Source organism: Athene noctua, chromosome 3 (genome assembly GCF_965140245.1).
Source record: "Athene noctua chromosome 3, bAthNoc1.hap1.1, whole genome shotgun sequence".
Classification (NCBI taxonomy): Eukaryota; Metazoa; Chordata; class Aves; order Strigiformes; family Strigidae; genus Athene; species Athene noctua.
The window spans coordinates 6,545,285-6,617,373 of record NC_134039.1 but is presented as its reverse complement, the minus strand read 5'-3'; the positions used below and the strand labels follow the sequence as shown (position 1 = coordinate 6,617,373).

The following is a 72,089-nucleotide window of genomic DNA, read 5'->3' as shown; positions in this document are numbered from 1 at the left end:
TCAACTTAAGAAGAATTGTTCCTTAGTTATATCCATAAGCTAAGAAATTGAAATGAGAGGAAAAAAAAAGTGAAAATTGTCATTATTTCAAGCATACATATGTTTTTCTGTATGGAGTCCTGTTATTAAATAACACTCTCTGTGTATGTACATAATAAGAGTGTGTTTGCATGTGTGTGTCTGTTTTTCCCACCAGTCCCACTGTCTTTTTCGTCAGGCAGGCAAATGATCATACTTTACTCTAAAAATATCAGTGTTAGGGCAAAACATGCGTTGGACAGATATTTTTACAGCACTGGTAAAGGTACATGATGCTTCTGGAGGCCTTGATGCTTTGCATAACTGCAATTTGATGTGGCCAAATGTGGCAGAGGTTGCTTCTGGTTTTAGTGCGGTAGCTATGCTGGCTATTTTACTTCCCCAATAATTTGCTAAACCAGGGTTACAAGAATTTAGTGACTTCCTGGCTTGCAACATTTAAGCACTCTCTATGCTTATGTTCCAGAACATGGGTAGCTCCTGCACACCCCTTGTTCATCTGCAAACGTCCTGTCCTTATTGTTGAGGGGCGGCTCCTCACTCCAGTGAGGAGTCTGAGAATCCCAAGGATGCTGGTTCCACCATAAGTCTGGAAGATCTGTTCCAGCACTGCACCACCCTCACGGTGATTTTCTTTTCCTTATAGCTAGTCAGCATATCCCCTGCTGCAACTACTGAACAGTGAACACAGATTAAGCAGAATATTTTGGCTAGGTTTTCGTGAGTCTGAAATACCTCTGTGGCTCTGCTGGAATAATTTCATTTTGCAAAGTCTGAAATGCTTTATTTGGATATGGATCTTTTCTAATGTATTGAATACTTTAAAATTAAGTTAATTTCGAATAAAATTTGAAGCTCGTGGTCATCCTAAAATTAGGGAAACAATGTTTTCACTTTTTCACTTGGACAAATGTCATTTTAACAATTTTAAAAATTTGTGAGGATTTTTTACATAAAATTACCAAGTCAACCTTTTACTTTTTATATTTTGGTGTATTTTTGGTTTTGTTTTTTGTTTTTTCCAAAAGGATGTTTTAGTCAAAACATAACCCACTTTATCAGTTTGGAGCCTGTACAGAAAAATCTACTGGTAACTGTGCACTGGTGAGACATGAGTTAGCTCTGATCCAAGCCTGTTAGTTAGTGGAGGTTCAGGCTCCACGGGAAAACCTGCTGAGATATAGATAGCTCTTATCAGCCCTTCTAGAAACAAACTCTCTCTTCTGTCATGCTTAAGGTCTGGATTTATTCTGCATAACTGTGAACTCTGAAGAGGTTAGTGACTCGTCCCTTTGTTGCCGCTGAGGAAAGAAAAGCATCTACAAAGGGCATCTCAGACCTCATCTGAGCTGGTTTCCCATCAGGGGTGTCTGCCTCTCTGTGATGTCTACCCAAGGATCTCTGCTTCATCCAACTGCTAATTTAAACGTTTTACAGAGGTGGCAGAAATCCATTGCAACAAATAAGGGCTCAAATTCCCCAAAAGGCAACTACCTTTGGCCTGTTGAAGGTATTTTCATAATTTGTGTTAAAATCCTAATTTTAAAGCCATTCATAAAATTGACATTAAAGACTTGGTTTGTTATAGAGACTGAGGAAGGAGGGGATGTCTCCAGAGTGCAAATACATAAGGTAGTAGTCTCCAGTACGACAGCCTGAACACCTTCCCTCCCAAAGAAGGTGGACAGAATCAGAGAAGGTGATACTCGTACATCTTTCAGTCATGGTTTGAGCTTGCTTGTGTAAAGAATGTTGGTGTGAAAATCCATCTTCTGTGAGAAGGCAAGGGCTTTCCAGAAGGGCTAAAGCAAGCTTGTTGCAGAGTTGGTGGTGGAAATGAAATCTGGGATGGCAGGTTTCATCCCTGGCCCTGGTTGCTGGACTGTCACCACCTCCCTTTCATCGGATGGCTCCCCATGTTTCTTCATTTCAGGGTAGGGAGGGGAACAACTGGCAGCTGAGTCACACTGAGGTGTTCTGCCTCCATCGCCAGAAGGCTTAGTTTTGCTTTTTATTAATTACAGGAGTTGAGTGACTGTTTAAAACGCAACAGTATGGCACCGGTGTCTTGTGAAACGTATGGGCCCAGGAGAAAGGTCTGACCTGAGCCTCAGCTGGTGTCCCCTGACGTCAGACCAACTGCACCTGCTTGGAGCAGCTGAGGGAGCTAGTCTCCTGTGTGCAAAGCTAAGCTGTTTGCCTAAAGGGCAGTCTCGGCTAGGCTGAAGGACTCGTTTTAGGAGGAGAGAATGGATGGTTCTGTACTTCCCACGTACTTTTTGCAACGTTTGCATCAGCTTACTGATGTAGTCGTGAGAAAGGGAGAACGCAAGCCTTCTCTGATGACTCCAGTGGTGCATCTATTCTTTAGCAACCCCAAAAAGGGAATGCTGGCTTCCTATGGCGAGGATTTCCTGGAGTTAGCAGCTGATCAGCTTCCCAGGGTCACCGAGTCCTCTGACTCTCCTGTATTGTCAGAACAAGTAAATAGACAACAGTGCCAGGGACACTGAAGCTTGGATGGTCTCTGTTCCCTAGAGTTACTGCACCAAATCTACAGCTGGGGAAAGGCAGTAAAATTCTGCTTTGCTGCATTCTCCTGTTTGAGGCTTCAGCCCTGAGGATTTGTTTATCAGCTCTTCAATATGCCAATATGCCATATTTCAGTATGAAAATTCAGCATGTTACAATGCTAACTAGAATGACGTTTAATTTTAGAAGACATCTCCTTTCTGTGTGTGGGAAGATGGGTTTTGCTGTGCGCTGAAGCGCACAATAAGGCTGTTATCGAACATTCCCATGCTGGTGTGAATTAGAAGCAGCACAGTTTTAAAATCAGCAAAGCTGCACCCACTGAAAACCAGTTTACTTTCAAAGTCTTTACAGGGTCATTTTGCATTTATTGTCTCAAGTGACCAAGTAAGTACTCAGGGTCACCTTTTTTTCTGGAGCCACATCAGTTTATATCTGCTGAGAACCTGGCTTTGGATGCGTGTTCTACCAAGCATGTCAGATTTGCTATGCTGTTTTTGCAGTAAATGCCTAAAGGCTCATGTGGTGCCTGGAGCAACGCTTAATAACAGGACTTGGGTACACCAGTGATCAAGTGGAAAAGTTCCCTTTCTGGGGAAGGAATGTGGGGGAAGCCATTCACAGGGATGAGAAATTCTTGGATCACCTCTAAGGAGGGGGAGGGAAAGGGGAAGGAAGGGAAGAACGGCATATGAAGCTCCCCGTTACAGGAGCTGTGCAAGAACTTGTGCAGAGGAGGATGAGTCACCTTCAGGCTTTGGCTTGGGTGGCAAGGGAGGTGCTTCCAGCTCCCCAAATCCCCCTCCTTTTGCTTTATCACTGCCTTTCTGCTCTCAGGCTCTACGGTGACCCTTGATTCTCTGGTCGGAGAGGGCTGGTGGCACTGCCACTTCCCACGTGGGAAGAGCAGAGAAGGGAAGCACAGCACTTGGCTGTGGGGATCTCCAAGTCATGCCTTTTGCCTGCAGTTGGCTGTTAGAGGATTGGCCTAGGGGCTGTGGGCAAGTCTGACTCTCCCATGTTTCATGCGCTCGTTTACACACACGCAATTGGGGGAGGAAGCAACAGCAATTCAAAGCTTCTCCATTTCTTTAAACTAGACTTTGCTTGCTTTGCGTTATGTTCCACAGAGAGAAATTGCTGCACAGAGCCCTAAGAGAGAGCTTCAGACCCGCGTATTTTTGGTATTGCTGTTGATACACAAGACTGGAGGCAACGAAAGGGACATTTCGCCTGATCTGAACTACCTAATACTTAGGCATAAAGTCTGAGTTAATTGTCTAGGCTCTTTCTTTTGTTAGTAAAAAAGCTAGGCACTGCTGACGGGTGATTCATGCCGCCCTGTGGTAGATCTGACAGATAGGCACGGTGACTCACCTCCTAATAGCACTAATACGTCTCCACTGGCTGTGCGTTTGCTGAAGTTTGCTAACTTCCAGGTGGGTAAACTTAGGTGAGACGCATCTTATCTCAGGAAGCAATTTCTGCTGCCATCTCTTACCTTCCTCTGCAAACGCTTCCAGTGAAACGTGTGCAGTGACTTGTGAAGAAATGTGCTCTTCAGTGTGAAGGAGGAGCTCTGAAATGAATATCATGAAATGTCAGTGGCTCTATCTGTGTGCCTTTACATGTCTTATGAGGAGTGGCTGAGGGACTGGGGGGGTTTAGTCTGGAGAAGAGGAGGCTGAGGGGAGACCTCATCACCCTCTACAGCTCCCTGAAAGGAGGGTGCAGAGAGGGGGGATGAGTCTCTTTAACCAAGGAACCAGCGACAGGACAAGAGGGAATGGCCTCAAGCTGCGCCAGGGAAGGTTTAGACTAGATATTAGGAAGTATTTCTTTCCAGAAGGGGTTGTTGGGCGTTGGAATGGGCTGCCCAGGGCAGGGGGGGAGTCCCCATCCCTGGAGGGGTTGAAGAGTCAGGTCGACATAGCGCTGAAGGATCTGGTGTTGAGAACGGTCAGTGTGAGGTTAATGGTTGGACTGGATGATCTTCAAGGTCTTGTCCAACCTTGATTCTGTGATTCCTATGGCCAGCTCATAAGGGAGTAACCATTAGACCTGGAATGGCAGCCTGGAGGGTGTCAGGAGTAGAAAACCACCAGTCCAAGTGCTCAGTTTGTTTTCACCCACAGAGATTCTCTTCCAGACTGCGATCTCAGTGGTTCCTCTGAAATCCACAGAAAAGTTTTATTTATACCTGAGGAAAATTTTGCCCCATCGGCACAAAGCGGAGCGATCAAATGGCCAAATCAACATGAAAAATAAACAATAAGCCCAAACACTATTGTTTTGGAAATAACCACCTCTTACGATTATTTTAGAAGAAAAAAATATTTCTCTAATAGTATTAAGTATAGCCTCCATGCATAGGTGAGGTGTTTTTTTCAGACTACCAACAACAGGGAAGATGTCAGATGTGCTGTCTCTTCAAATAAAATGCATGAACATACCAGATGTGAAGATTTTTTCCTAAACTTCTATAACCTGAAACTGGCTGGCTGGGTGTCTGTTCAATAGATCCCAGTCTGAGCAGTATTATACAGAGGATCAGTCCCTGCGCTTTAAAGAGAGCTGTGGAAAGCTGCTCACATGTATAAGTCATATCTGATTTGATTATTAGGGGTCTTCTCTTATGATCATATTAAACCACTGAATAGTTGCTTGTTTGAACTTGTTCTGTCATTGGCAGGGAGTTGTCTTTGGAAGGTGAAGTTAAATATGTAGAAACTTCTTTAAAAACATTTTGCGGATTCGTACTCGGGTGCTGTTGTGCCACAGAAAGCTAATGTGGATTTTGCCAAATACGCAGCACATTACAGGCCTCTAGTGGTAGAAATAATAATATATATATTAGCATCTACCCCTGTGACAGTTCCTGATGGTACTTATTCCAGTCTTAATAAATTGCGTAATGCTTTCTGTTTATAGATTTGGCCTGCTAGTTTGCTCACTTGAGGGAAATGGAAATTCTGCAGAGGTCAGAGATATCAGTGACAATTTTCTGTTAATGTGAAAACCACAATGCAAAATTAAACTAGGTTAAAAGAGAGAAAAGTACATGATGTAGAGCCCTACTCTTGCTCAATTTCAAGGGCTATTTGCAGTAGCCAGAAGAGGTAGAATGCAAGCCCTCCCTGTGAGTCTGGCAGGTTACAACCGTGTCACACCATATATGCTGAGGCTCAAGCCTTATCACTGCTTTTTCTGCCAGGTCTGTGTGTGCAGAGGACCCTGGCAGTACATCTCAAAGCCTGGCCATTGCCTGGTTGGTGTCACCTCCCTGACAAATTCCCAGATGTTAGTTGTCCAGCAGCATCCTCCTTTCAGTCCTGGTAAAGGAGCAGACCATCCTGTCAGCTGATCTGGTACCATTTAACACTTTGTCCAGCACAAATTTATTTGTCTTCCACGAAGTACAAGACAGTGACTAATCAACTCCCAGAACATTGTTTGGTGTTCTTTTTGTTTTGGGATTTATTTTTTTTTTTTTAGAATTACATATTTTCACTAATATTAAGAATAATACTCTCAAACATAGCTTCATAAACATGATGTGAACTTATACGTGCCAAGACTGGACTTCTGTACCATTTCCACTACCTTCTTGCCTCTCAAACTTGTGTTTAAGAGGAGCTTAGAACTGCAGGTGAAGAACAGAGAGAGAGATGATTTGGAGGATGTGATGGTAATGATTCCTGTGTTTTGGGTATTATTAAGTGGAAAATGATAATGAGACTCAAGGAGAGTGTGTGGGGAAATTATGTTTGCTGGGTAGAATAGAGATAGGAATACCTGCATTTATTAAACACTGATGGTAACAAGGCCAGTGATTGTTATACAGTGTCTTTAAATTGAAGGATCTCAAAATACTGCATAAATGTTAGTGAGCTGGTAAGACTCACAGGCTGCCTGTAAGGAAGTTATCCCTGTTTTGTAGGAGTGATACCAGTGAAAGAGTAAAGGTAAACACACTTTAGTGGACTGGACTGACATGGTATAACCCGGATCTAGGCTCTCCAAACAGTAGTGCATGCCTCAGTCTCATTGTTTTACTACATTTTTACAGGAATTAATGGTTTATTAAACATTGTTGATAGGAGCACTTTAAGTAAAAAAAAGTGAGGAGTGTCAGAAGTGATTGAAGTTAGATAAATTATTCCACTCTTTTTTCCATTTAGGTGTTCTTTATTGGACAGTGGGATTCATCACTGGTCACTGCACTTTAGTGAAGAAATAAGAAAATTCGAGGGTCTTCAGAAGAGAACAACTCAAACACTATATATTTGGGGCATAAAGAGTTGGGAAGAAAAGTTTAAGCAGACTTGAAAAGGTCATTCTGGAAGACAGGTGACTGAGCAGATGTGTAAGCAGAATCTACATCTGTGTGGCCATGGAAGAAGTGATGGCAGAAGAGGGTAAAATTCTGTTGAGGTAGTCGTTCAAGTCAGAACATCATATTTGGAAGGGAATGTGTTACTGTAAGATACACCCTCTTGAGCTTAAATTTCTTTAGATCCTCTTATCTCTACTTATCAGGCAGGGGAGGAAGTATCTATGTTGTTGGAGTTTGTCAGAGCAAAAAAGAAATTGCTCATCTTCTATTCATACACTCATTTATTGCTTTCTTTTGGCTTTCCTTGTTACACTTCTCTATCCTGACCAGGTGATTTGCGAGTTGTACCATTTTGATGCAAATAGCACCAACGTTTCTCAAACGTTCCCACTCATGATCCACAGTGAAATTCTAGTGATCTGCAGCTACAAGCTCAGAAACAATTGCTCTTTGTGTTACGTGTTGTATTCACACACATGCTTGTAGCTACGTTTGAAGACAAGTTCAATGTCTTCAGTTGCTGTCCAGTGAGATGAAATCCAGTGACCTCCTGGAAATCACATCCAGTTCAGGAAATTCTGTGGGAAGAGGGAAAAGTCCTACCACACTGTTAAGTAGTTATACCTGGTTATGATAAAAAACTTCCTTCATTTAGCCAGATAGCACAGTTGCAGGGCATCCTGCCGTTATTGCTAAGCCAACTCATGCCAACTTTTAAAACAGATTGTTTTTGCAGCAGATGCAGATGCTTAATGTTCCCGAGTACAGAAGAAGAGGCTGTGATGCCTGAAACACGAATAAGGTTCATGGCTACATGGCAAAAAAATGTTCAGCTAGTAAAATAACTGGCATCAGTCCCTAGTCCACAACTGAGCCCTGGCATCTATGGCTGGCTTCCAGGTAGCTCACGGGAATGAATGTTTGACTGAAAACTACATGATATCTCTGATAATCCATTTAACTGATGTATAAGAGACCCAACAGAAGGGAATCCCTGATACTGTCGAGGGGCGGGTTATGCTATTAATTTAGGACCACAACTGGTCTATCCTCTTTATGATTAATCAGTGCCTCTTATGGGGTGGAACCTTCTTGCCCGCTCCTCCACTGCGAATTCTCTTGCTGTATCGCCAGCTTCCCAGAGCACGTCTGCAAGCACGCAGATGTCACATTAGACCCTTCACTCGTCACCTTTTGCTGTGGCAGCTGTTGTTTGGCTGAGCTGTTACTCCTGGGAAACAGGGCTGGGCAGATGAGGCTGTGAAATCCCACAGAGAATCTATCTCTAAGTGGGGTGGGAGGGACTTACTGATGATTATGGCACAGCACAAACCAGCCTGATGACTGCTTCTACTGGCATCATACTCTCACTTATCCGAGTCCTAAATGCATACCTTTGGTCATGTTTTCGCAGGGAGCAGGAGGAAACCTTTAAATCTGTGCTTCTGCCTTACCTACTTAGTACAGAGATGGAACTATCAACTTGGGGGTCAGCATATTATTCTAATTTGAGTGCACAATCTCTTCAGTCTTAAGGAATCCCATGAGCTGTGTGAACACTTTTTGCAAAAACAGGTGCTTTTTCTTCTATCTGCTTTCTTTGTATCATTAGTTTGGGCGTTGCTAGCTATACAGTCATTATATCACGTTTTAATTGTCTAAATCTCCTCATAACAGAAAGTCATTTGAAAGGCTTCCTCGATATGTTAGACATGAAGGGAATAAGTTGCACATCATCCCTTTTTTTTTTTTTTTTTTAAAACAAATGAGACAGAGGTATGTGATCTGCATATTCACTAATAGTCTTTCTTTGTGTCTGCTTTGTATTGCATCGTATCTGCTGTGGCAAAGATCAGCATTTTCCTCTTGGGAGGGTAGTGTGTTGACTTCCAATTAGGAGTACACACTATCATTAAGAGTGTTTTTCCTATACTGTTATGTAGAAGATTGTGTGCCAAAGCACTGAAGGGCAACAAGGACAAAACCACAAACCCAGGAGCATGTACAATACGGAATGGATGAGCTCCAAACTTCTTACAGTAGTTACAACAGGAAGGAAGGCTGAAGTATATTGCATCTTGAAGTGTACTGAGCTACCAAAGCAGGATTGCTAGTCCACATCATCACCTATAGGCTGTGAATATGACAAGACCTAGAACTATAGGCTAGGTTAACTTCCCCTGGTACACAGTGCTATTGTAGGGGAATGGAAAGCAGTAGGTTTCCCATCGCTGCATACTGCAGCAGAAGGAGAGAGAATTCCTGCATGTTACTCCGCTGGCTAATTTATTGTCACCCTTATGAGGACTGTACTAGCCAGCAGCAATGGTGATATTAATGATGCTTCCCATGAACATACTGTCTTTCATCTGAGGATCTCCAAGCATATGTAAAAAGTAATTAAGCTTCATAACACCACAGGGATTCATGTCACTCAGTTTTACAATGCAGCTCTGCAGCTGTTTGACTGCATATGGCCTTGCTAGTTATTGACAGATTCACCACTAGCCGAAGGAGTCTGCCGGAACTGGAGTCACAACTTCATCCTTTTTCTGCAATAATAGAGGGGGGACAGCATTTTTTCCCCAGTGATCATCCACTGTTTTCACTGCTGTGAGAGCAGTGTATATAATCCAGCCAAAGTCCTCCCCAGCAAGGAAGTTGCCACTCTTTCAGTTTGAAGGAAGGTATGTTGCCTCAGTAAAGATTTCATGTCACTGTTCTTTTTGTTATAAGTTACATTAACTCAAGGCAAAGTCTTCTATTTCACATAGGTCATACATAGATAAAGGACAGGCCAAAACTGAATCTTTTTTGCTGTTGTAAATGTAAGACAATTTCAAGAAGGTGTCTGGTGTTCTCCAAACGGTAATTGCATCAGGGCAGAGCTCAGAACATTATGTACTACCTATGGCTACACAATCCACCATTAAAAGTTGGAAAGTTGAATTGTTCATTTTCTGGCTCCTATAAATATCTGCTCTATTTGGCTTCTAGATCACTGGGAGCAGATGTACCAGATCGGTAAAGGAGGAAAGAGGATTTTGCATCCTCAATTTTTATTGCTACTGTAAGTACTTTGGTAGTCACTGCATGGGGAGTCGGACCGTGCAGAGCTTGAAGTCTGCATGTTAGACAAGATCAAACGCTTTGCAGACATGGTCAGGATACAGGTAGGAGTAGGCAAAATGGGAATAGAAAATGAAGTGGTAAGAGTTAAGGAGACATCCTGGTTTGGCAGTTGCCCGTTGGCCACCATGTGCCAGTGATTTGCAGGCATAATTAGAGTGAAAGATTTGAAGATCAAAAGGAGTGAGGCAGTAGCCATGCTAAGTTCTGTGTGGAGGTTTCTTCAGGTGTAGGGCTGAAACAGAAGAAGATGAAAGCATGATGGCATCACAGAGAGATTTAGGTAAAACTAATGTGATGTGGGCATCTTTGCAGAGAGAAGGTGATACTGATATCTACCAGGTCAGCAAGAAGAGGGAGAGATGTCTTAGACTTTCAGAATCCCCATGAGACTGACAGATGTTGGTGAGGTAATTCAGAGCATCTGATATCAAAACCAGAATACCCATTATTTGCTTCTAATGCCAGCATTTCAATTACAAGAGCATCCTCTTTCCTGGAATGGGAACCTCAGTCATTTTTAGGTGGCCTGCACAAAATCTATGCACCATTTATATCTTTCTTCAGCCTCTGAAGCAGCATCTAGTACAACTGCCATATTTGATCAACTAGGTGCACATATATCAGAAGGTAGGGTACAGACAGGAAAAAAAAAATCCCTTCTCTAATGGCAGTGGATGTTCAGTGGCAAGTGCTATTATGTACTTCGATAGGAACAGCTGGTCAGAATTAATTTCTCAGTTCAGTGCTGTTGATGGTTTTGTGTGGGAGTGAAATGGAAGAGGAAAATTTTCAAAAGAACTGAAACATTCAAGTATTACAAAGAGGGAGGTTTATAAAGGTTTTGTATTCCCTTGATTTCAGATGGGAAAACAAGAGACAGGGGTCATTGTTCCAGATCAGGCTGCCACAGCACTGTAGTCTTATTATGTAGATACTGCAGTAGTTGCAGCAGCAAATAGATGTATGTTCTGCCCATGGTTTATGCATATTGTAAATGCTATGAGGTCTGGTTTTGGAGGTCCATATGCTGCTTATGTCAGAGGCTTTGAACAAGCTAGTTCATTCTGTGTGCTTTGTAGAGCTCTAGGACTAGAACAGCATCCCTGCATCCCTTGGGTTAGGATTGCTCCCTCCAGTTTTATTGCCCTGATTCGGAGTTCATCATCAGCGACTCATTCTATAGCAAATGGAGAAAGAGGGGCAAGTCTAGAGGGCAACTCCTTTCTAAGACTGACATCTAAATTATGGCAGGTAAGTAGGTTACTAGAGGATCCTATTTCTCTGGTTAACTATTCCCAGGTCCTGGAGTCACAGTTCAGAACTGGGCATATAAAGCCAGGTGAAATAATCCCCAAACTAATGTCTGAATGAAAGCTCATCAGTTCCACCTTTTCTTTCTTTTGGCTTCTCGCTTCTGTCCGCGATCTTATCATAAAAACCTTGTTGCCATCACCATCCCTAAAGGCTGCAATTGTTTTTTGTAAGAGGACATTATTACCTGATTGGTCGAGACATATTTTTCATCTTATTTCTGGAAGGTTTTTGAATGATGTTTGGGATCAGCATTAAGTCGCTTCTCCTTACCAGTCACAGTCCAGATTTGAAACAATACTGGTTCAAGACATGATGGTCAATAGATTTGGAGATGAAAGTCAAAGGTTTCTGAGTTCTCTAGGCCTAGAAGTTGTTTGGGAATGCACTTTTGGAGGCAGGGCTGTTTCAGCCTCCTACAACCAAGACTGATGCTTGGTCACAAAAGCACGTAATGAGAGAAGATTCTTACCTCAAATAATTGGTAAGTAAGTAGGCAAGACTGAGAAAAGGTGGGTATAGAAGCGAAGACGACTCAATTCAGATGCTGATAGATAGGTATCTAGTGCCACTGGAGATGCCTTAAGATAGCTCTGATATCTGTGTGGAGCTCACAGATATGGCACAAAACCTGGAAGAATCCTTTGCCTACTGGAGCAGCATGAGGACAGGTGAGATACCTCAAGGCACCCTGAATGTCAATAGATTCCTACGCGTGGGCAGCTAAATCCGTACTTAGGGTTCCCTGAAGCATAACAGAAGCTACATCAGATGTAGACACTGTTGTGGATGAAAATATTTGACACGGTTATGATTTAAGACTTATTAATGGTGTGAGGTAGATCAAAAAGTTGAATTTTAGCAGCACTTAATGGTTGACCAATTTAAAAATTAACAAGGTGATTTGGTAGAATATGTTATAATTGAAACAGTGACTTAATTACAAATTTGAGAATGACAGGATTCACAGTAACTTACTACAAGGTACCCTAAATCAAAACATGTATATATGTATAAACACAAAACATACACACAGAGACAGCAATATTTGGATATCCAGTGAAATATGTAGACATCCACACGCATGAAGGCAAAAGTGTGTGTTCAGACATGTACGTAGGTAAAGAGGTGGATGGAAGAGACTAGTCTGTAGTTAAAATTTCCCTCTTCTTGGGTTTAGAGCAAACACAATATATCGGCATTCCTCAATGGGAGATAAATGAACCTTGAGAAGTCTGACTTCACCCTGGCCTTTCGTCAGCTTTGTGGGCAGATGATCTTTAAACCTCGAGGTCTGAGCCCGAGAGGCGTCCCAGCTCAGGGGAGATGCTGGTCACAGCCCGCTGTGATGCACGAGAGCTCAAAAGGTCTCACTTAGGGTCACTGTTTATAGGGTCTGAGATAACTGACTTTCATCAGGTACTTTTTAATTTCAGGCCGACTTGAATGACAGAATATTCTGGTACTTTCCACCAGTTGCACAGGCCCAGAACTTGCTATATCTTGAAGTTCTGGTATCACCCCCTTGGGACCACGACCCACGCATGGATGTACTAGGCTGTCAGGAGGTGCCTGATTGTCGTTCTCATTCCCAAGCGATAGGGGAGGCAGGAGCCAGGTGTGCTAAGGGGGTGCCTTCATGCTCTGGTCCACCACCTTTCCCAATCCATCTTGGGTTGGTATGTGGGCTGGAGGTTGAAATTGCACCAAGCACGGAGTGGCCCAAGAGAAGTGGGGTGCAAGTTGCACCACCACAGACAACCTATATGTAGACACCTAAATTTAGGTGTCTTATGATTCCCACTTGAAATCACTTGTCCAGGGCCACAAAGGTAATACCCTTAGAGCCACAAGTAACCTTGCAGTGAAATGAGCGGAACATGGCTGATATGGCTGTACATTCACTGCAGATCACCTTTGCCACAGTCCTGTGGGATAGGCAAGTTTTCCTTCTGTTTTGCAGATTGGAAACTGAGGCACAGAGAGGCTGACTGATTTCTGAGACCACAGAGTAGGCTTAATAGATTGTATGCAGAATAATTAAATGGAAATATCTATGCTGATAAAATTAAAGTTCTGGGTTTCAAGACCATAATTTACACAAGAGCTGCTGTAATCTTCCAGTTTTATGCATAGAGACAGGCTGCTCAGCACCTCTGCCAAAACCTTTCTTCCTGTAATCTGTCCTAAACCTTCCAAGGTCTGTGCAATTGGTTGCATGGTGTGTAAGTGAGGCAATCAAGAAACAGAATCCCTGTGCCAGAAGGAGCTTCTTCCCTCAACTGCTTCACTGTGCATCTTAAGGGCTTTTGTTTGCTCTAAATAGAGGAGTTTGGATTTTTTCACGCACAAGAGCTTTGTGGACTAGACCCAAATATACTGAAAAGTTTATTTAGGTTTTCAGAGTGTTTTAATGATGGTTGATTGTCACCTGAAATCACTGTATTTATCCAGAAACATATACGAGCTGGTAATTGCATATTAGCAAAACAAACTGAGTCATTCAATTATTATTCTGTAGGAAATTCTATTGCTGTAAAAACATCTATTATTATGTTACCCATTGTTGAGAGAGTACTCATAAAACCAGCTGTTATTTATTTCTGTTGTTAGCAATTGAAAGCTGATGTGGTTGTTAAAGAGCGTGAAGTAGGGGAGATTACACAAACCTCCCTCGACAAATACGTTCATGAAGATGCCATTTCAGAAGTTCAGAGCTTGCTTTGGAGGACAGTCTTGCCAAGGAGGTAGTGTTGACAATGTGATCCTGTCCTTGAACCTCTCGTGACTTAGGTACACTCACCCTAGGAGGTATGTTACCCCATGAGTGGCTGTAGACCTTGTTTATCAAGAGTGCGGATGTAGATATGAGCTGAATGAGAGATTTGGGGGCTTTTGCCTTCCTTCCTGTGCTGTGGCATCTGCAGCTCTGACATTTACATCTTACTGAAGCTTTTCTCCAGCTCCAGGACCCTCCACAGCAGATGGAGCTGGTCAGAAAAGTGCCACCTGAGATGTGTGCTGCGAACTAGTGGTGTGCATCTTCCTTTGGACTTCACTTCTGATCAGGTGGCATAAATTTCATACATAAGTTACAAGTAATTTTAAATATCTTCATATAAAACACTGCATATGATTATCTATGTACAGAAAACACTTGTGAGGTTTGATTCAGTTAAATTGCATATGAAATGAATTTGATGCCATTCGAATTTTCCGAGGGCCAGGTATATGCAAGTTGTAGAAGGTATCTGGCCACCTCACATCTTTAAATGTGTGTTGGTAGTTAAGGTTGTGGTGCCTTAACTAGTTAGATATTCTTCAACCCAGCTTGAAATTCCTGCTGCTATTATTTGGTGTTTTATTGATTTCAGCAGGCTGGTGATACCTGAAGGTATGTGCCACTGCAGAAGAGATCTCGTCTTTCACTGCTTTCGTTATTACCCCATGCATCCCTGCAGTTTAGAAGCTGATAAAGTCAGTTTGCTTCATTGGTAAACTTAGTCTTTTTTTTTTTTTTTTTTTTTCAGTCAGATTTGTTGCTGCTTATCGGTGTTGTATGTGTGGGGCTATACCTTTACAACACCATGAAAATGAACATAATCAGGATGTTGGATCTGAGACTTCTCTGCCCAATAAGACTTGACCTGGATTCAGTGGATAACTGAAATAATAACATACTAATGGTTTACAGATCAGAGAAGCAAAAAATAGGTCTTAAATTTGATGTAACAGCTTGATTAATAGCAAGAAGCAGTTCTTCTCTGTCAAGCAAATGTGTCTGTATTAGAAGATTTGTAGGTGGGTGTGTAATTTTGATCTAAGAGAATTAGTTAAATTGCTCACAGCTACAAAGAGCATTGCTAAAAGTGAGGAGGTTAGAGCCCTTTAGGTTTTGGACTTTAGATGTGTACTGCAGTACATCTCTGTCGTATGAAGTGTAGGTGGGAAAAGCAAAATGCACAGGCCTGTCAGATCTGATAAGCCTCTGCTGTGGTGTTGAGAGCATCGCCATGACGTAGCCTGCATATCCAGATGAAACAGGCTCACTGCTCCTTCTATTTCTCAATTATTGAAAAAGGTCTGTTTTGTTAATTTGTCCTTTTCGTACCGTTTTGTTTGAAAGGAGCAACAATCAGAGGTCCAAATAACAAAAACTTCACTGTCTAGAAGCTCTCAGAATTGTTTTACCGTTGTTATTTGTCATTGATAATGATTTTGTGGCAAACACCCATGTTATATGCAGGAGATATCCAGGTTTTAAAATAGAATATGCAGTCTTTTAAATCTCTGATTGGCTTGTCTGAGCTGCATGTCCACAGCATATAGTACATAACTGAGTTGCTTATTGCTATGGCTGTAATCCATGTTCCTGGAATACCATTTTTCTTCACAAGCCACTGAATGAAAAACCCAATTCAGTTTGGCATTCAGAGCTTAGTAAAATACCTATCAGCACAATGAAATAATACTATTTCAGTGAAGGAACTGTGGTTTTTTCTATTGAGTTTTTGCTGAAACTGAAAGCCCCAACAGCTTTTGTGTGTGGTCCCCACAGAGCTGCCCTCACGGTTGACATCCATCAAAGGACACCCATTCTTGGGAGTGTAAAAGTACCATGTTACTGATGTCGTCTCTTCATCTGCCAGCCATGCTAGTGAACATCTGCAGCAGTACCACTGGGAATACTTCAGGAACAGGGCAGGTTTTATAAAAGGAAATATGCTTCATGATAATTTTAAAAAATTTTAGTTTACACGAAGAATATGAAAGGCGTTTGTGGAAATTCACTTCAGCTGAATTTTTGTCACCAGTGTAAAAAAGTTTTATGGAAAAGTTTGTGTCTATAATTCTGGTCTCATACATCAATATAAATTGCTCAACCAACATTACCTAAAGTTACCAGAGAGAAGTAATAAAATGCAGTTCCATCAAATACAAAACCAAAATACAATCCCATAATGGATAGAAAGGGCTGGTCTGATTTATTACCTCCATCGATTCACACAGATAAACCACCAAAACATTTTAAGGACTTGGGCATCAAAACTTTAGAAATGAAACCTGTTGGTTAATAAGTGATTAGAAACCTTGAGAAAGGGCTGTTATAAGAAGCTGTGCAAAAAATGATATGTAAAGTTCACTACCATTGCCTCCCTCAACCAGAATCAACAACATGGATCAAAAAAAACCCCCTCAATATGATTGCAAAGGTCAGTCAAAACTTCTTCTATATTGGGTTTCCCATCTGACCCACCCGCCCCCAAAATGCAAAATCTACACTCTAAATCACCTTTTCCAAAAGTATCTGATTTCTTTTATAGTTTCCACAAGTCATGGAAACACAGTAGTTGTTCAGCACCATCAACAAGTGATGTGTTTCAACGAAAAACTACCACCACATGGTATGTCTAATTATCCTGCTTTGAAAAGCTAATTTTTGGTGTTTCACCCTTCAGAAGTGCTTGCGGTGTATCCAAAGACAGACAAACACAGTGGTACAAGGTATGATTCTACCCTCTTTTCTTCAGAGTTCTGCTAATAAACTGTGCCCACTGGGAAAATAAGAGAGCATATCTCCACCCTAGGTGCAGGTGCACCTCATGTCACCAAGCAGAACCCAATCACTTGTCTTCATGTTGTTTCTTGGTGGGACGGGGCCAGGGTTTTGCATTGGTACCTCCACATGGGACTGAACACATGCACTGTGGTTACTGACTTGAGCCACTGCCAACTAACGCTCTCTACATTTTTCCTTGATATAGTTGCTGGAGATTATGGAGGGGCAATCTTGGTATCGCTCTCAAACTCCTCAAAATTTCTTCACATAGCTCTTCAAAACCAGTAAATGTGACTTGCCCAGGGATAAAGGCTGGATACAAGGGGATGACTCCAGCTGAGTTTGCTCTGCTTTCTGTGAGTGAGTGAGTGAGTGAGTGAGTGAGTGAATGTTCCCACCATTCCCCACTCCCTCATTTTGTGGTTTGGACAGGTTTGGAGCATACAAAAGGCTCATAGACAGCCCCTTGTGATGGGCTGAAGGAGTGCTTCAAACAGATTGATTTCCAGGGTCTTGTCCAGGCATGATTCCTCATCTTTTACTGTTTGAAAAGCTGTCATGACATGTCCTGAAGAAACCTGCAGAAGAAAAGTTGGCCTGGTTCCCACTTGGCCAGGCTCCCAAGCGTGACACTAAAGGTCAGTGGTTCACTCCTGTGGAATCCCAGTCCTCTTCTGCATTCGTTTTCCTCCCTTTCCAGTCCCCTAATCTGATAAATTGTGTGGGGAGAGACAAGGGGGGGGGAGGGAGTATGTGCTGTAATGTCCACTACAGCAAAGTTATGAGACAACATCACAGTGCCTGCAGCTGATGGTGGTTTTATGGTGGGTACTGCCGGGACACTGAATCATGTTGAAGAGGCGTGTTGAAGATCCACCACATCTGTGCCAGACCCAGCGGGTGATGCACTCACCTGTTTTGCTGATTAGGGATATCAATTAAACTCGGACACCAGAGCAAAAAGAGCAGGTGTATTTTACTCAAAATAACTAAATAATATAACAGAATAATACAGAAAACATCCAGTAAGAAAAGACAGAATAGCGCACTTAAACAAATAGGAAAATACAGGGTAATGCATCAAATCGTTACTACCTGAGAGAGAGAGAATAGTGGTTAAGAAAAGATCCCTCACCCCTTGCATACTTTACCATCACCCAGACCCGCAGTGGCTGGGCAGCCCCGGTCACAGCGAGGGTTTGGAGAACCTTTCCCTGCAAGTGGGAAATCCTAAGCGGTGCCTCCACCCATAGCTGAGGCTTCCCAAGTTGCTGTGAGCGGGTCCAGCCTTACATACCTGAAAATCAGCAAGCCAGAAGAGCTGGCACCTTTGTTTTAAGCGGAAATATCTGGTTTCAATCTCACATTAGGTTCCCGCAGAGCCTGGCCAGGCTCGAGGGAGAATCTCAGGGAGTTTCCCTGTTTATCTCATTGGATTATGCACAAGGTCTCACATTAGGCCACAGTGCCAGGCTACGGTCTCCACGACCCTGTTATTTTATCCACACACAAAGAAAGATAAATATACGTTCAAGATAGCTACATCTTCCATACATATTTCGCTAATTATTACGCACTGAGTTAGCAGTTTCGGCTCAGGACCTGTTACTCATGCTTCAATACTTCCACCTTTTGCATCAGAAGAGGTGGTTTGTAATACCTCAGTAAAATACCTATCAGCACAATGGCTATCAGTTATAAAATACGCAGGAATCATCTATAGGTCAACTCTGGCTTGGACCTATAGTCCAAGCCTCAGCACTTCAGCTGATGGTGGTTTTATGGTGGGTACTGCCGGGACACCGAATCATGCTGAAGAGGCATGAAGATCCATCACATCTGTGCCAGACCCAGCGGGTGATGCACTCACCTCGTTTGCGGAGAAGAAAGCCGAGCACGGCGTCTGCTTAATGGCACACGCTCTTGCAGCTTCTTGTTTTGCTGCCTGCCGCGTGCACCCGGCGTGAGAGGAGCAGCAGCTGTGTGCTGAGGACACCCCTGAAGAAAGGGAGGCGCGAAGCCAGCTGCACTGCTGGGGTAAGTCTGTTCCTGCTTCCCGGGTTTTCCCATTCATCACAGTTTGGCGGTTCGGGGGAAGCCAAGGCAGCGGAGTGGAGTGAGCCGGAATGTGTATGGATTGTTTGGGGGCATGCAGCGGGATGGAATCCCTGCTGGATTGACTCTGAGCCAGTTGATAATCACTGACTAATCTCTCTGCTGGCAGATTCCGCCCGGATTACAAGGGCGTGTGTCTCTGTGTCAGGATGCGTACGAGACATGTTTGTGCTGATGGTCTCAGGGTCATCTGCAGTGACTGACTGCAGGAGAGAAATTTATGCAAGTATGTTTCTGTCACCGACATGGCGCTGTGTGGGCAGTTGAGTGTCGGGCTGGGAGGTCCGCATACAGGGAGGTGTGTAGGTACAGCAAGTTTTATTGCTTGTTCCGTTTCACCAGGGTAAATCTGTAGACAGCTGGTATACAGCAAAGCCTTGTTAATTTTAACAGGCTTTATCCAGATGTGCCAAGTCAGAAGTACAGTTGGTAAACAGTGCCAGGCACGCTCTATGAATCTGTCGTTCCAGCAGAGCTATGTGGTCTGGGTATTAAGAACCTGTTCACATGCCTAAGGCTCCTTAAAACACATTTATGCCAGTATAAGAGGCCTTACCTTAGGCTATAGTTTTCCCTGCTGTGTAATGTAGAGCTACTGTGCTGCAGGGACCCAGTGGTCACAGCAGAGTAGGGGACAGGTCCAAAGGAGGCTTGAGTATTCTTACACTCAGCAGTTAATGAGAAATCAAAGGAGAAAATGTGTTTTTCTCATTATCAGGAGAGATGAAATTGAGAGGAAGCTGGTCCTGTGTATTTGCTAATGTAGAGAACTAGGGCAGGTAACACAAGCTGTTGAAGGTAACTGCAGTAAAGTGTTTTCTAGGTGAACTTCCAAATGCCATTGAAAAGGTCTCCCAGCCAGAGGAAAGAAGGGAAGAGGAGGAGCTTATATTCTATGAGTATTCTACTTTAATATACTGTATTATACAATATATACAAGATAAAGCAAAACAAACTTAATGTATAAACCAGGCCTCAGAAAGCCAAATAACCACCAGAGCTCAGTTAACATCTCTGGAGTTGCAGCAGTACTGAATTAATCCCAAACTGCTTGCTAGCATTGTGAATCTCTTCAAGAATGCCTGCAGAAGGATGCAGTTATGCCACCTGGTGTGTGTCCTTGCATGAATGCTGTGCCTACACTGCTTTAGGAAAAATATCACATGATTGATTTCCCAACATGGTACGCAGAGCTCCTGGATCTGGTGATTCGCGTGCAGATACTCAGAGTATTTTTAGAGGTGGAACTTCAACAAAATATCAAAATCTGGAAATAAAAGTTAAATAGCTAATGATTACAGGAAGGTTCTCTTTGTTCCTTTTTAAAACATTACTCTAATCCTGGTCCAAAATTTCAATTTCTACAAAGCAGAAACTATTTTCATTAGCTGTAGTCCTGAGCCTTTGTCTAAGGACCCTCCTTATTCAAGACTCAGTCAAGTCTAGGATGAATGGGGTTAATCTGATTCGGGGGATGCTAATTTTAATTTAGTTCCAGAACTGTGATGGCTTCAACTTGGCAGAAAACTCAGGAATTCTACAGCTGAGTCCTTGAAAGTGGAGGTAGGTAGAGGTGTTTTCTTAAATGGGAATTTCGACAGAAATGGCATGATCATGAAGAACCAGCCTACAATGAAGATGATCCTCATATAAGCCCACATTTTTTTCACTAGACTGATTTTCACTTTTCCTTCACCATGACCATGAACTTCCTTTGAGTCTTGAAATATATCTCAGGGACACTCCAGCTGGATCACAGTAAGGAATGAAGGGATGGGGGATTTCCCCTGCACATAAGTAGAACTCTCAGCAGCTTTCTGTTTAATGTACAACAGGCTCTGACAAGATAATGAGCAATATGTGCTCAGGGTTGCCTGTTAAGTCTGCAACATTAAAGAAAGTGATTTTTTAAAAATGCATATTCATCTGTCATGGGAAAGCTTAGTAGACCAAAGAGTTAATACTTTGAAGTTGAAACTCCTTGTGATGCCAGTAAAACCTATTATCAAATGAAATATTGACAGAAACCACTCCTCAGAGTTTGAGATTTGACATTTGGCAGTTAGGAGACTTCAGATCTTCAATAGCTAGAGGTTCTGCAGGTCCAGTTTGGTCCCACAGGGCTCTGTTAGATTCCTGGATTTAAAAGTTAAGGAAAAGCCACAAAATGTCATGAAAGGGGAATGGCAAGTCTGTGTAGTGGCCTGATAGGAGAAGGACATGGCACATAGTGCTCAGGCTGTAAATGTTTCAGGATTTGAATTCCAGGAAAGAGTGTAAATAGGGATTTAGGACTTCTGATGGACTGTTAAATCTAGAAGTGGAGTATCAAAAAGGTCTTGGTACAGCCCATCTAGGAATAGTAAAGGACTAGGAGGTTTAGAAGGGATGGGAATTAACAGAGTCGTGTGGACAGAGACGGTGTTTTGTAAAAATAACCTGAGGCCCATGGGCTCACCAGTGAGCCAAGGACTAAAATTCAATAGAGGACTTCTGCAAGTATCCTGGATCTAGAACGGTGAGAGGGGTCTGGGCCTTGGGGCTGGCAGGTCAGGAAGAAAAGGGAGATGCTGATGGAGTTTAGAGCACTGACCACAGTGGGAATAGGAGAGGGAAGCATGAAAGGAGAACTGGGATGTTTTTGCAGGTATGTATAATATATCCTGCATTTCTGTGGGTCAGGGATGAGACAGGATTAGGAGGAGGTGGCATGACAGAAAATCTGTTAAGATTCCCTTTCCTGAAGCACTGAAGAGCAGTGTTAGCAGAGAGTAGTATTTTGTAATTTTCCAGTCAAATGGCATGCGTTTAAGAGAGTCTACCCTTTATAAATATATATATATATTAAAATAAAGGGGTGAAGAATTTCAGGTGTCCTGAGCACCATGGGGCAGGAAGGAAATAGCACCAGTCATTAAAACTGTTATTTAGCTGGAAAGATTTACACTCCTGAAGATTCAGGAACTGTTTGGTTTGTTCCTGTGCATCCCTGCTACATGTGTCCTGAACTACTTCTTTTGCCCGCGTGTGGGTTGCTCTTGCAGCCTGTGATGAGGAGTCCAGCTCATGACAGGAAAAGTCTGTTCGCTGCTGTGCTGCAGAAGGCTGGTGCTCAGCAGAGCAGTCTTCTAGGTCCCAAATCAAACATCGTGCTAAAGCCTTTTAGCAGAGTCTGGCACGTGGACCTCCAGGGTAAGAGAAGGACTGTGGTACTCCTTTTGTACAGACACACGAGATGCCAGTTTTCTTTGTGCCGGAGAGCATGCCGCAGAGAGCATGCTGAAGGGGAGCAATCAAATACATCTACCACAATAGTGTATGGGATGTGCCAGCTTTGGCTGCTTGTTTTGCTTTTCAGATCCAAGGACAGCCCCGTGGTCCCTGGTGCACTCTCCACGTCCAGCCACACTCTCTTTGCCTTCTACCTCTTTGTCGTGGCACTGGGACCCTTCTACACGTGTAAGTGGAAACCACTGAAGCTGCGAGGCCTGTGGATTGCCTGTAATCTCCCCATGATGACATTATCAAGTTACATGTTTTACGAGGTGAGCAGACAGGATTGGCTCCTAGGTAAGCATCCAGGAAGCTTTTGAAAGCCAAAGCCATTTCAACAGCTTTTGCTGATGGGCTCTAATGGTGGGAGTGGGAGCCAACTTGGACATGTCTACGTTTTGCCACAAGAGGAGCAGTATTGCCCTGCTGAAAGCATTATTTCCAAAGCATACCTCATTTCCTCCCATTTCTCAATCTTCCTCTCATTCATAAAATTAACATTGAAAGGTTCATGAATGAACAGCTTGAAGGTTGAGATGTCCCAGGTAGACACGAAGTGTATGGAGTGGTACCTCCTCATTTTGTCTCAGGCCTGGCTGGTGAGGAACCTGTCTCTGGGAATGAAAACTGCTTTTCCAGACTTATGCAGTCCTCTCCAAGAGTGCCAAGCACACTACAGCCTGCTGCCGCCAAGAGTATCGATGACATTATTTTCTGCTTGTTCTCAGTGCCTTTCTACAAGCCTTTCCCTAGTTTATGTAGACCACTGAAAACTCTTCAAGGGAACGTGGCTGAAGAGGCTGGAAAAGCATTCTGATGACCACAAATTTGCAGTTTTAGTTTATAACACAATTGTTACATTTAGTTAAAGCAAATACTACTCAGTCTGAGGACCGGTATGAAAATTGCTAGTCTGTGCTTGGTTGCTCAGTTGTACTGATTACCTGGTCCAGTTTTTGGGCTTCCAATTAATAGGCGAATGCAACCAGCCAAAACAAAACAGTAAGGAAACAAAGGAAAACAGCCTATTTTCAGAGAGATTCTGAAGCCTAGAATCCATATTCCTGCTGGAGCATTTTTGAGCAGTCCAGTGATTACATAAAGAGTTACCCAGACCAAATTTTCTTTTTCAGATTCCAACAGGGATGTGAAGTGCTTTGTTTTGTTTTTTTTTTTTAACTATTTGCTCAGTTGTATGAATTACATGGAATTTCTGTCAGTGAGTACTACATTGAGACCCTATTAAATTAGCATTAATATGAACATCCTTTTGGAACAGATGGTGTTGAATAGCAAATGGATCTCTATTGCTTTTCTTTTGTTTCAGTTTCTGGTAACTTCAGTACTGGACAACTACAGGTACCTGTGCCAGCCAGTGGATTACAGCCAAAGTAAACTAGGAATGAGGGTACAGTTCTATACAAAGCTTGCCTTAGACCTTGCTCCTCCCGTGGGTATGCAGATTATTTTGCTCCTAAATAGCAATTTGCATGCCTAAAGAAGGATTTTACTCCAGTTTGTTCCTTGTACGGCTTTTTCACTAAATCGTCTGCTTCAACAGTTGCACTTTGCTTTAGTTGTGTGTAAATTATTCATCTCAGTCAACATAGCCATCTAAGTTCTCTCTTTGATCATGGGAGACGGTGATCCTACAGTCTGAAGATAGATGTCTAGTATAGATATTGCAAATCACCTCTGAAATATATGTGATACTTTCTATTGGGTACGTAATGATTCTGGCTGATGGCTATCAATGAGAAAACCAATTTTTATTGTCAGCTTCCCATGACACAAATCTTGTTCATCATTTCTTTTAGCAGGGAATTTTGGCTAAAACTATTCCTTGCCTGGCCATCGCAGGAAGGTTTGGATCCCACCGACTTCAGCTTTCCATAATGCCGCATGATTTTTTTTCTGTCTGAATTCAGAGTTATTATGCTTCGCTTCCAGATATAATCAGACTTTGAACAGATGCAAGCATGGATTTTAGCTTTTCAGTTTTTCAGCTGTTACCATCAGGCTAGCAACAGTTTCTGAGCAGCTCACCCTCACCTTGTCAAAGAGCAAGTAATTTAGCATCAGTCTTATGTCAAAGAGCGAGCAATTTAGCAACTTAGTCACCTAACCAGCCAAAGCGACCCCGAATGCCTTCCGTTCCCCCAGATCAACCCTCCTTCCTGAGCTCCCACCCTGAGGAACCAACAGCCATAAAAAAGCCCCCGAGTTTTTCCCCCTTTGCTGTCCATCCATCCCAGGTGGGCAGCGTTTACCTGGTGCCACAGTTTAAATTCTCCGGCGGTGAAGGTGAGCCGTGACCCTGCCCCGAGGTCTCACAGCGTTTCCTTGTGCTGCCCAGCAGATGGCAAGAGCGGTTCTTCTCCGAAGTCATCGAGCTGCTTGACACGGTAAGGGAGAGCTGGGCTGGGCTCGTGTAGTGGGGCTGGTGCTGGAAATAAATCACTCCCTTCTCAGAATGGGGCAGGGTGCCAAAAGCTAATGTCCTCGTTTGATCCTGTATTGATTTGGTTGATGCTTTTCAGTAAATGCTGTTTTCATGTGTTCTGCTCTGCCTGTTTGTGGGAATAAGGCTGATGCTGTTAAAGAAGAGGGCTCAGCTTCAGCATGCTGGTTTCTAACAGCATGTGGCCTGCGAAAGTCCAGCACCACCACTGGGTACCATCCTCTTAGGCTTCCCCAAAAGCTCCTTACCAGAAGAAAAGACTCGCTGCTGTCCCGCTTGCCGTTCTCTCCCCAGCCCCCTTCCTGCGGGTGGGCATTCCCTCCTAACCACAAGGCTAGGGGAGAAGATTTAACCTTGGCTGTTGTCCCCAAGATCTTAGCGGCCAGTTGATTAAGGCTGCCAGACAGGATCTGCCATTGTCTGTCTGGATGAATAATAGTCATTAGTTGGGCAGTAAAGAAACTACAAGTATGTGTGCTAGTATTTTTGCTGCCACAGATTATCCCAAATTTGTGGGGTAAAGGTTATAGATTGTATCCTAGCCTAAGACTTCAACAATCTGGTGCTCTTTGGAGTACAAATTGACAACACACTGTCTGAAAAGTCAATCAGCTTGTGGAGCCCTCCTAGGCCTATCGCCACTGGGTTGATCGATTTTCTCTCTGTTTTCATCAGCCACAAAAGCAGCTTTTTACCAGTCCTGAGTGCCTGAAAAGCATATTCACTTTTTGTTACGTGTGTGTGCACGTGCAGGCTGAAATACAGCGACCTGACATATTCATCTGCCAAAAGCATTCTCTTTACTAATGCAAATTCCAGAAGGGTTTGGGCACTCAACACAAACACTTTTTTTGTAGATCATTGTCTGGTACCAGTAAATGTCTAACCTATATCCTGAAAAGGACCAGACCCAAGCAGCTGCAAATTGAGTGGATGCTCAGTTAGAGTCTCAGATGTGTCCTCTTTGGACCTTGGGACATTAATTCAAAGGTAAAAATAGTTGGGGCTCTGTGGAAGAAATTCTGCCTTCTGGTTCCTCCCCATTCCAGATAGCGTAAGATCTATCTCATGTGTTGAATTTCACCAGTTTCCATCAACAGCAGAGGAAATGCGTTTAGGAGATTCAGAACTGTTAACTTTTTTTCCCACTTTTTAGTCTAAAATCTTTTGTCTAAACACATCAACTCAAAATGTTATTTTGTCTGGCTTCTTTCAGGATTTCTTTATTCCGCACAAGAAACAAGACCGGGTGACTGTTCTGCATGTGTACCACCATGGCACTACGCTGTTCAACTGGTGGCCGGGGGTCAAATATGTGCCTGGAGGACAAGGTATGCTTCTGTGGACACCTTGTGTTTCAGTTTTTCTCGTGCTGTGGAGATAGCATAAACAGTGCAGATGGGCTGACTGGCAGGTAGGACGCTCACCTACTTCCAAAGGTGTGAAAACCATGTGCGTTTCAGTTGATACCATCTGCTCAGCTCTTTGGGCTATTCAGACTGCACTATTCACTGCCTCATCCAGAATGAGAATGTGCCAACAGAATGTGTCCAAACAGAAAAAATAGCACCCTATATGGGTCTATGTATATCTCCACACAGACCAGTGTTCTCTCGCTCCCTGTTCAGCTGGGCCTGGTGTAGCAGCCCAGGTTCTGGCTCTCCGTTTCCTATTCAGACTTTGTCCAGCCTAGTCCTCACTCCCTTTCTGGTCTGTATCCACACTGCTTCTCTTTTTTTCTCCACCAAAAGAGAAGCCTCTGAGTCCTAGGCCACTAAAGGTAGGCCCTACACAAGACGCTGGGGTATTCTTTTTTGGGAAGCCATTTTGGCTACATAGCCTTGGCCTTGACACCAGGATGACATGTTGGGTCAGAAGACCAAGAATTTTCTCCTCTACCTTTGGAGCTCTTCTCTGTCTCTGAACACTAAATATGGGATGGATATATGCTGAAAAGAGAAGGGAGAGTATGACATGCTTCCTTGGCGGAGTCTGGATTGAAGGATCACACATAGGGGTGATATGATGCATTTTGAAAGCCTCATCATAGTGGCTGTGAGCTCGTCGCGGGGTTGGTCTTGAGTGGTTTCTGTGTCTTGTTCATCCTGACTTCTTTACTCCTCAGACACCTTTATTTGGATGCTAAACTCCTTTGTACACACCTCCACGTGTGGCTATTATGCCCTGGCCAGCCTGGGACATGAGATGCACCGTTACCTGTGGTGGAAGCCTTATCTAACCATCATGCAGCTGGTAATTAGTTCTATGTGTTCATCTCTACAACTGTGTGTTGGGTGTGATGGCCTCTGCTGCCTGTCTCTGTCCCCTCACTGGCTCAAATCTTTCTGTTTGCTGCCTATGGAAATCACCATGTCCTTAGGTGTCCTCGTGTATCACTGTAAGAGGTGAACTGATTGGTGACCTGCTGTCAGTGGTACTCTCAGAAAACTAGGAAGAGGCCTCCAGTGACCATATCAACTAATAAGCCCCCACCTTTGTAGTGGGAAGGAGAGAGAAAAATTAACAACTGGATTTGTCCCTTTTCTGTTGTATATGGCAGCCTTTTCCTCTCTGGAGCCCTGAAAATACAGCTTGACTTTGAGAGGCGTGGGGCAGTAACTTGGGGAAACTTTGGATTCTCAGTGTGGCAGGAGATTAGGAGGCATTCAACCTGTTTCTTCAAAAGGAAAGAGTATGTCTAAGTGCAGGCAAACAAAGGCAAGTTAAAGAATGACTTTTACTCTTTCTGTAGAGAATCCCTTTGGATTTTCTTTCCCTCATCTCTGAAGAGATGACAAATCCTGACAACCCTGTGGTTTTTGAAAGATACAGCATAAAGGAAATGTTCCAGACAAGGACAATGATTTTAGTTAAGCATGTGCAAGAGTTAATTCCACACAAAGAGACATTATGCAAAGAAAGAGTATGCAGTTACCAGAGAAGAGGAAGAGAGCTAGGGTATATTTAAAATAGTGGTGTACTGAAGGTTGGTCCAGAATTCTTATTTATCCTGAGTGGTGAAAGCAGAATAAGAAAGCACTGATGAAATGAAAAGGTATTTGTAATGCAAAATATAGCACAGGAAATCAGTTTTTATTTAACATACTTTTGGTATGTTCAGGGTATTGAGATGGGTGACTTAGTAAAATATATGTAAAAAAATGATTAATATTTAAATCACTCCACGTAGCATCTGTAGTTCCTCTCTGTAAGCTAAAACACAAATCAAAATCATTATGGATATAATAGTCTGGTTACCACTGGGGAAGAGGAGTCTCCCACCTTAAGTTTCCATATTCCAAGATCTCAGCTACTGTCCGGTGGCAGAGGAGAGGCACAAGGGTTGTGGTCTGCTCCCGGGCAGGTGAGGCTGGATTCCAAACCTGCTCCCTAGACAGTGGGCAAGCCTCAATGCTTGGCCAACACGGGACACCCTTTCATCTTGGGAAAACTCTGTTGGGCTTGAAAGACAAGTTTTTGAGGGATGTCAGGAGAGGCAAGGAGGTGGGTTGAGAACACTACCAGTATGTTGTAGTTCTCTTTATGATGGCCCTAATGGTCAGTTGAGGTATGTCTCATGTAGGTTCCCTAATTTGGCTGCTTCTTTTTTTCCCCTCTTCCAGTGCCAGTTCGTAGCCATTGCTGCCACAAACTCTTCACAGAATGCCCGTTCCCTGATGGCTTCAACACTGCAGTCTTCCTCTCACTCTCAGCCTCATTGCTCTCTTCCTACACTTCTACTATTGGACCTACATTAGGGGAAAGCAGGAGAAGCTAACTTAAAGAAAATCAAAGAGGAGAGTGAGCACACACTGATGAACTTGCACATACTCTGCTGCTTTTAACATGACTGCATGAAGGAAATGTATTTGGGGAGTGTGTGTGAGGCTGGTGTACTTCAAAGATCTCAAGTTAGGAAGAAAAAATGACAAAACCTCAGGGATTAAGGTATTGAGGAGCACACTTAAGCTGATGCAAAGCCAAGCCAAGTAGTCATCAGCATAGCAGCCTTTGTGAAATTAGCACCAGAAGATCTTCTCCTTCCCTTCCATCTGTTAGCTCTGTTTGGAAGGTCTAGCATCCAACCATGACTCCTTGGCTCATTTCTTAGGCTACAGAGGGCTTCTTTGCGTTCATAAGACTATCTCAGTTTACCGTTCTACATCAGGAAGTGTCAGGTGCCTCCAGCCTTGAAAGCAATGTCCAGGGTAACAGCAGCAGCGGGGAACTCACTGGCACTGCAGGATGCACCCACATCTACGCTGCGTTCCAGCCTTTCCTATTAGGGAAGCTCCCACTAGGACTGCGGTGAATTACAGCTATGTAGCCCTGATGGTTTAACTTTATACTAGCATAAGGATGAAAGAAGTTGGACATTATGTTGTCCAGCTGGACAGTTGCCTCTGTTCCTTCACTGTTCTGAAGATAAAGAGGGCATTATTAGCACTTTCATCCTAAGTATTAAATTAATGCAGTAAGAATCATCATGTACCATTTTCTGGAATGCTTATTTGCCTTTGGCTGCTCTCACAATAGAGAACTTCTAATGCATGAAGAATACTTGTCATTCCTCCTTATAGATTGCTTATTTTTTTTAACACAAAGAATAGGTTGAGGTTCCCTATTCATAACTTTTTTTCCTCCAATTTGTTGCTGTTATTATTTTAAGATTTTGCTTCTCATCCAAGATAAAAAATTTTACACCACCATAAGCAACCACCTCCACTACCTAATTGTACACATATTAATACAAAATATATAAAGTCACTTCATTGGCTAGTGCAAAGCTGCATAGCTCCATTGACTTCAGCACATCACTTATTGGCTTCTTTTTCACTCCTAAATCGATTCCAACTAGAATTTTTATATTGATCTGCAGACAGTTAAGTACTGTTAAAAGTTTTGATCTTTAGTGCTTTGAAAATCCTAAAATCAGATTTTAACTACAAAGTGGTATTTATTTATTGCATTCTGCTCTGTTGATTAAAACAGGTATCATGGAGTAGTGATTTTTTTTTCACAGCTGAAACAGAAAGCTCTTGAAGGAGAGGATTAGGATTAGTAACATGATGCATTGTCATTGCCAAGCCAAATTTACCTGAAATGTAATGAAGTCTAACTCCTCTGGGAATGTCCAGAGGATTAGATGCTAGCCTGAACCTAGCAAATGGAGGTGCAGAAAAAAAATGGCATGCTCTACACCAATCTGAAGTTCAGTCACTATGCAAAATAAATGCAGCTTGTTCATCACTGGTCTGTGTTCATCTGCCAGAATTCAGCTACTACATGCACGTGTGTAAGAAAAAAGAGTATTCTTCTATCGCTTGCCCTCCTCCCCTTCACACACACGCACAAAGGATTTGTTTCCATTACCACAGCGATACATCATAAATGTTATTCCATTAATTTGAGTAGTCTTCCTTCTGATTTTCACCGGTGAGTATGAAAAGTAAAGCAGGGCTCATTTTACATCTATGTGCTAGCTGGTTTTCTTCCTGTCAAGTATTTTCCCACACTACTTCATCTATAAATTGTCCCGCTTTTGCATACTAGAATGCGACTTTTGTTAGAGCTTTAAATAATAAACCTCTGGGTGGGTCCTCCATTCTTCCCTTTGTTTGGTAAGGCAGGAAAAAAAGAAATAAATATGCTGTGTATCTAACATGCTGTATTCATGTTGAAGGGTTTCTCCAGAGGCCCCTCGAGCATGGAAGACTTAGTGCAGCTAAAGCTCTTCCATTACTCCTATCCACTTAATGATCCACTTACGACCCTATCCTGCTTAAACCATCAGTACATTTGGCCCCCTAGTTTCATGATAAGAGCCTACTTCCCTGCAGCCGGCTAAATTATCTGTGCTTACAAAGAAATCTAATTAATTTAGCTTTTTTTCCTTAATGTGAGGGGATCATGAGTAGGTCTTAACCTCAGTTTCCCCTCATGTAAGCTTTTTCAGATTGCAGTTACTAATTTCAAGGGCTTCACTAACAATTTTGTACCAGAGTAAGCATCACATATTTTGATTTTCCTTGATTCATTCATAATTCATGTCTGCTTAAAAATTAGGAATGAGCAGGAAATTCGGATGAGATTACTTAATGTTTTTGCAAATCCACTCCTTTTAAAAATATATAAATTTGTAAACATGTCATTTAGCTTTTCTTTTTTAAGCAGCCTATGCAGCTTAATTTATGTCTGTGTACGACAGAGCTTACTGCAATGGGTTCTGGACTGTGAGTGGCCACGTAGGTGGTAACAAAATACAGAAGTATGAATCTGCCGCCTGACAACTCGAAGTAAGTGACCTAAATCACATGCCACTGTAACTATTTTTCCTAGACATGCAATCTTTGATCTATCTATTCCTGTCCCTCTTCCCCAGAGACTGAGTGGCTTGATCCTGCACTTTTGAATTGGTAAGAGGTTTTTGTCAGCGTGATTCAATGGCCATAGGATAAAAATGAAGTATTTTTAGTTGGGGTGATAAGGAGGGATTCAGTTTGCCCAGAAACACCATGCTCTTCATACAGAAATATGTATCGGTATGGAGCACAGCCATTACAAAAGCAGAGGTGAAAACAAAATTCACTTGTGAGAGTATTCGCAGCAGCGGTGAAGATAAAATTGCAGAGGTATAGCTGAGTGGCTCAGCAGGTCTTGCTCCTTCAGATTGCACTCGCTTGTCTTCATTCTTCTGTTTTAAATTGGGTTATCACAGTTGGTCCTGTCCACCTGGGGCATCCTGTTGTGCCAAGAGCAAAAACCTGAGGGTAGAGGTATGCGCTTCTGGAATTTAAAAGAGAATAAAGGCACAGAATGAGATTTCCCCTTTAAGATCAAGTCCCTAGAGTTAAAGATTACATCACAGTAACGCACTGTAAGTCAAAAGGGCTGGAAATTATAAATTGCAAGTTTGGATGATTCATCCTGTCTGGCAGAGCCCAAAGCTTTGAGGTTGAATTGAAAATATCCTGTCACAGCTGGATTTATAAAAACCTCTGGGCCAAACGCTGATTCCACCAACATCAATGACAAACCCGCAGATTTCACTGGAAACAAGATGGCACAGCTGTGTGAAGAACAATGCGATCAGCTACCCGGCCCGGTTTGCCTGTGAGCAGGCTGGAGTCTTATTCAAGCTGAACAGACGACTTTTAAGGGCACAGTTGTGTGCAAGTCTCCCCCTTATAAAATGTGGGTCATTATGTGTCCTTAGAGTAGTTTACATTCACAAGATATAAACCATAATGTAAGTAGTCTGTTTAAATGAATGAGCTTGATATCTGGTAGTGCTCAGCATCTTTCCTACTGTCCAAGTCAATGTAAATTATGGATGTTCTGATCAAATTACTTTTGAATTAACCAGACCATTTACTCAGTGCTTACTTTCTCTCTGAAGATAAATGAGAGGGATTCTCATTTTAATCAAAACAAAATACAGAAAAGAAAATCAATTACTATTTAATGTTTTTTCCATCACTGTGGGATGGAAAGTTTCCAGAGGAACTTGGGCTTAAAATTGCAAAACAATATAAAATGCAAGAACGTGGTTCGGTTTTAACTATCGGGGGTTTTTTTATACCCTATCAGAAAAGATGTCAGTGTGTGGTTTTTCAAAAAAGGCAGAAGAATTACTCTAAACAATTAATGAAGCAGAAACAGAATCCAGTGGATTGCTTTGCACAATAAATAAAGATCTGTTGATATAGATGTAAAACACCTCCAAGCCAAACATTAAAAAAGATCAGCCGACCCTATATATAGAACTGTGTGAATTTGCTGAATTCATTAACGAATAACTTCATGGATTAGGCCTTGATAGATGGGAGCGCTCACATCCAGATGTTTACTGTGATTTGTCAATGGCCTTGTACTTAATCCTCCTGAACAGGAAATACGAGTCTTTTCTCTGGGGTGTCCCCTGGGGACTGTGGCAGTCTCTCTCTCTGGCCTGAATCATCTCAACACAGGATCAGGCTTCTGGGGAATTAACGAGTGGAGAAGGCACGGATTTGCCTTTAACCCCTTCGGTTTCTCCTCGGCTTCAGATAGCTTCCTCGCCATCTGCCATGATGGGAATGTTATTTAGTTATGTCAAAGAAAAAAAAGGAGTCGCTCCTGTCATCCATGGGGTCATTGTCCCCACAAAACGTGTCGAAGCAGACATGACCAGTCCTGCCACCACCAAGGGGGAGGGCTGTGGGCAGCTCAAGCCTCTAGATGCTGGTGTATGTCTCTTCACATCTCAGCACTGTATTTTTATTTGGTGAAGCTGCAGCTCCGCAGCCGCTGTTAGTGGTAGGGATGGCCAAAGAGGGAGTACTTGGGAAAAGACGGGATGTCCCCGAGGCGTGCTTAGTCAGGTATACCAGAGGTGTGTAGTGTGTGTGTGTGTGTGTATGAATGCAGCCTCTGCGGACTACCCCCATTGCTCATTCTCAACGTGTGAGACCCCCACATGGGTCGAGTTGCTCATTTCACTGCATGGGAGTGTCCCACTGAATGACAGCTCCCAGCACCCCCACCACTGCCGCTCCTGCTATGTAATGGTGTGTACTGGGTGCTGCTCATCAGCTCATGACAGCTCGGATCAGCCAGTTGCATCTGGCCTGGTCCCCAAGAGCAGGGGGAGGCCAGTGCAAAGCTGAAAATGCAGAAGATGAGGCCTGTATTATTCATGTCCCCATCATGATGGCTGTACAGGGCATAAGTATATGAACCTTTTCTCCCCATGGAAGTGTTGGTAAGGTAGCATTGGGGATGCAGCCTGCCTTTAGGTGAAAGACAGAGAATCTCTAGCTTGGACAGTGTTTCTTCTGCAAAATTCGCATGAGCCTCTCACAGGCACTAGCTGGTAGAGAGTCTTAAAAGAATTGTATTCATGCAGCCCCTTGTTGCTGCCTAACCAGAGAAGTCCCGTTTACTAGCCACTTGTCCAGTCACAGGAGAAAACCATTAGCGGGATAAGCCACTAATGGTGCTGTGAGGACCAGGTAGGGGGGTGGCAAAACCCCAGCATCCCAGTCAGAGGGTATGACAACAGGTCTGACTGGATTAGAAGAGCTGAGCGGCAGTGGGAGCTCGAGAGAATGGTAAGGTTTTGTGTGGATGTGGTGGAGTGTGTGGGACTGATCGCATGTGTGCACATGCTCAGGGTAGAAAATACTTTTTGTTAAATCACAAGTATGGGGACAAATAAATTCTTTGTCAGGGTGTGCTTGGTTAAAACATTAGTGGCACATCAAAGCACTTGGTATGTCCCACTACCCTGCATGGCATCCTTTCTCTTGAGTACCTTGGCTTTCTGCTCATAGGACTGCTCTTCAAGAGGGTGTTCAGAGACTTTTCATCACACTCTGAAAATTAAGGATGCTGAGTAAGAATTGCCTTTAAAATTCCCTGCTTAGAGTAGCTATTTCTTCCCCTTTAACACCATCATCCTCTCACTTTCTCTTCACCCTATTCTCTCCTTTGTACCCACACATAGATATACTATACTAGATTCTCACATTTGTTAAAGCCGCAGAGAAAGTAGTTATATTCTACTGAAATGCTATACGGAGCAGCTGTATTTTCCTGCTGTATCAATTAATAATGCACATTTTCTTCATAGGGTTTTCAGTGAGGCTTTCAGCAAGATGAATGTGGGCAAGTCTGTCTTTTTCTCCGCACTTTGGCATAATCCCATCTGCCTGCAAATTCAGGATGTGAACACTGCAGCACAACATTTAGAAGGGCTAGAAACTTGGGTTTTAATCAAGGCAGAATTTAAATTCAGCGTAATCTCTCCCAGGCATCAGAGGAGTGCTGCTCCCTGTTGTTGATGAAGGAGCGGCAGAATGGATGCAACCGCTTGAGAGGCAGCAAGTTTACGAGTGCTGAGCACACTTTTTTCTGCTCTGTGCGGTGTCCACCCTCAGGCCCCCTAGGCTGTGTCCCCAGAAGACTGCCTGCCACAGTCCTGAGGATACTTACTGTCTAGGGGAATTTTTGAAATCCTCTAGGATTGAGAAGGGAAGTGCAGGAAGAGGGTTGAGAATGGATGTGAGGTTTTATGAGGGGTGTTTGAAAGAGGGGGGCAGATCTGTGATGGTTGGAGTGTGTGTGTGTCCCTCTAAGGGGCTGGGGTTTGTTCCCGGAGCCTGTGGGGACTCATCTAATCAATGATGGGTCACGGGGTGGTTGCAAGCAAAGGCAAAATGTTACCCTTATGGGAGGAGGTCCCTGGAAGGGGGGTTTGCAGATGGAGAGAAGGGTGAGTGTGTGTTCAGACACACGCAGGGACAGCAGGCAGAATGAAAAAAGTACAGAGGTGAGGGAGCAGGCACAGGTGCTGGCAAGTCATCTGTTTTATGTTGTTACTCGTTATATTCGTATGCAGATGACAGCGCAGTTGAGTGTCTGGATGCTTTCAACTGGCCCTGTGAAAGGGACATATTCCCTGAGCAGACTCCAAAGGGGCTTGTTGTGATAGCCACGTGCCACAGTTCCTGGGGTGCAGGTTATTAATTTTGACTGGCATTGTCTCTGGGAGATCTATATGAACTTGTCTAGGGATGTTTCCTCTTGAAATAAGTGATTATTCCTGAGGCAAGGTTTGGAGGGAGAATAGCTTGCGTTAGAGGAGCTGCAAGAGCTGGAAAAACAGAGTAATTTTCCAGTGTGCAAGCCCTTCCTCTGGTTATAATCCCTGACATGTGTTGATAACATATCAGCCGTTATTTGTTTGGGTGCCCAGGTGTGGTGGGTTGACCCAATACACCAGGTATGTCTGTATTTATTAGTCCCAAAGGGAATTATACTATGTTTTGCAGGTTTGATACATTATTCCATGAAATAACTGTAAATCAAAGTGACATTATTTCCAAAGGGCTGCTCTAGAAAACTTACCTGTAATTTTGCTTCTAGGAGTTACTTGTGTGAGTGAAGTGGTCCTTTACTTCACCAGTTCAGTGGCAAAACAGGCCAGCGATTCTGTGCTCAGTTCTCAGAAATAAATTACAGAACGTGACCATGTCACAGGCAAATCATCACTTACAGTAACCATTTAATGTAATTAAATAATATTTAATATAATAAATAATTACGGTTTTCCATTTTTGGCACTGTTTTTAATATCTCTGAGTATATTTCATACACACAGGTAACGTAAATCAAGTGAAAACCCACTGGTCCCAGTGAATCTAGGTAAACTATTTGATGGAGCCGAGTACTACCACAAGGATTCAGTAAAAATGTCACTGCGGTGATGCCAACTGGAAGGCAAAATAGTTTTTCGGTTAGTACTTTTTATACTTGATTTTGTTAGAGACGCAGAACCTCCGCAAGAGTGGAGTGGTGTATATATATATATGTACAGGTTTTAATGCTACAGTATTTGTATATTTATGTAGTACATTCTCCTGTAGACCTTGAACAGATGAGTTCGTGTCTTGAATACAGACAACAAGATCTCAGCATTGATTGTATTACTGAACTGTAATTGAAGTCATTGTGCAAAGCTGCTCCAATTCATTTTCTCTAATAAAATGTGCATCTACTGAAACGTATCTGCCTTGGCCGTGGGTTTAAGAATGCATCAGGGGGAAAGTATGGTCTCGGTTTCCAAAGGCTAACGTGAAGGGAGCCGGGTAGAAATGTTGTCTGCTGGCTTTGGAAGCACCTTCTAGAGCGGCACCAGTCCCAGGTTAAACTGGGGGGAGCGAAGCAAAGCGAACAAAACCCCCCAATCCCTTCCTCTGTTCTAACTGCGGGGGGTGCGGGAGTGGGCACACACCAAGATGCTCCAGGAGCCCCCGGGGCTTTCGGTTACGATGTTCATCCTCGGTGAGCGGGGTTTTACAGCCAGAGCCCTGGCTGCGCGCAATCCCTTTAGCGAGCAATCCACGCGTGGGGACCCGCACGGGGTGAAGTGCGGGGGGGTGGGACAGCGCGGGGGAGCGACCGCCACCCCCTTGCCTGGCCGCCGGTGTCCCCGCGGCCCCGCCACCCCCCCTGCGCCCGGCTTCCCCCTCCGCGGGAGCGGCCCCGCCGCGGAGACACCCCCCCCCCTTCCCGCCGCAACCTGCGGGCACCGTCAGCGGCCGCCCCGCAGTGGGCTCGGTGGCCCCACCGGTGGACTCGGTGGCCTCGCCGGTGGGCTCGGTCGCCCCGCGGGTGGACTCGGTGGCCCCGCCGGTGGACTCGGTAGCCCCGCGGGTGGGCTCGGTGGCCCCGCGGGTGGACTCGGTCGCCCCGCGGGTGGACTCGGTAGCCCCGCGGGTAGGCTCGGTCGCCCCGCCGGTGGGCTCGGTGGCCCCGCGGGTGGGCTCCGCCGCCGGCAGCGTGTCCCTGCCCCGGCGCGCAGCCCGGGGCGGGGCGGGGCGGGGCGGGGCGCGGATGCAGCATCCCGGGGTGCCCGCGGAGGTGGCGGGGGAGGGGGGGGGAGGCTGGCGCTGCCTGCGCGGGGGCGCGGAGGAGACGGGATCCTCTTCTTGACGTCAAGCGCCCATCCTCTAATGCTCGCCCGTTCGTATCCGGGTCCCCGGGCGGCTCCCCCGGGCCGCGCTGGGCCGCGCTGGGCCGCGCAGTGAGGCGGAGGCGGGCAGGGCCGGGCAGGGCCGGGCAGGGCGGGGCGGCCGCCCGGAGGTGGCCGGCGGCGGCGGGGCGGCGGCGGCGGCGGGGCGCGGAGCGCAGCATGCCCGCCGCCTCAGACGCGCCAGCCTCCTGCCGCCGCTGCCCATGGAGATCGCGCTGGTGACTCTGGAGAACGGCGGCGCCACGGCCATCGCGGGCGGCGAGGATGCCGCGGCCGGCGGCAGCGCCCGGGCCCGGCGCCGGGGCAACGTGCTCCACATCGCCGGCTCCGCCGCCGCGCCGCGGCTGAGCGACGGCAAAGAGGGATCCCCCCCGCCGCCGGCGCCGCCGCCGCCTCCGCCGGCGGGCGAGGAGCGGGAGCGGCCCCCGCCGGCCCCCCGGGGAGGCGGCGGCAGGCCCCACCCGCCGCCCCGCAACCCGCGCCCCGCCGCGGCGGCCGAGATGGGTCCCCCGGAGGAAGGGGGGCACCGGCGGGGCATGGCCATGGCGGCGGCGGGCGAGGAGGAGGAGGAGGAGGCGGCGGCGGCGGCGGGCAGCCCGGGCGCTATGCACCACCAGCGGGTGCTGATCAACATCTCGGGGCTGCGCTTCGAGACCCAGCTGGGCACCCTCAACCAGTTCCCCGACACGCTGCTGGGGGACCCCGACAAGCGCATGCGGTACTTCGACCCGCTCCGCAACGAGTACTTCTTCGACCGCAACCGGCCCAGCTTCGACGGGATCCTCTACTTCTACCAGTCCGGGGGCAAGCTCCGCCGGCCCGTCAACGTCTCCATCGACGTCTTCGCCGACGAGATCCGCTTCTACCAGCTGGGCGAGGAGGCCATGGAGCGCTTCCGGGAGGACGAGGGCTTCATCAAGGAGGAGGAGAAGCCCCTGCCCCGCAATGAGTTCCAGCGCCAGGTCTGGCTCATCTTCGAGTACCCCGAGAGCTCCAGCTCAGCCCGGGCCATCGCCATCGTCTCCGTGCTGGTCATCCTCATCTCCATCATCACCTTCTGCCTGGAGACCCTGCCGGAATTCAGGGACGAGAGGGAGATGCCCGTGCCCCTGCCCCCACAAAGTGGAGGTTTAAATGGCACAGCCGGGGACTCCCCACCCATGCAGCCACCCAGCAGCCTCTCTGACCCCTTCTTCATCATCGAGACCACCTGCGTGATCTGGTTCACCTTTGAGCTCCTCGTGCGCTTCTTCGCCTGCCCCAGCAAGCCCGAGTTTTCCCGCAACATCATGAACATCATTGACATCGTGGCCATCATCCCCTACTTCATCACCCTGGGCACCGAGCTGGCCCATGAGCAGCAGCAGCCTGGGGCTGGCAGTAGCAATGGGGGCGGGGGCCAGCAGCAAGCCATGTCCCTGGCCATCCTCAGAGTCATCCGCCTGGTCAGGGTCTTCAGGATCTTCAAGCTCTCCAGGCACTCCAAGGGGCTGCAGATCTTGGGACAGACTTTGAAAGCCAGTATGAGGGAGCTGGGCCTCCTCATCTTCTTCCTCTTCATCGGGGTGATCCTCTTCTCCAGTGCCGTCTACTTTGCTGAGGCCGATGACCCTGAGTCTCATTTCTCCAGCATCCCTGACGCTTTCTGGTGGGCAGTGGTGACCATGACCACTGTGGGCTATGGGGATATGCGACCTGTCACCGTGGGGGGCAAGATTGTGGGTTCCTTGTGTGCCATCGCGGGTGTGCTCACCATCGCCCTGCCCGTCCCTGTCATCGTGTCCAACTTCAACTACTTCTACCACCGAGAGACTGATCATGAAGAGCAAGCTATCCTCAAAGATGAACACAGTAGTGCTCAGGGCAGCGCAGCGGGGGGAGACGCCAAGAGAAGATCCAGTAGAAACTCTCTGAACAAATCTGTTGTGCACTTGGAAAACAGTGAGGGGTTCAACAATGGCACCAGCTCCTTAGAGAAAACCAATATCAAAGCGAAAAGTAACGTAGATCTCAGAAAATCCCTTTATGCTCTCTGTCTGGACACCAATAGGGAAACAGACCTGTAAGGAGAGGAGAGAGTCAGAGTTTCGAGATGCAGAAGGATTTACTGGTGTCAGAAACTTGCTATTATAATTATTCTTTTGGTACCAATTAGTTTTTTTAAATCAGGCTATATTTTATAAATTGATCAGTGTCCTGAGCAGTCCTCCAGGAATACATGTTTTTATGTTCTTTTTCCATGACACAAAGGGTCACCTATTTTTAAAATAGACTAAGAATAAGCTACGCTCCATGATGCAGGAGCCGGTAAATTATGACAGTGCAAAATCTTAAGTTGTAGAAACTTATTTTAGCAAACGGTGGTTGGTTTTAAATGGGTCATTTGTAACCAATTCAGTTGCTCCAAGTTTAGTATTAAAGGATTGGGGGGGGGGGTGTGTGTGTGGAGAATGAATGGACTGGGGGGGGAGGGAGGTTGAGGTTTTTTGTACTGTAGTTTCAATCTGAAATTATTCCAGTATATTTTATATCTGTATAACTGTATTTATGGTTGAAAGGGGATTTCTTATTCCTGTGAAATACGACATTGTTAAAGCACTAGGAACATTAGCAGATCAGCACTTTCAGAGTTTCCCACTTGTGATCAGTACAGATCTGGTTATCTAGTATGTGAAGTGAATTTGGTGCTTTTAACCCTATAGCAGAAAACTTTTATCGTCATTGATATGTTAGTTTCTTGTGAGCCTTAAATTATTAAATATTGTAGATATACTTCTTTATAAATAATGTTATTAATTACCTTACTGTTTCAGAATTTCTAAATAATTCAGTCCTGTGCTTACTGTTCCCACTCAAAAAAAAATGTATGTGCAGCTTTTTTTTTTTTTTTTTTTTTTTTGGTAGTTCTACGGTTTTATACCTTTGTTATATTTTTGAGACCGAAAGAAAAAAATTCTTGTCTGCTGTTACTGGTTTCAGTCCAAGTGCACAACAGATCAAAAACACGAGGGAGTGGATAGATATGACAAGAAAGTAGAATACGAGTGCAATATCTGCAAAACTGTTTGCATTGTACACTCCAGATTGCTTTGGCGTGTGTATCAGGTCACGTTTATGTATCCATACTGTTTGTGTACACAGATCACCGCTTTTAATTATCATAGACTGGAAACGGACGGCACTTAAAGAGTCTAACGTGGCATGCCGTGCTACTTAAATAACCGTTGCGTGGCTTATATCTGGGACTCAGACGGAAGGCATCACCTTTCATCAAAACACGTCCTTGTTTTCTTTTATTTCCAAACAAAACCTTTTCAGTGCTGTGGATTTTACAGTTAATACGTTGTTGAAAGACGAATGAGACGTTATCTTCATCGTGATAACACAGCACTGTACCGCTTGCTAGTGAAGACTGACACAGAGTTGCTTCTTTAACTCAGAGAGCTGTGTTATCATTTTTTTCTTGCAAGGGACGTCTCTCTTTTCCCCTCAACCTTCTGTTTTATTGCTGAAGGATGTTTCATGCCTTTTACCACATACAGTGGCACAGCAAGACTAGCAGAAAGAGAAGTCTTGGTTGTCAACGCTCAAGGTTTGTTTCTAACAAATTCTCTAATACAGCTAAGTAAATACTAGATCAGGATTACAATTTGTGCAAGTACCTCAGATACATGTACCGTGATAAATTTAAATCAGCTTTGCAAAACAGCATTTTGACATTCTCTCGTCCAGATGCAAATTCGGCTTACCTGTCCCTTACCATGCCATTTAATGATAATGGCCAAATGCATGATGTTTTTCCTTCCTATTCACTAAAACATAGTGAGTGCCAAGCAAATAGTGGTTTTCATGTTTAGTATAGAGAACTGTTACAGAGCTCAGCCCAAAACCCAGGGGTGAGGGGGAAGGAGGTTGAATCTGATAATAGAGATCAGGATCTTTCACATTAATTTTAGATGTTGGTTTCTTGGTTGGTTGGCTTATATATTTAGATGAGGAATCATGCTGTAATATGCTGAGAAACTGTCTGCAGTAAGACTGACAGAAAAAGTGCCCAGTCTAGCTGCACTCCAGACTGATGCAGATCTCCTCTTCGCTTTAGTGGGAGTTTTTGCATCAGGGTGAAGTGCAGAATTAGCCCTTCGGTGAGGCTGAATCTAAAGTGAAATGAAGAAGCGATATAATTGCCTGTTGCACATGCTGAGATCTCAGTGATGGATTTAGGGAAGCTTTTTGCTCAGGCAAGTAGTTGGATACACTTTTCGGTGATTAAATCCATCTGACTGACCTGAATAAGTACCAAATGATACCGTGAGTCTTTCAGCATCAAATTTTGGTTGTCTTCCTCCAACTACTACCCCCACTTTTCCTGGCCACTTTTGTCTTCCACGGTTTGCTCTTCCAGTTGCGTGTTGTGCTGAATTAGACTGTCAGCTCCACAGAGCAGGGACGATGTGGATATAGAGTCCCTTGTTTGACGGTGGAACCCTGCCAGGACTTCTGGATATTAATGGTCTGAACTACGTAACAGTAATTACTGCAATTAGTGGAGTAACACCAGCGTAGAACTGATGTAGGTGAAAGCAGATCAGGGCTATGGGGAGTGGGTTGAGCTGTTTTTAAAAGCCCGTTGCTGATGGAAAGGGAAGGCCTTGTCTTCCTCCTTCCTTTTTAGTTGTCTTCCTCCCATTGTGTGCCCTTTTGTTGCTTACCCTGAACTGGTTCTGTCCTTGTGCAAGTACATGTGCAAGTGCTGCCTTCTCTTCCAGGAGCTGCTTGAGCTCACTAATCTGGCAGAAAATCCAGTGCAAGAACAACAAAGTAGATCTTTTTCTGTCAAATTAGTGAGTTGTAAAGGAAGCAATGCCAGAGCCAGTGCAAGGAAGGGATGGGGAAGGTCAGTGTGTTGAACTCGACTTCATGTTTGCCGAGAGATACCACAGGACTTGGGCTTGCAAGGTGCTGGGGGCCTTTAACTTCCCACTGGAGCCAGTTTGCAAAATTCAGCTCTGGATTCCAGCATATGTGCCCTGCTGTAACCGAGGGCAGAACTTGTCCCAGCCAAGATCAAGCTCTGTGAGAGCAAAATACCGCAATTGCCGCACAGGGTTCTATGCAGGTTTGTCAAATCATTCCTTGACCTTCGGTTTGAACATGCTGCCTTTTTCCATCATAAACCAACAGAACTTTCCAATAAAAAGAAAAACAGTTGTTCTCAAAAATACGGTTGGAAATATTTGTTTGGCTTGGCTTTCTAAACAGTTGTCAAGCACAAACTCGGCTTTTGACACCTTCTTTACAAAGATGCATAATTTCTATTGGCTTATAAGGCAGTAAAGGATTTGCTTTCTAATGAGAGCGGTTGCTGCCAGACACTGAGTAATACGACCAGAAACGTGGTTAGATCACAGTTCAGCAAAGCACCTAGCATGGGCTCAGCTTTAAGCACATGCTTTACTTAAAGCATTGCTGAGAGGTATTTTAGATGCCCCCATCTTTTGATATTGTCACTTAAAGGTGAACTACACATCCTGCTGAAACCTTAGAGCCATCATTTCCTATTGGACTTTGGTACGTGCTACATGTTGTGAGTCTGAAAACAAGTGGTGCTGCAGGACACCAGATTCTTACTACAGAAAGAGTGACTGTTCCTGCAGCTGCTACTCATCAGAGCAGTCCTCTTGCAAGCTGAGTGCCGGGATTGTCTGCATGAAGAATTGCAACTTTGGCCAGAATGAGAGTGTAGTTGCACTTTCCAGCAGTGAGAACCTGCTTTTGCTTGTGATTGATTTGCGGTATCAGGAAGCTTCATTGAGTTCAGCAGGCAGCAAGTATCTGTGTCGGGGATACAAACAGTGCAGAAGCCTCATAACACGCCGATCTAAATTTCTGCTGCAAAAGAATATGAGAGAAAGATCCAAATCACTCTGAGAAAGCTCCTGTAAATGTGAGACAGGAAGAGAGTTTAGGCTATGTATGCCAATTCTAGGCTCATTACAAGAAGGAAATCTGTCCAAATTGTTATTGATCTTACGTTAGCTGACCTGGAATGAAAAGCAAGATGAATAAAACCTCTTTGGAATATCAAAAGCCACAGAATATCAGAGCTTAATGAATAGGAAATCATTACAAACTTAAAAAAACCCCAAACAAACAAGCCAAGCCAACTAGGAGTTACACCATGGAAGATTTCTCACCCCACACATGCCTGTATGCCGTAGTTATTAATGGCTTGTCATTTTGTGCGGGACAGTATGTACCGAAATGCATTACCCTTCCATTCTTCCATTTTGGGGATGCTGAAGTGAATATTCTTTTGGGTCACCAGTAATAAAAGGCTAATTTGCTTAGCCTGGCCCCAAGGGGAGTCTCCCATTTTACTTTTCCATCATTCTAAAAAATGATAAAACAGGAACTAGCAGTTATATAACGCCATTCATCTCCTAGCCCTTTATCAACAATAGTACAATGATCTTCTATAGACAAACATCGTAAACAAAAGGCTGTGGAAGGGAAGAACGAGCCTTTCAAAAGGGGAGAGGGCTAGGGTAGGCACAAAAATGAATGGGTATGGATGGACTGGGACGGACGTCTAAAATGTGAGATCTCAGGGAAAGAGGGAAGGGAGGAGAGGGATATTCGTCTCTTACATGGCTCTTGGTGGCTCTGCAGGCAAGGGCTCTGTGTCAGCATCTGTGCACTGTGACCCATCTGGTGGGGTCACTGAACACAGAGGGGGAGTTAATGCTGCTTTGAGCAGCACAAACAAATCCCTCTTTTGTGTGCTCTTTTTATTTGGACTCTGTAAAGAGAAAACGGCACTTCTGCCGGCTCTTCCCTGGCCTCCTGTGCTGCAAACACCGCCGTGCTGCTGGTGGTGGTGATGGGGGGCTGTGGATTCACAGCGCACTGAGCGCTGCTCTGAAGTAGCTTCCGTTCTCCACGCGCTGCTTTTCACCTCTCATTAGGTAACAGGCAAATATTTCAGTGCACTTTCAGTCTCAGGGAAGATGTATATGTACGCAAAAAAGCTTTACTCTTCTGAAAAGTTAGCAGTGAAACTAGTTCCGAGGTAAAACAGGGAGACCATTTAGCAGCACGCAGCAACGCCACTTAGCCATGGTGGCTACCTAGCTGAGATTTGTTCGGGTCATTTGGCAAAATGTCATGACCGGTAGTGAAATTTGATAAGGTCCTGCAGGCAGATTGCTGCTGTGATTAGGGAGTAACGAAAGGAGGGCTTTAAAGACCTAATCAAGACTTTGGCCTTGCTACTTGGGCAGTGATGGGAGCTGTATGTTGTATGGCAGTCAGTGTGTTGGAGAGACCGTGCTAATAATGAGGTTGATGCTGTTCAGGACAGAAGGGCTGCAAGGAAACTGTGAGATAAAGCTTTAACAGCATCTGCCTGACTTTGGTGCTGCTTTAGCCGGTCATTGCATGACCACCAGTTTCACTAACCTCCCTCCGTAGGCTAACTCAGCTAGGAATGTTTAAAAAATTAAATAGAAAAAGTCTTTGTAATAATATAGACTATAAACCATCAAAATCATTGTTTCAAAATCGTTCTGCCAAGGCTTATGTTATATTCAGCACCACAAAAATTTTTAGATCATGCCATTTAGTGTGTTTAGTAGCTTTTGCAAGGTTTGGGTTTTGGTTGTTTCTTTTTTTTTTCGCTTTCTTGCTGTATGCATTAACTGCTCCCCAGTTCTCCTTGTTAGCTTGTTAAATTTCTGATGCCCTTGGCTTAATTTGGGACGTAGGGTTGCTGACACTCTTCAGTGAACTTGGATCATGCTGTCAGACATCAGTGTGTCAACTCATAATAGGAACGAACCCAGAAATTCTCCAGTAACTACCTGTGGGTCCACTGGCCAGAACATCCCCTGTGTTTGTGTGATGAAATATTGTGAAAAATCTAGGTATTGTATCATTAAAATAATATGAAATAAGAAGCTTGATGTTAATTGGATTAGGAAAAAAGTAAAGCTCATGCGACTACAGAATTAATTGGAATAAGAAATTTCAGAGATAAATAACTTGTTTAAAGGAAAAGAACAGCATTCATAAATGATTAGTGTAGATATATTGCAGTGCTTTCTCGCCTCTGTAATCTAGTAATGTGGTGTCCTTATTTGGTGTTTAATGATTCCCGGGTATCTATACAGTGTTTTTACCAGGGCTGAAAAAGACACAACCAGAGACAGACCCAGAGCTGTTGTGAACCAGTGCCTTGAAGATGGCTTGTTTGCCCAGAAGCATTTTTTTTTAATTTCTTCAATAATACCAACAGATGCAATAAAAGCTCATTTCTCTCTTCATAAGTACTGCAAGTAAGCATGTTTGTGTAGTTAGCATAGGTTGGCTGAAGTCACCGAAGGATCCAACCTAGTAGCTACAGCTCCAGATTCTCACCACAGTATTAGCACTGCCTAACTTTGTTTGGTTCCCCACTGCTGTAAATGCATGGGACTTGATGCAGTGCTTGTACCAGCTTGGGTGCCACTTCCCTTTGAACCTGCAGCTCAGCTGCCTTCTGTAAGGTAATCGCATACTTTTGCCACTGTGATGAATCTGACTCGGCAAAGACTTTGCCATTCCGCACTCTAACCTCCCACTCCAGAACACAATGAGCACGTAGTCCAATTTAGGACTAGCTTTGCATCACCGGCGTTGGAGCTTTCTTTAAGAACTTTCTGCTAGGGACAGATACCTGAATTTTGTTCTCATTGATACGGGGGTGAATCCAAAATAGGGCTGTTAAAATCCAGTTGCTCTGACTGCAATCTTGTTTCCATTGCTCTAAAGGAGATGCAACATCCTTTCTTTTGTGAATTTCCCCATATTTGTCTTGGTGTGGCATGAAAATGAGATTACTCTTTCCAATAGAATAATGTTTGAATTTCCAGCAAATTGACCCGATTTCCAGAAATTACATGATCCGATAGTAAAATTAATAACTTTTCTAGCTGGCAACAAAGTGTTTCCATTAGAGCATGGGCTTCCCAGCACACATAGTCTATGTGATTACTGCAGAATTAATAATTTTCCAGGCAGAATTTAGAATTTACCAAAAGTAATCAGCAGACTCTCTTCTGTATTAGCAAGTCACTTGTGTTCATTGTCATCAGGAGGATGTTTCCAAAGAAATCAGTGCAGCATGTAACACTTGTCTGACATGCAGAAGATGAAAAAGAAGGATCTGTCTCATTTCTGTGTTTCAGCGTGCCATGGAGACTGTCATTTGTGATCTTGTGGGAAACAGCTTTTAAGCAACCAGGGATAACTTAATTTTTTAAAAAACGTTCTTGTTTTTCTCTGTAGTTTATGTTGCAGTCCTTCTCACATGAGTAATGATAGACTCGGGGTTCCCCAGTCTTCACTGGTATTATCTGAGAAGATGGAGATCCAAGATGAAGAGTTGATTCTGAAAATAGAGGTGGAATGCATTTTTGCCTTCTCTTCCAACTCCAGTTATTTTGTTCTGGGAATATACCCCGGCTCGTACCCTTTGGATTAATACCTCACTTCCTCCCTTCACTTTCATCACCCAGGATATTCGATAGTGATAGCAGCCGTTACTGCCAAGCAGTGAGTGGCAGAGCTGTCCTGCTGCTGTACGCAGGAGATGTGATTAGTGTTGGGCATCCTACAGCTGCCTCCCTTCCGTTTCAGGTGGATGTGTTGCAAGATGTGGTTGTGTTAAAAATCACATGGGAAAGCATGGTGCTAGAGAAGCCACCTTGGCTGGAAATCCGTAATAATTCCTCTCAGGACAGTGGTAATTCTACCTTTCAGCAGTTTTCTGACAAATAAATGTTGAAACACGTGGTCTCTCCTGTCAGATCACGTCTCCAACCCAGGCCAGGCAGCGGTGGTTTCCATGTGGTTTGTTTCCTGTAGGTGAGGCGTCCAGTGAAACCTTGCAGCTCTTCTCATGAGAATACAATTGTGTAATAAACCCTCATATTCAGGGTTGCAGTTTGTGTGGAGATACTGGAGGAAAAGGTGTAGTTTAAATACACTAGATTGGTAGCACAGCTGTCCAAGGGTCTAAGGTGTGTGCAGGGAGCAGAGGTTGGTAACGTGAAAATTCCTCCTGACACTTAGTAATTCCCACAGAGAATCTCACAAACCCATACCAGGGCTTGCTTTGCTGCCTCCAGAGTTAGCAGGGATTAGTTAGACTCTACCATACTTAATTCTCTCAAGCAGGTTGAACAAATTTAAAACCTCTTCCACCTCCCCTTCCTCTCTTTCCTCCCTAACTGTAAGTATAAATGCATGTGATTGGGGGTGTGTGGGGGTGTGGGGTGTGTTCTCGCACAGAAAATTATTTGAATTATTTAAGCAGTGTAGTCTTGTCGTTTTTTTCTGTCTTGTTTAAAATGATTTGTAAATCTGAGGGGGTATAATTGAGGGAAGGCTTTAACGTGAATTCTCAGAGCAGAGCAAATTTTATTAGTTCCTTAGTTCAGAAAACACTATAAATTTCAAGGCAATGATGCATAAGAGGCTAAATGAAAGAAAGGTTAATGTGAAAATACATGTTGTTGTTATTATTTTATTATTATGCAATTAATTCTTGGAATATTTTAATTAGGAAATACAGTATTTAATGTGCTGAGAAATTCTGGCCATGCAAGAGAATGATGCAGAGAAACGGTCAGTCTGGAGGGTGACAAAAGATTGTTCTGGGAGGGAATACCCTCTACCTAAAGCTTAGCCACTGAGCTTTGAAAAAGACAACATTCCTCGAGCCGAATAAGAAGCAAAGGGAAGAGCAGGAGTCTATAGCTGAGATATCAGGGCATTTCCCTAAGAGAAGGATGTTTCTGGATTTTAGCTCCCAGAGCTACCAGAATTGTTTCTGGATTTCAGCTACTGGGAAAAATAACGTACACGGTATCTCTCAGGATCATGTTTTGTAAGTCTGCTCAGTGCTTTGAAAGAAAGGCTACAGATACCTCTCTTTAGGAGAGCGTGCTAAAGTCTGGATCCAAAGCAGACACTGGCATCTTTCCGCAGGCCTGGTGGAGTTAAGTCTCAGTAAATGGCAAAATTTCAGTCAGATTCTCCTCGCCCACTTGTCTCACAGGGTACCTCCAAATGACCCGTTCCTTGGGTTAAGATGCTAATTTATAGTGGCTCTGATGCCAGTGTGTTGAATATTTAGAGATGCCCCAAACCTCCTTGTGGGCAAAAACTCTGTAACCAAGGCATTTCAGTCTGGATTTCCCTGGAGCTGAGAACAGCATGGATTCTTCAGTGGCCCTATCCATCTGTGACTCATGAAGCACAGACAGGTATACACATAGCTTGCTCACGTATAGCGGTTGCAACAGGTAAATTATTGCAGCGATGCTAAATATGGAAAAAAAATATTTATCATTACAATGTAATTCATTTTCTAACTTGGTCTGATAGTTTTGCTCTGATAGCAGAATTCACTTGACTGTGTAACAGAGTGTTCACAAACTTGTCCTAGTTGGGTTTTTGAGGACTTATTTTTTTTCTTCAAATTTTAGCTGTCGTCTTCACGTTCTGAATTGAAACCATCTGAAGCAGGTGCTGGAAGAATAACAGGGCATGTAAGAAGGATCTCAGTGATGCAGACTGATAAGGGTGCAGAGGCTGAGTAGCATTTTGAAGCATGAGAGAGAAACCACTCTGGAAAGCTTGGAAACACTTTGCATTTCAAAATGGAATTTGCACTGCTTCTTGCTAGTGGAAAATTGGGTAGGTTGTGTTCTTAATAAAGAAGCTGGATATTCCACTAAGGAGGAGATATGAATTCTCATAGACATCCTGACTGCATCTATATTAGAAAATGAAATGTGCCCAGGACCATTCTCTGGCACGGAGGCCAACTGGCATGAAAGAGCCTGTGTTCATACTGTTGGACTCTGCCTCTAAAACAAGGTGGCCGGAGGCAGACAGCCTAATGGGCTTGGTTCCTAGTTTGTGCTAATTCCCAGATTGTGCCTAGGAAGTATTTGGGAGAGAGCTCTCTAGTACAGATTTACAAGTGTGACCAGGAGCCTGTGACAGTATAGCTGATTGTGATTAATTGCCTGGGAACATTCCCTTGAACTGTTTAACTGACAAGTGTAGATAGTTCCACACTTAGGGCTGAGAAGTATGCCCTGCTTTGATGCTGCATGGCAGCTTGTCCTCAGGCAATTTCTTGGAGTATCTTAAAAGCTTTACACATTCCCCCGGTTGGTACTTTCATGCCTTAAACAATAATCAGTCTCTATTCACTGAGCACAATTATTTCTGTTCTCGTCCAATTCTGCTTTCACCTGAGCTCATGTATATGCAGCTATACTAAAAGTCACCACACAAAACTCTTGACTTTTCTAAGTGCAAATGGAGGAGCAAAAGTGAATCTGACAGAGCGGGATAGTGTTGCTTTATTTTTTGACTGATTGATTTTCCTGTTTGCACAGCCCTAGACTATGCTATACCTTGTGTTTCAGTCACTGCATCTTCTAATTCTGCTTAGGACCTGTGACACAGCTGAGGCCCTGATGGCCAAGTGCATCCCCCGTTCTTGCTATCTGATGGGCTGCACTAGAAAACGACCAGAATCTTTTTTTTTTTTTTTTTAAAAAAAAAAAGGGAGGGCGTGGGAAGGCACTCCTAATTGGTTGCAAAGAAATTCAAGCAAGATGAATCCTGAAGAGATCTCACTGAGGCCAGCCTCCTTCCCAAAGAAGTGGTCAGCATCATTTAAGTGATCTTCTGCAGATGTTTGCCTGACCTGTACCTGACATGGACGAGGCCCTTTGGTCTTGGTCCATGGTGTTTACACTGTGGGTTAACGTTTACTTCCCTTTGAATCTATGCTAAAATGATAATTTGTTCCTAAACTAACTGCAACCTGAAAGGGGAGTAACTAAAGGTCAAAACAAGCATGTACTTTGTCAACACTCTTAGCTTCCACGTGGCCTTGACTTCTCCAAATCCATTGAGATAGCCTCAGAAAAAAGTGCACGCAAGTGAGGACTGGTCTGAAAGCATCACTGTACTTCCCTTATGGAGCACTGGCATTTCAGATGTAATACTGGAGGCAAAACTATTACAAGCATGTGTAACTGTATTACTGCTTCTAGTGCTGTAGAAACCATGGCTCACCCAGCACGGGCAGGAAGTGGACCACCACTAGAATTCCTCTCTAACTTCATGGTGAATCCACAAGCCAGCAGTTGCTCTTCTGTGGTCCCCAGGGACTATAGTGTTAGTTAAGTTCGGTCAGACTGAGAAGTAAGAGTGCATGTCTAGAAATAAACTTCCACTGAAATCTTTCTGAGACTGTGATATTCCAGGACCTTGACATCTCGAACTTCAATAACAGAAGATGTTAATGCTGTCAACCACCCCAGCAAGTGGGTAAGAAGCAAGTCCCTCTGAAGTGACCATTAAGGGCAGGTGAACCTAATGATGGGCTTTCATTTTTTAGTTTTTGTATACACAAGCATCCCATATGATCTTCCCCTGAACACAGTCCTTCTAATGACTCAGTTTTCTCCTTTGTCTCACTCCTCTGACAGAGGTTGTCATCCTTCAGTAGGAGTGGCAGGACAAGACTTCTGAGCGCTGAAGGCCTGTTTGATGATGGCAAATGTTCTGGACGATAGAACTTGCTGGCTGAGGAATTTCTGCTGTGGAGATGGTTTTCTCCAGCAGATGAGTGGGCAGATGGCTTAGTATGGGGGTCATGTCTTAGGTGACTATAGCAAAGGCCACCGGAACTTGTGGTCTAGAATGCTGAGGTCCACCATCTGGAAAGTCTAATGAAACTTTTTACGTCAGGGCAGCAGTCTTTAAGGTCTGTTTCAACAACAAGTATGGTTAAAAATTCCGTTTATCATAATTATATATTATTCAGTATTTAGAGACAGGATACATACTTAAACTGGACATGTAAAAAGCATGTAGATTTGCAAAGAAGCAGAAATACAATTCAAGAGCCAAACACATCTTGGAAGTAGTGAACAAAACCAACAAAACAGTAAGAGGAACAGGCCTTTCTATTAATTTTCCCTAGAGAGAGAAGTTGTAAAGTCATTATTGCAGCATTAATGGACAGTAAAATATATGTTTAAAATATTTCAGGAGCACATTCTGCTCTCTGTTCACTCTGTAATTATGGATCCGTCCTACTGAAGTTAACTTCTGTTCCATTGCAGGAATCCTACTCAGATTCAAGGGCTGCAGTGACACCCTTTGTTTTCCTTGAGTCTTGACAGACCGAATTAAATAGAGATTTCTTTTACAGTGATAGCATGCTGACAGCATGTGCTGTGGGGAGAAGACAGTGTGGAAACAATACTGTTTATTGCCCAAACTCAGCTTGCAAAATGGCAGCATTCGTCTATACTAGTTTCTCGGGCACAGCAGGTGATGCTGGGAAGGTGTGTGAAGGGTCCAAATTTGGAAGAGAAAATAATCAGACTGATGACTGGAACAAAATGCTCAAGCCAAAATGCTTCCTCCCTGGGGAAGCTCTCCCACAGTCAGATGTAGTGTTGTTTAGCTGTCTGGTTTTAATTCCAGAACTGCAAAGCAAGCATGGCTCTTAAGGCCCTGACTGAGACTTTTTTTTTTTTTTTGTCAGCTGTTGGGTAACGAACCTAAACATACAGGAATTAGGCCTGAATAAGAATCTCACATACCATCCACTTCTCATCCCTGAAACCCATACTATTCCCTCGTCTGATTTTCTAATTGAATTGTCATGGGTGTAAAATCATACTATAAAATTTCCTCCTGTTATTTGCATAGAGCTCAGAGGCAGGAGCCAATGTAACATACTTCGAATTTGTTTTCCTTTTTAGAAGGGACTTGCATTTTGGATTTTTTTTTTTTTTTTTTTTTTTTTCCCGGGCTAATGTACATCTGATGTCAGGCTTCCCAGATGAGAATGGTTAGACTGGCGTTGACATTTTTAGAAATATATGCGAATGGAAAAATATCCTGGGAGTGCTGCCAGCGGCTGATTCTGTAAAGTTTTAGTCTCTGTTGAACAGGAAACATGAGCCAGGTACCTCTACTGAAAAGAAGCCTTACTCGTGAAATGTCTCTACTCAGGTGTGTGCTGTGCATGCCTTCTCAGTTTAAGGAAAGGGCAGGAGTGAATTCCTGCAGCCTGTGACTCATTCAGGTGATATTCAATTCCCCTTTCTCACCAGATGATAAACAGCCAATTAGCATCTTTCCCAAAGGGAGGAACAACTGCAGCAAAAGATCCTGGCAAAAAATGGATTTTCCAAGGTTTAACTGCGAGGATAACAAATAAAGTGGTTCAGACAAATCTGCCTGATCTGTGGCTGTTCCTTCCAGTTTGGTGCTGACGTGACTGGGACAAAACAGCGTAGAGCTGAGCTGATTTGCAGTGAATCAAGCCTGCAGCTTTCCATTTCACAGCGAGATGGTAGAATCTGGAAGATGAGTGCCGCTGATTAATGGTGCTATGAATGTCAATAATTTTTATAGGCTTTGCAGTATGCTCATTTTAACTGCCTCATCAGAGCAAATGTCTCATTAACAGATAGTAGGCTTTCCCACAGAGCAGGTCAAGTGCTGCCCTCCCTTGAAGAGAAGCAGACCCCCCTAAGCGAACAGGAGGTTGTACAGGGGTTAAACCAGTGTAGGACGTGCTCGGAGGGTGCAATATCGCTGAGAACAGATTGCCTGGGTCTATATCCAGGGCTACAGCCGACTCCCGCTGAGTTGCTGGCTCTGTTGAGTTTGGATCTCAGCAGGAGCCTGGAGCCAGGAGCTGGTGCTTTTCACTGAGGCAAAACAGTGCTCAGTGAGTGGCAGGGCCTTCAGCTCCAGCTGAGCTCAGTGCTGAGCCCAACCCGCTGACTGGCAGTGGCTGCCTCTGTGAGACGCAGAATCCGCGGAGTTGCCCCATGGGTCAACTCAGGAGGATCAACTCCACAGGAGCAGCGGCTCTCCTTGTTCTTGCCTTGCACCCCATCGTTCTCCCAACGCTCTCGCTGTGATGCAGTCAGCAGTCTCTTTCTCATCATCGCCTCTCCTCAGTTTACCTTAGGCTCACGTGTTGACAAGGCTGCGTGGATGTGGCTCAGCGCTGTGGAGTGCGTGTTCTGGCCATGGCAGGGCTCCCCTGGGCCGCCTCGTGTCCCCACACAGGGACACCGTGGCTTGGTGGTAGCGGGAAGTTTAGATACAGCTATTTTCACACATCATTTGCTGGTGGGATTGCTCTGTAACTTCTGCGTGAAACACCACAGAAATAGATTATATCAGCTTTACAGAAAACAGTGTGTTGGACTGAACTGGATTCACTCTGATTCATTCTGGAGAAGAGTTTGGTGGTTTCCAAGGGAAACAAAGTTTTTTCTTAGTCATTCTTTTGTTCACCAGTAACTTTTGAGCTTCTTGGCTATTTTCAACCAAATTTGGCAAAAGGGCACCAGCCTTGAAGAAAATAAATTTTTTTACAACTTCTTTAAAGGTAGCTGACTGCGTGGGGGAAACACCTGAGTTAATACTGCTTCTATTAGGGAAAAGCTGTGGCGTTAGCTCTCCTACATTGTTGCTCTATCAAAACAGAAAAGACCTGGTGAATAAAATACACTGTCAACCCGGCTATGTTCACAGATGACTTCTCTGAAGTGCAGCAAATACTGGTTAGATGGGATTTATAGAATAAGAGCAAGAAGCAGAGGTGTGCTTAGAAATAAGGCAAACAGTGTCTTGCATATTGAGGCAGAGTTCCTTCAGTTCTAGCAGTACTTCGATTTTTCAGACATTTTCTAACTTTTTCTGAAGTCTGTTGTAATTGGGGAGGCGGGACAAGGAGAGTTGATTGGTTTCAGTGCATTTGGGGTCAAGTTCCTCATGGCCCGTCTCATGCCGTCCCGGTGTTTTACCAGTTCAAGAAACAAAACCTTGAAATTAAAGCTCGTATCCTTTTCTGCTGCATTGCAGTGGTGAGCTTGGAGGGGTAGGAGGGACAGAGGAAAGTGTTTACAAGAAAACTGGATCTTTACTATTGGACTTTAAATAGACTGGGTTTAAGTGGATTTGCTTGCACGCCCCTTAGCAGTTCTGCACAGCGGCAGTACTAGCTGCAGCTCCTCTACTTCCCAGAGCTGAATAATAGCTCATCCTAGTTGCTTTTCTAAGCATAAGACACTCTGCAAAGAGTTGGTTGATTCCTCCCTACTCACTAACCAACTCTCCATACATATTATGCCCACCGGTGGTATTATAGGACTTTCTGGCCTATTTGAGAATGGACAGGAAGAAAAGCAAAGTTTATTACTATACTGTGTTTAAGACTGGACCTGGAAAGCTGGAGTCTAACCAGCTTTTTCCAGATCACACAGTATTGGGGTGCAGAAGAAAGGGCACATTGCCTGGTGGGGAGGCTGATACCTTAATTTTAAGGACCATGTCTTCACACTTTTTGCCCACGTTTTACAGTCATAAACCAAAATTAAACTGTAAGGTACACCTAGCCAAAATAACTGTCTATTTATTGCTGTCTAGCAGGACAGCTGTTACATGTACTTTTCTGTGTTATCTGCAAACATGTTTATCGCTCTAATCACTAGACTTTACCCTTCTGGTCTAGACAATGCAATCTGTTTTATTTACATTCTTATACTGTGTTCAGCACCGATTCTATGGATGAACCCCTTCCAAGGATGCCATAAGAAACGTGGCTAATAGCCCTCATGTATTGGTTCTCAGCCTGTCCTCATGAGAGCTGTGAAGCAGTGAAGCAGCTGGGGGTTTTTTAAAAGAAAATATAGATACATATGTATTAGCAATATGTCATTTCCGAGAAGAAAGTAAATCTTGGAGTTTGTTCTTTATCCTTCAAACTTTGGCCCTATCCCAAAGGAAGTGTTATTCCCTGGTCCCTTATGGTAGGATGTTTTGCTGTGTCTGTGGAAGAAATTCCCTCGCTGTAACTATCTACTTGGAGCTCTTAGCTGTTTTTTTTAATACCTTGGGCCAAAGTTCTGTTTCCTCAGGTCTCAAATTTAGGGTCAGTTCTGTTCAATATATTTATCAATAATCTGGATGCAGGAGTTGAATACACCATTAGCAAGTTTGCTGATGATACCAAACTGGGAGTTGCTGTTGACTACTGAGGGACAAGATGCCTTGCAGAGGAATCTGGATAGATTGTAGCATTAATAGGATGAAATTTAACAAGTCAAAATGTCAGATTCTGCACCTGGGATGGAGTAACGCTGGTCACAAGTATAAACTGGGAGAGGAGTGGCTGGAGAGCTGCCCTGCAGAGAGGGACCTGGGGGTGCTGGCTGACGGCAGGGTCACCATGAGCCAGCAGTGTGCCCTGGCAGCCGAGAGGGCAACCGCATCCTGGGGTGCACCCAGCACCGCACGGCCAGCCGGCCAGGAGAGGTGATCACCCGCTGTGCTCAGCGTTGGTGCGGCCTCCCCTTGAGTGCTGGGGGCAGTTCTGGGGCCCACACTTTCAGAAGGATCTGAAGGTCCTTGAATGTGTCCAGAGGAGGGCAACAAAGGTGGTGGCTGTAGGGCATGTCCTGTGAGGGGCGGCTGAGGACTCTGGGTTTGTCTAGTTTGGAGAGAAGGGGCTGGGGGGCGACCTCATCGCTCTCTACAGCTTCCTGGGGAGGAGAGGTGCAGAGGGAGGTGCTGAGCTCTTCTCCCTGGGATCCAGTGCCAGCACACACGGGAATGGTTCAAAGCTGCACTAGGGGAGGTTTACACTGGACATTAGGAAGCATTTCTTTACTGAGATGGTAGCCAAACACTAAACCAGTCTTCCTAAAGAGCTGGTCGATGCCCCAAGCCTGTCAGTGTTTCAGAGGCATTTGGAGGATGCCTTTAACAACATGCTTTAACTTTTGGTCAGTCCTGAAGCGATCAGGCAGTTGTACTAGATGATCATTGTAGGTCCTTTCCAACTGCAAACGCTCTATTTTCTCTTCTTCCATTTTATTTTCTAAAGTTATGGATCACTCTGGAGGCGAGGCAGTTAAACTTGATTGGTTCACATACAGACAGGTCTGTGTGGGGATTAGAAGGCATTTGATCTGCTGACATTGTTAAGAAAGACTGCAGCATTTTTTCATCAGCAGAGTGATGGATTTCTTGTGAAATCTGTTCAAAAACACTGGGAGATGCTCACCATATTGGACACTGGCAGTATTTCTAACTTTATACCGCACAAAATACACATTATCTCTAACAAGCCAAAGGTAAACAGGAAGGGCCCCACATGTGAAATCTGATTTTTATATTAATCTTATAATGCTATGAAGTCCAACTCATGATTGTTGAATACTTAGCCTATCCTATTCTGTCAAAAAGAAGCCTTATTTTGAATGGTAAGAAATGCTGCAGAAGGGCTGCAGAAGAGGGGCAGAGACTCAAACATCCTGCCCTTGTAGTTATTGAAGACTTCTGGGGTCTAGAAGAATTTTCAGTAAAAGCCTTGTGCATGATTTGATTTCTCTTTATATTATTTTACCACTGCAAAATAAATATAACAGTAGGCTGCAAAACAAATAGAACATAATCTGCCATTTTCTCTTGACCATTTTGAAACAGTCTACTAGAATAGCCAAAGAATGGCATGCAGGCAGTTTGTGAAATCATTTTGCATGACGGGATTTAAAAAAGCTTCCCCAAAAGCTACCTACAAGTTATTAACTCACATTTGGGGACCATCTGCCTAGTGGCTTTTCAAAATAATGCTATAAGTACACAGGCTAAAGGCAAGGAATATCTTACAGAAGCATATTTTCCAGAAAAAAAACAACAAAAAAACAACAAAAAAACCACCAAAAAACCCAAACCCACAAAAGGCAAATCCCCAAATAGTTGAACATTACATTTTGTTATACCCATAGGTGATAAATCATAAGGTATTTGGGAACAGAAGTGTATCTGGGGCATTGACACAACATATGTATGTTCTGAGAATCATCTTGCAGTTTCTATTGCAGAATTTTGACCTATTTTGGTGCAGCTACATTTGTTTGGGGAAAATGTAGCATATGTAACAGGGACATTACTGTGGCTCTTCAGACTTTACAATCAGGAATTTACAGCAATTTTCCTGCTGTAGAGGAAGATCAGGCATCAGAGATCGGATTTTTCTAAAGCTGTAAGACTTCATTTACATGGGAACACTTGGGAAGCGTGATCTCAATGAAAAAAAAAAAAAAAAAAAGCTAGATCTGAAGTACGATGACTTGAAATGGAGCCTACTCCTCTGTGAATAATCACATATGTCACTTAGTCCACTTCAGGATACTGAAACAAATTCAATCTTTATTATTTTAAAGGAGAATGACTATGCAGGGACTAACCAGAATAAACATGGTTTTTCCCTAGGTAGACAATCCCCATTTTTAAAAATCATCTGAGAAGTCAGGAAAGATACTGAAAGCCATTAGAAAACAGACATGCCATCTCTATAATCTGCTGTAGGCAAAGAACACAATTCAACAAGATGCTGAGCAGTATATTTTTTTTAGGTGCTAAATTCCTTTTGTCATCATCTGGGGGTGTTGGTATCAATTGGTATCACCCATGATGAAGTACAGATGGCATTAAGAATGACCTGTGCTGCTCAATATACAGACATATCATAGCTCTTATCAGATTTCATACGCATTGAATGAAAAGTAACTAAATCCTATAAAGTATGAAAAAAACCTTTAGCATTCTTAGCTGCAAAGCGTGCTGATGACTGGAACTTGAGCCAGAGATGCCTGCACCACCCTTATTGGATTCAAATTGTGTTTGGACTCTGATGGCCTCTATTGTAGAATCGAATGGAAATTTTGCAACTGGCTTCAGCACATGTAGGATCAAATAGTTTTGCTGCTGCTTTGGGTAAATTTTCCCACTGCTAGTTGGACAGAGCAGCAGTCGGTCTGAGCCTTGTCCTGAACTAGTGAAAAAAAATCACAGAGAGCGCACTTTGAAAAAGGGTGAGGATGAGATTATTATTCACTGTCAGCTCTGAGCCTAAATAATAATTCAGTCTGTTTCTGTGCTCTCTAGAAAGGCATCACATGGCATTATATAATGTCACTGTCAGTAGATAATGCTTAACCTGGAAAAAATGGAGCTGCAGAAAGTAGAAGGAATTTGAGGCAAATAGGACTTTTGGACTTTCCTTAAGAAAACTTATCTGAGGGGTTACAAGTCATGAACTGATGTTTAAAGACCTTGTGTAGCATCACAGCATGCCACGCTAGTATAAATTTGAAAAGAAAACTGAAATAGCAATCTATTCCATGTTTTTATCATGTGTAGTTTATAATTGTATAATCTGCATATTCCCATAAGTGTCCTGTCCCTTTGGAATCCAGTTAAGTTTTTGGCCTGTATGGTTGCCCATGTCACTAAGTTCCATAGCTTAATTACATTTTGTGTAAAAAATTAATTCCTTTTCCTCTTTTTAATTTTTTTGTCATATATTGGTAGCTGTCCCTGGATTGTTTTTGTTTTGTTTTTTTTTTTTTTCCAGAGAACAGAAAATCCAAGTCTATCTGATTTACCAGGTTCTATATAGCATACATTTTGCCTAGTCTTCTTATTTATAAGGCAAATAACCCAGTCTGTCCAACAACTTTCAGTATGACAGTTTACGGATGCCCTGCAACATTTCCAGTAAGCCTTCTCATCTGTTTAGAGCTCCAGCATCTAAAAGCTGCACAGAGGATCTCACAAGGGGCTGATGCACTCGTTAACGTAAGGATGACGCCACATTTTCAGCTTCATTCTCTTTCCCGCATGCTCCCTAGCATCTTTGTAGCTTTTCACAAGCCTTCACTTTACAGGTGATGAAGGCCATGTCTACGCTGGTGGTCTTCCTCAGTAAGTGAAGTAGAGCACTGACCCGAGGTGGTGGCAGCCACGTCTCTTGAATGTTGACTGTAGCAAGTGTCAGGCTGATTCAGATTTAACCATTAATGCTGAACATTTGAGCTAGCTGCTTCTTAAATGGCGTGTATAGACATACCTAGAGGTGCTCAAGCCCTTGTTCAAAACATATACAAACACTTAGATCTGCATGTAAGGATTTTTTCTTTACAAATTATGCAGCTGCAAGTTTCACTGCCCATTTTGGTGTGTATTCATCTAGCTCTTTTCTCTTTCTCTCAAAATTCCTTTTTGTCCCAACTGCTATAAATAAATTGAGCATTTGCAGGCTACTCTATCTCACTTCCACTTTTCTGTGGGAGAGAGGCAAGTCGACATTGGCCTGTCTCCCACACTTTTCCAGAGAAGATGTAAATACTCAGTGAAACAAGATCACTGGGGACCCTTGACTGGTTTTCTCCCATGATTACACCAGCTATGTCACTGACTGGACATTCAACCTTCCCTGAACCAGGTGAAGACTTTACAGGAACAAAAGACTAATGCATGCGCTAGAAAACTGTCCGTGGAAGATGAACCAGAAGTTTATGACCTGCTGGGATCTTTGCTGTCCTTCAGTAGATTTTAGAAGGCCAAGCTAGACTGCTGGGTGCTTTAAATTAATAGGAATGACAGTGAATGATGAAGGACTCCGCTGGGCACTGACTGTGTCTGTTAGCCATTCTGAGCGCAATAATCTTAATTCTGAGATGTTCAGGTGTTGTAGTGAAAGTAAAACTGTGTGTCTGGACCGTGGGTGTGTGGCACTCTCCCGAAACATGCTTTCATCTTTTGCTCTTTTCCAATTTGTGAATGGCCTGGTTCTTCGTACAGCTACCAAAGCCGTTAGCAAGAGCGCCTCATCAAGCTGTCCTGCTAGTTTTGACAGCCTCCGTGAGGCTCAGAGAGACAACACTTCCTACAGGCTCTAGCAACACCTGTTGAAGTTCCATGCTGTCAGATTCAACATTGCCTTGCCAGACTGAATTTGTCTTTGAAAACAGACAAACTGGTAGCTGCAGGACCAGGAACCTGACCTGATACTACATTATATGAAGGGAGCTGGTGTCATTTCAGCAAACCCCGTGTTTTTTCTGATGTGAATGTGCTCCGCGTCTACGTTCGCAGCTCACAAAGTCTGCCCTTACAGAGGCTGCGTAGAAGCAGGAACAGAGGGAAAGTGACGCCTCAGAATGATCGCTCTCATCTTGCTGAACTCTCATCAGGGTCGATCTAATTAAACTGCATGCATGGAAATGAAGGAGCTAATCTAAACCTTACCATGGCAGGCAAAGTGTGCAGTTTAGGTAACTGCCAGTGTCTGTATTAAAAACAATAGTCCCAGTCCCGATGCAGTTGAAGACACCTGGCGTAGTGCCACTGACTTCACGGGGGTCAGAACTGAGCTCAGTGTTCTATTTTAGACAGAGCACAGTTCAAGGAAAGGATACTCGTCTCTGTCAATAAGTTAAAACTGAATACAGTTGCCACAGCATCAGATAATTTCGTAGGGAAATTTGTTAGACTTTTCAATATCAATATTGGGTTTCAGCAGTATATTTGCTGAATTACTCTTTTGATAAAACCCCTTTATAAGCAAGTCTGCTCTCCGTCTGGTGCTTATCTTACTTAAAATACAGTGAGATTCGCAACTAATTCATTCATGGACAGAATAAGTATAAAAGTTACATAAAGCAGTTAATATTGGTAAGGCAAAAAGTTACTTTTAGCTTCCTGAAAAAAAAACCCAACTATGAACCTTTCCTCTTAGGACAGAAACTCTTTGTAAGATGAAGAAATATCTCACACACTTCTGGTGCTGAAATATCAAGTAGTGATGTTTGGTTTTTACAGATTCCATTCCTGTTAATTCTTGTTCCAAATATAGTACTATACTTGTCTTGAAACTGGTTACACTTCATGTTCAAGGCAAAATTTTTGCACTTTAAAGATTCAGTTTTATCTTTAAGGCTTTATTCTCGCATCAGTAACTTTAAGTGCTTTCCAGTGATGAACTAAGCAAGGAACTAACATCCTTCTTTGTTGTTTTCAGTGCCAGATAACATTTATATCTAATGGTGGGCCTCCACTTGTCATGAAGATGCAGTTACAGGGGCTGTAGTGTGCTGATGTTAGGCAAGTTGATGAACGCTGTCCAGGAATTATAGTGATTATATATAGTTTAGGATTTAGTTTACCTCCTAAGTCCCAGCTCCTTCTTTTGAATCACTAAAAGAAAATCATGCCTTTTTTTTTTTTTTTTCTAGAATCCATACTAAAAATCTTGTTTAAAATCAGTATGGGAAATCCACTAGCAGGATGGAAGGATGAAACTTCCCAGGCATAGGATTAAAATGGAATGCGTTTAGAAAAGTACTTGCATGGCTTTTTGGTTTAACAATGATAAAAAACATTTTTTCAGGTAAGGATGTAACTATTCAAACTAAAAGGCTGTATTGACACACACCAACAGTCTTAGAAATCAGAGCTTCACTGGCCTTCTCACTGAATGATCAGGAAGGGGAAGGGCCTTGGTCTTGATGGCTCAGGCTATCAGAGATGAATGAAACCTCCTGAAGGCTTGAAGTAATGAGAAAAAACTGTGGGTTTCTCTATTTGACAGCCAGTTCACCAAAGTCCTTTATGACCCACATTAGAGTTCACCACGTACTGTATTCCCCATCCATTAATTTCTGTTTTCCTTTCTCCATAAACTCCAACCGTATGATTTTTCGTGTGAGATGAAAGGAGGACAGCACACCTCATTAGCGTGAGAGACTCAGGTCTATAATCAACATTAGACACTCAGGTTCTCATCCCTCATGAGAATGCTGCCAACTTGGGGTTTGAACTGTCCCCTTAAAATTCCAAGGGGATATCCACTAAAGGGTTGGATTTCTACTGTTGCACTTTTTTTTTTCCCCCACAAGCAATACCACCCAGTGCCTAATATTTGTCAAAGAATAGTGTAGGCCTACCTTCACTTGGTCTGCTGGCTGCTGCATCCAGGAATGTGGCAAAACACAGAAATCCTCCCTTGGAATTTCTCTTTTGTGATCGGCTGTATGTTTGATAGCGTTCACTGTGTCTTGTGAAGTCACATGAAGTGAGACCATCCTTTGCATTGTTTTAGTCAGGAACATGCTTAGGCTGGTTCAGAAAAAAATTGTACAGTTACCATCCAGGATATGTGGTCTGTCAGCCTACGGTGCCCTTGTGGCCCATCAGCCACATACAAGCAGCTATCAAAAAGAGATGTTTCAAGACCAGCCTGCTCGAGCTTGTAGGAACTATGAGTTATTGTCTACTAGAGGTGGTGAAGAGGCTGTCTCCCATCTGACTGAGAAAACCTTTCCCAGAGAACTCTGAATAGTAGCAGACATGTTTTCATGAAAAATGTCTCTTCTGCGGGCCTAACATCCTCCAAAGAAGATGGTTCACCACTGAGAAAGTCCCACGTTTTATCCCATATACCAGTTGACTTCACATAAGCACAATTGTAGCCTGTACCAATGTTTCCTATCGATTACAAAGACCACTAATCACTGTCTTTATTGTGTAAGCCTGAACAATGCAGGCCATGCTAACAACTACACCCTTGAAGAGGAGCTAAAATATTGATAAGAGGAGAACATCCTGCCGCAGAAGGTGCCAAAGGCTGGATGACTGCCTGAGAAGCACAAAGTCAGCAAAAATCGGTGGTATCTAGGGTAAAGGTAGAGGCAGCAGGGGGAGATCATGGCCACCAACTCAATTCAAGACCAAGAAGACCACACTTGTTAGGAGCATGTGTGCTAATTTACATAGCAAATGAGGCTAATTTAAATATAGCTAACCAATGAGGGACAAAGTGATAAGAAACTAACCAATGGTCATTGCAGTAAATGTGGTTTTGTGCAGTGTGAAGTGTATAAATACCTTGAAGTTCTTTTTTGTGTTGTGCTATCTTTGTGGAGTTACCCCCTAGCACACATCTTGGCACAAAGACGGAATAAACCGATATCTCGGCTCTGTGTGTAAGATTGGCTTTTTGCACACCGGGTAACAAACCCTGTCTGAGGGACAACACAATGGACTGGATATTAGGAAGTATTTCTTTCCAGAAGGGGTTGATGGGCGTTGGAATGGGCTGCCCAGGGCAGGGGGGGAGTCCCCATCCCTGGAGGGGTTGAAGAGTCGGGTTGACCCAGCGCTGAGGGATCTGGTGGAGTTGAGAAGTGTCAATGTTAGGTCAATGGTTGGACTGGATGATCTTCAAGGTCTTTTCTAACCGAGATGATTCTGTGATTATGTGACTGTGCCCATGCATCTTCCTTTCCTTGTGTTTGCAGGAGACGAGTAGGAGGAAGTGCACGGACACAATACCACCCTCATGTGAATGGAGAGCTCCTCTTTACAAGTGGTTTCCTGGCTCTTCTGAGCAATTGCTTTCTGGCCTTTTGTGCCTCTCAGATGATAAGACAAAGCTGAAAAGTAAGATATTATGAGTCCCACTTAATTCATACAGTCAGCTTAGGACAGCTGCAGACAAATACAGGTTCAGGACAAGAGGCTGCAGCTCAGGACAAACATTACTCTAAAGGACTGCCGATATGAGTTTGACAACTGAAAACTCGTTTAAGTCAGTAGTACCAAGGAGCCTGTCTATTGAACAGAAAGCTCACAGCTGTTCACAGCAGGACACTGCTGCTTTAACAAGATTTTCTCTGGCTGCTCCAATTCCCTTTAGCTTTTTTTTTTTTAAATTTATTTTTTTTATTAATCATCTTTCAGACTGCAGCAGCATTTGTTGTCCTGAGGTGCTGACTCTAGTGGAAGAGATACTAGTGGAAGCTTCTGCTGCAGTTTGCACAGGCTTCATTTCAGGTCACTAATCACATCCTCCTTAGGCTCTCCTCAGGCTCTTGCATTGATTGTCCTTCAGCTGGAGAAATTGTCTGAGAGAAATGACATGACTGGTGTGTTGAGGTCACATTTCTAGATTGAGGGTGGACTGAGGGAAGCTGTTGCCCTTTGGATTCAGGGAAGACCTGACTTTTGAATGTGGCACGGATGTGCAAGCCTTCAGTCTTCCTTCCCTATCATGCCCATCTGCTGCCCTGCAGTCAGATAATTATGTTGGGAATGGACAAGAAGAGAGAACAGAGGAAGTGTCGGGTGACTTAAGCTGGCATCTGGATGCTGAGCAGCAAAGTGTCTCTGCTGGATTAGGCTACCTCACCAAAAAAAAAAGACTCACTGACTATTCTCTGAGTCACCATCAGAAATCCACATGAAGGACTTGACCTGAGGTGACAGGATAGGAAGTTTGCCCGAGGGCAAACTTGGAGAACAAAACAGTCAAAGAAATATAACATGCTTTATGATTTCTGGTGTTAGCTGTATAACGAGATTTGACGAAAGCAGGAGGCTGGGGGATCTAAAAGCATGAGATGAAGGGCTAGTTGAGATGTTTTGGTACATTTTTCTGTGAAAGCTGGAATAACACAATGGAGCAAATATGATCCTTTTGCTAACCTTACTCCAGAACCAAGATGACTCCTACCTGCCATTGCAGCGTAAAAAAGGCAGATTACTTTGGCTAGATACACACTAAGGTCTCGGAGAGTTCATTGCTCCAGTACCTACACGAGGGGATTCTTGCTACTGAGTGGAATTCTCATCCCTGAGTTAGGATTTTATTCCCCTTTCCCCACATAAATGCCTTTTTTTTGGAAGATGCACATATTCTGTGGACATGGCTTCTTTGACTCCTTCCAGTGAAGTTCATTTTTCAAAGTGACAGGGAGAAAAAAGGAGAAAACGTGACCTTCTAGCCTGAGACTTACCAGTTGTTTTCTGGTAAGAATATTTTTTGAAAGATACTATGGTGTCCAACTGCTGATTCAAATGGTGTTGAAGTACTCCCTCTAGCCTAGGGAATATTTGCTTGTTTATATGAAAAAGCATGAACCCTCTGCGATCTTGGCTTCTGATTGGTTAGAAAATGCCCTCAGGAAGGCGGGGATGAAAGTTCAGCTACAGGCAGACAAAGGAGGGAATTTGGATTCTTGAGCAAGGTCTCTTAGCACTCAACTAAGGGGTAAGGAAAATAATTATCCTTGCTCTGCTCACCCTGATTTCTGGGATGTGGTCGAATTTAGGTTCCTAACTAGTGAACACCATGTTACTTCTGGATTTAAACGGAGGCCAGAGCCTAGGCACTTGGGAAACTGAGTCCACTCTAAGTTTGAGTGCAGGATTATACAGCAGCAGACTGAACTGGGTTTTTGATGTTCTACATGTTGGATCGCAGTAGCTATGCATGGAATTAGTTAGGACATAAGATCTAATTCCTCTCGTGACCTGGCCTTCCCATCCCACAGCAAGTGACTGCGGTTTAGATCCTTGATGATCTGTCTAGTGTGGCATCGAAGACCACATCCCTGAGGTGATAAAGTTAATGAAGAAATGTGTAAGGAACAGTTCTTTTACTGATGTTGAATTTCATTAAACCTGTCCTATAAGAGGCCTTTATCACCTCACAGGACGAGTCCTGTAATTTTTCTGAGGGCTTGTGCAGTGTCAGCTTTCCATGTGACTATCTGTAACTTGGAACACATTTGCCATCTTCTATCCAGCAACATCACCAAGGCTCTAAAAAGGGGAAGAACTGCAACCCTCGCAAATACTGCAGACAGTTTGCTAAAGAGGTTGCAATAGTCAGAGCAGTTATGTGATAAATCAGTAAGTGATGTTGTCTCTTTGTTTTTAAGAGCGACCTGGAGCTCATGCAGTAGCGCTATTCTCCAGATGGCTTTCCACGGCATCGTCTTCCGTAACACACCAGTGAGCCACGAGACTGAGACAGAAATTCCAGTGTGGGGAGGGTGTGAGTCATGAGATGGTGAGTGAAAGAAACAGCAGGATAAAAATAACAGAGCGCAGTATGATGCAGAATATTAATCTCTTGCCCTGTGTTATCCTAGCTTGTATTACATATACTATTATGTTATACTGTAGATGCTCTACTTCTCAAAACAGATCTCTCTATGCTACTCTGAAAGATTATGGCTCAGGATGCCAGATTGCAAGGACTTGTAATGCTTGTGCCTTTAAGTTGGATGAAAATTCTTAATCGAGAAGTTCCCGCAATAGAAAATACATAATCAAAGAGTATCAGAATGCTGCTTCTGTGAGGTTCATATTTTTTATATTTTATGTGAAAACATCAAGTTCATTTAATTTAATAAATTTATTTATTGAAAAATTAAAATTATATGTCTTTTAAAATCTCTTTTTCCAACCTTCTTTTTTCAATTCTTCTTCCTTCAGTAGGAGAAAAGAAAGAAGAAAAGGATAAAAATATAATGGAAAACTGACATAAAATTCAACTTTGATTCGAGCTAACATGAATCCTTAGGAAAAAAAAGTAGAAAAAGTAGAAGTAAAATCAGAAGAAAAGCCAGGTGTTTTATTTTGAAATGTGAACCCCTATTTTTCTGCTCAAATCTGCCATTCTGTCCTGGCTAAACTTCATTCTGAGATCACTCACAACCAAATCCGGAGCCCTTCTAGGGAGCTCTTATTTTCAGCTCAGCTAGTTTGAAGTATTTGAATAAAGCGTCTAACCCCGTCACCTTGACATCTCCTATAATCACTGGAGCAAGACAGTGATCTTCAGAGAGCTATTTGGAGCTTAGGAAGCCTATTATGATGTTATTTTTCAATACAGTCAGGAATCTGGGCATCATAAAGAGAGCAGGAGCTTTTTCCTTTAACTTCAAAGAGTGCCAGCTCTGGCAGATTAACACATAGACAGTTCTTTTGATAGAAACTGCGTCTGTTATTTGGGAGTGGGGAGAAATGTTTATTTTATTTCGCACAGATCCAGTTCAGAGTATTTCAAAGAGATTTCACTTTGCCTTTTTTTTTTTTTTTTCTTTTCTTCTTTTTCATGTAAGTCACCTTCAGGCTTTGTCAGGACTGTGGAAAATTTTGCCAGAACTGGGGAACATACAAACAAATGATGGCAACCTTCTCTGCTAAGCAGTGAGGTGGCTGTGTGGTCCCAATGTTACAGCATTTGGAATGTGAATGTCTTTGTAGGACTCTCCCTCCTCTTTGGCCTTTCAGGGCTGCCTGGTGAAGTGAAGCATTTGTGCACACACCGAAAAAAGACACTGTTTAATCACGATCACTTGATTTAAGGCAGGCGTGTGTGTAAAGCAGTAGGGTTTAAGTATGCAGTTATGGTCAGAATACCAATGTAAATACCATATATACCATGTATATACTATATACATGGTCTATACAGTCAGAAACCAATTTCTTTGATCACACTAAGTTGAAACAAGTAGAAAAATCCCTTTTTTCTTATTCTTTTTTTTTTTTCTATTTTGTCTTACAGAGGCTGCCTGGCAAGCTACTTGGGAATATGTTTTCTGGTTTTAAATACTATTCTTAAGCAATCTTCTGTTATTTTTTACATTTATATTTCCATCTATTTAACTTATTCTTGTATATCAAGTATTTTTATTTTCCAATACGTAAAGAAAAAAACATTTACTTTTGAAGTTTTACAAAAATGGAAGTCATTGTAATCATGTTTTGATATCCTTGGAACACATTTTATTTACTATTCAATAGCCACTGTTTTTATTAGGACATTGTTTGAACGTAACTTTAAGCCCAGTAAAGTTCCAGGGCCAATCTCCTGGGAGAGGATATTTATGGTCCATATTTTCAGAGAGGGATACTGGAAGTAGAAAAAGGCTTAAGTATTTAGGCTTTGGTTCAACTCAAGTCAGGGGAAATCTGTCCGTTGCAAATTGTCATTTGACCAGTTGAAGTAGCCAGTTCAATGTGCAAATGCTGAGTTTGAAGGGGTGGTTGCATTCAGCGTACTCATTGCAAGCAGAAATGTAGGCCCCAGATTTTGTCTGTTACTGCAGGGGAACTGACCTATTTTTCCAGAGAGAGAAAAAAAACCCCTACCATAACAATCTAATTTGCAAGAACTTGTAAGAGTGGAAACGATACTGTTTTTCTTTAGGATATTAGGTTATGCAAACCAATTGACGAAGAAGACATTTCCAACAGGAAAACCATTGATGCTACTTGCTGTCACTCAATGTTAACACCCTTGAAAGGAAAGTGAAATGCTGGTGCATCTTTCACATGGTTCTAAGCCATAGTTCTATATCCAGTGTGGAGCCTAATGATTTTCTCTTGATATTTGCTATAGCTTTTTGCATTACAGAAGTCTGATTGCTTTCCTCCTGCAGATACTGGCCATTAGGAAGACACTGCTGCAGAGACTGAAACCAAACCCATTTATTCCTTGTTCTCAAGTCGTCTTGGGTTGGAAGCTGCCGAAAAATTCTCTCCTGGATAAATAACTGTGATGTCCCCATCAAGCATATGTTGTCAGTGAGTTGGATTTCTTCATTCAAATTGTTGAAAACCTGTTCTGCTTGGAAGTTTCTCTCGTAGAGGAATTTTTCCACACCACAAAAGGAGTGTGCAGGGGTCCCATACAAGTTTAAATGCTTTGAACTCACTCCTAGGCACAAGAAGACTTTACTACTTGAGATTTTGTTTGGAAATAAATGAGTTTTTGTCATAGATTGGGCATCTTCCAACGGTCCCTACATAACAAAATTTCTCATCATTCTGGAAGAAGATTTGAGTATTTGTTCTTTTATTTGCATTCATTTTTGTTTATTTATTTTGTATTCTTGAGATGTGTGGCATCTCTGGAGTTTGTATTTCTACTTTTAGCGTAAAAATGTTGTACATAACAAGTCTAGAATGCATCTGAAGATTAGTCTAATTTTTCATGTGACTTTGACTTGAACATTTTTATGTTTATGTTTTTATTGCTATTTCAAAAATGTGCATTACCTGTATTCTTTATGCCTTTTCCCCATCTATAACTCAATAAAATTACGTGCCCATTCTGCAGAACCATATCACGTGTGCATAACAGTGATAACAGTTTTTGAATAATGACTGATAATTGCAAATGGGTTAATATATATCTATATATCTATATCTAACCTATATCTATCTGTCACAGCCTGAAATTCTTCTGATGTGAGATTTGAGATGGTGGAAAAATTACCAGTAAGCGGTAAGCTCAGCTCAGGAATAATTCTTCATAAGGCTATTTGGACTTAAGAAGTAGATTTTTTTCTTCCCTAAAGGTGTATGTTCTTCATTTCAGTTCTCAGCATGGCTGAGTTTAGAACTCAGCCATGTGAGTCAGTGGAGTGTTACCCATTTCATCAGGCTGCACGTCTTTTATGTCACTGCAGCCCTGGGATAAATAAAGACTGAAGTATGTCCTTTGTTGCAGAATATCACATTTCTAAGGAGTGCTAGTTCAACCTCTCAGAGTTCCCAATGACTGTATGATTAAGAAGGAATATAGCCCAGGAGATCTGCCACTGGCCTGGACCAGCAGTGGCTTGCGTGACGTTGAATGGCCAAGCAGGAGTTTTCTTTGTGAGAGCAGGTATATTAGATGAGTTCCAAACATATGGCTCTCATTGGAAGTTAACAAATACTAATTTGTGTACAGAAGATGTTCACTGACAGGAGAAACTTGAGGCCATTGTACAATAGTAGCTTTTTACTGCTGTAACATTCCCTTGGGTCACCAAAGTTTAATGAAGTCAATGGGAAATTTTCTATCAGGTGCAATGTGTTGGCAACATATCCTTGCTTCAGGTAAGTCTCCATCAAATACAGTTATTTACAAAACACTCAAAGAGGGAAAGACAGTTCTCATCCTTTTCTGTTTAATGCTGTATGCCAAGCCTGTGTTCAGGAGTTTAAGTCATAAATTGAAAAGCTCCCCTTTTCAATAGAATGAACCAATTCATTCTGCTACTCTGTAGGATATTTACCACAAGGAGAGAACAATAGGACCTCCAATGGGTTGTCTGAGGACTGAGAGAGATGACAGTAGTCATGATGACAGGTGACTAGTTGTTTTGCCAATTATCAGGCCTAGCATAAAGGACACAGCCAGCAGAAAGATGAACCAATAACCAAATTGTATTTGATACAAAAGGGTCAGTACATGGGTGGGCGCTGGGGGTACAAACAAGTCAATCAGGTTATACATAATCAACATCAATCCCACTGACCCCAACAACAACACCACACAACCAACAATGGGTGGAATAAATGGTGACATGCAGTCTCCCATAGAAGGGACGGGAGACAACCGAGTCAACAAGCCAAACACATCAGACCAAGGAAGCCACACACTGAATCTCTACACAGCCCGCGTTTACAAAAGCCAGACCTGAGTGGAGCCCAGTCCCAGGGAGGCGGGAGGTCCTTCCCCAACAGGGAACTCTGCACAGGGCACCCACCTCACACACAGACACTGCCCCTCCTGCAAGGGGTCCCAGCTTTGATCCCTCAGTGGGACACCTGACCTTGGGTTACTCACTGCAGACACCTGGGGCTCCTTTACCCAATGGCTCTGTCTGCCAGGCCGGAGCACCCTGGGGGGAAGCCTAAAGGGAAACTCACCCCCCTTTGGGAAGGGCTGTGGGAATCACCCATATGTCAGCCTTAATTTGGGGCTTGGGGTTGAAACCCCAGCATTTCACTAGTCTGACTATAGACTCACATGCACCAAGACAATCTTCCTCACTGCACTGTTGCCTGTAGTCATGTTTTCTCTTGTACCCAGAAATGACAGCTTCTGATTCCCGTTACATCTTGGAGTCATGGTGTGTACATCTAGATATCTCCAAGCAGTAACAAGATATATTCATGTAAACAAACCTTTTGGACTGGATTATAATTAGGGTTACTAGTTATAGGATATCTTTCATTTAGGTGAACTACTGCTTCAGCTTTGCCAAAATCATGTTCATTAATTTCTTTCTAACTTCTCTTTGTCATTATTAGAGAATGGAAAACAAGTTTTGATCTCTTGGAGGAACTTGTTTGCATTCACAAAATGCTTTTATTAAGCATGGCCAATGGCCTTTGTCTTTATTACCTTTCTTGCTTCATTCTTCTAATAAACTCTGCCAGGACAGTCACGGTTTACAGTGTCCACTGTTCTCTATTGTCACAATCCAAAGATAACACTTCTCTTTATATTTCAGTAGTCAGTGTAATTTTTACAGAATTCTGAAAAATGCATGGAATTGCAACATATGCACAGTAAAAAAACCCAGGACTTTGTGTCTACTTCTTGTTATGGTAAAGTGCAGCCTGAATAGAAATCTTGAAAACGAAACAGTTATCACAGGGTGCAGCCCTCGTGTCAGGAAGACACCTAAAATTGATTGACTGGGGCCAGGATGATATGTTCTGATTCTAACTTTCCTCCTTAAGTATCTGCCATAGGATGAGCAGAATTTTGTTTTGCTCTAGTACAGAATTTCTTGTTCAAGGAAGAAACAGGTAAGGTGGATCAAGCAAAGAATAATGACAACAATTTGAAGAATTAAGATTTAGCTATGTGGGTTGCTCTAGTAAAACCTGTACATCTAGATGGATCAGTATTTCCATAGTAGACTTGAAAGCCTGGGGTACACATGGGTAGCTGAAATGGGTTTATTCATTCTTTGAGAATTAGGAGGTTCTGAGGATGATTTCCATTTTGGGCTGGGAGAAATAGCTAAAACTAGCCTAGTCTGAAATATAAGCTTTTTAAACCATGAACATATTTGCTGTTTTAGCTATTTCATTGATTTAATCATTTAAATTTAATCATTTTGATTCTATTGATCAGCTTTAAATTAAATTTACAATAAAAATTCAGTTTGGATGAAAATACCTTCAACCTGAAAAAGGGAGTTGGATTAGAAATTGATTCTGGCCCTAACCAGCTTCTAGTTTTGTGCTTGGGCTTTGTGCCTCTAATTTCAGAAAA

The 72,089-nt window shown here is 43.4% G+C and overlaps 1 protein-coding gene, 1 long non-coding RNA gene and 1 pseudogene across 3 annotated transcripts; all 3 read left to right on the top strand.

Moving 5' to 3' along the window:
* Positions 1–20,530: 20,530 nt before the first annotated feature.
* On the top strand, positions 20,531–30,934 carry LOC141958865 (very long chain fatty acid elongase 4-like; annotated as a pseudogene).
* Positions 30,935–37,385: 6,451 nt separating this feature from the next.
* LOC141958438 (potassium voltage-gated channel subfamily A member 1-like) lies at positions 37,386–40,141 on the top strand. Its single transcript, XM_074901219.1, has one exon. The coding sequence runs from the start codon at positions 37,480–37,482 to the stop codon at positions 39,340–39,342; it is 1,863 nt and encodes a 620-aa protein (XP_074757320.1). The 5' UTR covers positions 37,386–37,479; the 3' UTR covers positions 39,343–40,141.
* A 44-nt stretch (positions 40,142–40,185) lies between these two features.
* LOC141958863 (uncharacterized) lies at positions 40,186–70,325 on the top strand. Of its 2 annotated transcripts, none has more exons than XR_012633368.1 (4): positions 40,186–40,868; positions 63,532–63,673; positions 65,956–66,086; positions 68,467–70,325. It is a non-coding gene; the product is annotated as an uncharacterized LOC141958863 (long non-coding RNA). The 2 variants fall into 2 exon arrangements; XR_012633369.1 differs by lacking the exon at positions 40,186–40,868 and adding an exon at positions 48,820–49,018.
* The last annotated feature ends 1,764 nt before the right edge of the window (positions 70,326–72,089 follow it).

Excerpts from the sequence above, each read along its gene's own strand:
- LOC141958438 (XM_074901219.1), top strand. The coding sequence starts at position 37,480 with ATGGAGATCGCGCTGGTGACTCTGGAGAACGGCGGCGCCACGGCCATC.